General features: G+C 45.8%; 3 protein-coding genes, 2 long non-coding RNA genes and 1 pseudogene across 6 annotated transcripts in view; 2 read left to right on the forward strand and 4 right to left on the reverse strand.

The window, feature by feature from the left end:
* Positions 1-1,651, forward strand: part of LOC120668976 — a 2,258-nt gene extending 607 nt beyond the window's left edge. The window contains exons 3-5 of the long non-coding RNA XR_005672645.1: positions 651-706; positions 853-951; positions 1,055-1,651. This is a non-coding gene — a long non-coding RNA (uncharacterized LOC120668976). The remainder of the gene's footprint in view (positions 1-650; positions 707-852; positions 952-1,054) is intronic.
* A 6,760-nt stretch (positions 1,652-8,411) lies between these two features.
* Positions 8,412-10,008, reverse strand: LOC120671040. The gene is made up of 2 exons (XM_039951267.1): positions 9,501-10,008; positions 8,412-8,674 (listed from the first exon to the last, which is right to left on the reverse strand). Exons 1-2 carry the CDS (start codon positions 9,638-9,640, stop codon positions 8,452-8,454), a joined length of 363 nt encoding a protein of 120 aa, XP_039807201.1. The 5' UTR covers positions 9,641-10,008; the 3' UTR covers positions 8,412-8,451.
* Positions 10,009-10,317: 309 nt separating this feature from the next.
* LOC120669366 lies at positions 10,318-13,986 on the reverse strand (annotated as a pseudogene).
* Positions 13,987-17,958: 3,972 nt separating this feature from the next.
* LOC120671199 lies at positions 17,959-19,911 on the reverse strand. The gene is made up of 2 exons (XR_005673535.1): positions 19,449-19,911; positions 17,959-19,199 (listed from the first exon to the last, which is right to left on the reverse strand). It is a non-coding gene; the product is annotated as an uncharacterized LOC120671199 (long non-coding RNA).
* A 4,714-nt stretch (positions 19,912-24,625) lies between these two features.
* On the forward strand, positions 24,626-49,669 carry LOC120668533. 2 transcript variants are annotated; one of them, XM_039948269.1, is made up of 8 exons: positions 24,626-26,153; positions 26,233-26,520; positions 26,600-26,821; positions 26,896-27,164; positions 27,244-27,389; positions 27,471-27,606; positions 48,732-49,301; positions 49,389-49,669. In XM_039948269.1, the coding sequence occupies exons 2-6, from the start codon at positions 26,309-26,311 to the stop codon at positions 27,501-27,503; spliced, it is 882 nt and encodes a 293-aa protein (XP_039804203.1). In that variant the 5' UTR covers positions 24,626-26,153; positions 26,233-26,308; the 3' UTR covers positions 27,504-27,606; positions 48,732-49,301; positions 49,389-49,669. The 2 variants fall into 2 exon arrangements, with proteins under 2 accessions (XP_039804203.1, XP_039804204.1); XM_039948270.1 differs by lacking the exons at positions 48,732-49,301; positions 49,389-49,669 and adding an exon at positions 27,761-28,268.
* Positions 49,670-66,925: 17,256 nt separating this feature from the next.
* On the reverse strand, positions 66,926-68,763 carry LOC120668657 (UDP-glycosyltransferase 90A2-like). Its single transcript, XM_039948398.1, has one exon. It carries the CDS (start codon positions 68,730-68,732, stop codon positions 67,233-67,235), a length of 1,500 nt encoding a protein of 499 aa, XP_039804332.1. The 5' UTR covers positions 68,733-68,763; the 3' UTR covers positions 66,926-67,232.
* Positions 68,764-71,364: the final 2,601 nt, after the last annotated feature.

Here is a 71,364-nt window from a genome sequence, read left to right on the forward strand (position 1 = left end):
AAACTCATCCCAGGCTTTCTGAATCAGATGCATGATGCATTCCATCATGTTTTGTACAATTCTTAGACGTGGGAAATATTTGCAATTCTTAGACGTGCAAAGAAGATGCATGATGCCTAATTGATAGCACCCAACTATCAGTAACACAGGAAACACAGTGGTTTGGCGCTGCTGAAGCAGCCTCTACAGATTGCATTGCCTCCTTATTTGCAAATTATTTGTAGAAGTAATTACATAGCCTCAATGGCCGAAACTGCTGGCCATAGTGGCCAAAACAACCTGGACAGGTCCAGTGGAGAGAAATTGATTCTACACTAAAGATTAGGACATCAGTGAGCATCACAAAGTCCTTTGGTTATTACATAATTATTTAATATTAATGCTGCTAGGTACATTGAATATTTTCAGATGTGATTCTTCATATTATTGCTTGAGACACAAGCACCTCGAGTTGTACTATAAGTAGCAATAGCATTCTGTAAGTTAGATGTGTTAATTTCTAGGTTCATCAGGAGTATTTTTCATATTGAAGGCTTAGAGCAATTATAGATTCTTTGCTCAAACAAACACAGGGAGATGTGTTTCTATTTGTGGCATGTTACCACTGGTGAAAATCTTGGCTTCATATGACTTGTCTATGGCATTTGCAGTTCTTGGGATGGTTTCAGAAATCACATCACAAGCAAATATTGGAGGAACTACTACTGTAAGTTATTCCCTTGGACCATGCCCATCAGTCTGGATATGGATTTAAAACAAACTAATTAAATTATGCACTCATGGTTATTTGTAGCCAAATGTACGAAACAAACATGCTCAGTTTCTTTAACTGCTTTCATTTTATTCCTGCAGAAAATTTTGAAGTCAGGTTCTTACTGCAGATTGTTGGAAATCATTACAAATAAACTATCCAAGGTAGTAGGAGCTTGCACCAAACAACAATCTCAGTAGGTAAGCACAATCATATCTTGTCAGCAGATTTTGGCTATTCAAAACGCAAGATTGGTTTTCAAGTTTTAATGCGGTAGATGCATTATCTTGATTGTCGATACAGTAGGCCACTCAATGGGTATCTCCAAACCTTTGTATATACAGAAGACAGCAAAATAGAAGGACAACAGCTAGACCTCCTAGAGTTTCAGTGCTTTCTCGATGCCTCAACGCCTCCAGGTACGCCTTGTGCTCTTGGTTCAGTTTTGGTGGAATTAAATAAAACCGAACTGCCCATAATACTGTTTAAAACTGGTACAGTGCTATCTTAAAGCCACTCTACATTCTTTCTGGTGGCAGATTATAGTCTTAGATGCTCTGCAATCAAGTCTTTTAATTGCCTCCATTGGTTATTAGTGTAGTGTATCATGATGCGTATGGATGCATCCATATCTTAGGAAGTATGCATGCATCTATATCTTAGGAACCTTTCAACTGCTAATGTTGTTCGTTTGGTGCTCGGATTTTATGGGCTCATGATTGTGGTGAGTTTTTTTTTTTTTTTGATATGGGAAGGATGTTTGGCTCCCAATCGAGTTAATTTGTTGTATCTGAATAACTTGGCAATGTACTATCCCAAATCTAAACTCTGGATACAATAGGATACAGTGCATGTTCAGAGAAATAAAGATTTTAGAGTCTGTTAGCTCTGTTCTCATTTCCCTACTCTGTTGTGCGTCTTGCCATCCTATATGCAAGTTTTGCTCCACGGGAGCTTAAAGTACAGAGATTTACTATTCTATTGCCATATGATCAACTGGTTGAAAAAATGTGAAAGAATTTTCAAACTGTTACTAAAGGGATTAACAAGCAAATCCTTTTGTTTATAAAGACCATTAGCAGTGAACTTGTAGATGCTGCAATCTATCTGTTTTGGCAAAGGGTGACCTGCAAATTCTTCTCATGTTATTTTTGAAGCAATAATTTTTACTGATTTGGGTGTATGATGTTTGTTGATCTATCTTAGTTGTGAACCCGTAGCGTAATAGTTTGACCTGGTTACTTTGATAAACACATGAGATATTTAATAAAGTTATTTTATCTTGTGCTATAAATCCTTTTGTTGCCCGTAGCAACGCACGGGCACGAACCTAGTTTAGTGTTAATTTTATTTCAAATTGTAAATGCTTCTTGGATTCCGTGATTTTTTTATTTCAATTAAATCGGTGAAGTGCCAAAAAATTTATTTGTTGGAAATGATTTTTTTATTGATAACTCTAATAACATATTAAATCATTACAAACAAAGTACAAGTCCCTGGGAATTCTATCCCAAGATGAACTTGTCATTTTCTAGCTAAGAGCCTACGATGATAGAACTAACATAGTGTACTCTTGCAAAAATCCTCGTTATCATGGGTACGCAGCATTCAATAAGAAAATATAAACCGGGTCTTTAGCTGTGTTGCAACCACAGTCCACAAGTGAGAAGTTATTCCAGCATCCTTCAGTGGAATCACCACACTATTGCAGTGTAGCTTAAGGTTTATCAAACATGGACATATGTTCATATTATTCAGATTTATTTCAGAAAAAATAAACGATTCCATTCTTTCATGGCAGGTGATGATGTGTATGTCAATATTTATTAGCTTCGACACTCTGAGATGCTCGCAAGAGTATGGGTGCAGTGCGTTCAGAATAGGTGGTTGTCGATCTGTTTGTGAGAGTCATGTACTGTGTGCGTATCTATGTGCGTTGGCAACCTGCGTGATTCCAGTTGCGCAGGCTAGCATATTTGGTTCGGGGACTATGTAGGATGGGAGTGTAGGTTCACAATTTCGGTGATATTTCGGCAAGAAATCCGAAATTTCGCTCACATACTGGTTAAAATTTTTCAGCCAAATTCGGATTCTCACAGCAAACCGGACCAAAATGGCCTTTCCCACTGGCCGGCCCATCTATAGTTCGCACCAAAGTCTAAAAGTGGCCCAATTCCCATACCAAACTGGTCCAAGATTGTTCATATGTCAGATTCTAGTGTAAGATTTGTTCAGATTATGCTGTTTACTACAGGTGGAATATCTTGTGATATCTTACATTATTTCTGTATTGTTATGTGCACTTGTGATGTATGATGCCATAGATATAGTTTCAAACAAAATCTTGCCAAATTTTTTTATTTTTTTTGAATTTGATCCGAAATTTCTGATATATCGTGTTTATTGGTGAGGTCCGAAAATTGTTTACCGGAATTGTATCGGTGTGAGAGGATGTGTTGTTCTGCAAATTCACAGAAATGGTTATTTTCGGTAGATGGTTCAATTACCGTGTCCGAAATGTTTTTTAATCAGTCCTATCTCTGTGCGTTGGAAACATGCGCGATTCCAGTTGCGCAAGCTAGTACTAAGCGGAGTTTTCTAATTTACGGTCACCCATTTGTTTCCGTCCATACGATCGATTTTTGGACAGCCCCGTTTTTTCCACTTTTAGCAAATCCACACGGTTCCCATATATTCTGTTTTCAGTAACCAGCTAACAACACTATTCGATGGTCAAAATTAAGGTATTGAAAAAGTTTGTGCAGCAAAAAGATCATCAAAAGAAAATTTTCACAGAAAAAGTCTTTGATAGAAAAAATAAAGTAACTTTTTTCAATATGTGAAGAAAAAATATTTTCAAACTATTGAAAAAAGCTAAAAAATTATCCGTGAAAATTTTTGTATAGTACAAACTTTAATATGTAACAACTTTTCAGAATTATACTTGAGCTACTGAAAAAAGTTGTGCAGAAAAATATCGACATGTGAAAAAATTGATAGAAAAATTATGGCTACAAAAAAATTACAAATTTATTTGCTTGAAACAAGAAAAAAAAGGAAAAAGGAAAGAAAAAAAGAAAAAATGGAGCACCGCTCGCCATAGAGCTGATGTGGCCGGGCTCGTCGGAACCTAGAGCCGCCTAGAGCTCGCTGGACTTCCCCACGAAGGTCCACCGCTCGGAGCTCGCTGGAGTTTCTCACTGGTGCTACGTGGAGGTTAACAGCCGCTTACTCGCTGCAGCCACCTTCGTTTCCTCGTAGGAGCTAAAGCGTGCAGAGCTCCACCGCTCCCTGGCCGAAGACGACATCCCGCCCCGCTCCCCATGAGCTGCGCTACGCCGGCCTGCGACCCTCGTGCTGCAGTGGATCTACTTGAAGAAAGTAGAAGGGAGGAATGGGAAGGGGAACGGGAGGGAAAAATAGGAGGAAGGAGGTGGGTAATTGAATCTGCGTCCTTGGAGGAAAGAGGTGCCGAATAGATATTGGAGCCTGCGTGACCCACCCACATGCGGTCGACAGCGGCGAGCGCTGCTCACGGTCGACCGCAAAAGCAGCTTTGGGGTACTAAGCATGTATTTGGTTCGGGGCCTATATATATATTTAGAATGGGTTGAGTCCACCTGAGAGTTGAGCATAAATATATTTAGAATGGGACTATAAATATATTTAGAATGGGGTACGTGTATAGTTTTGACTACACAGCAGCCTAAGCTAGGGTACTATTGCCTTGTGACTTGAAACTGTGGACACACTGCACACTGGAATATAATGTATGGGTATGGCTGGCATGCATCTGTTTCTGTGTGAAAACCGTTTGAGAATTGAGATTAACAGCCCGTTTGGCGCGCGGCTTCCTCAACTGCTCCACCGCCAGCTTCAAGGGAAGCTCTACCAAACGCTCAAATACAAAACTACGCCGGCTTCATGTCAAGTTCCACTCAGAGATAGAGCCATTTCTGTACAACATCAGTGGAAGCTAATGGAGCCGCAAAATAATGTGGCTCCTCCAGCCACTACCGGAAATGCGTTGTATGCCATGTGTCAGCACGTTTGCCGTGTGCCAAACGGCGGGCACCCATTTGGCAGGAACTTTGTGATCACTGTTTCAGGTGCTCACAAACACATACCCAATGACATCCTGGGGTTGCTCTGCAAGCTGCACTACCCTGGCTGCATGGAGGCAGTTTCAGCCGGCATCGTTGTGGGACCACTACATTGCCGCCAATGATGTACCCGATCGGGAAGGCAGGCTATTTCCAAACAAGACGCAGCGGGTGCTGAACGAACTATGGGTAAGGCTTCCTGGCACTATATTTCTCAATATTTCACATTCATATAACATTTTTGAAATAATTCTTTGTTCGTGTTTATGTGCAGGACTTCTACAGATGCGAGTAGGGAACGCTGCCCATGGCGATGATGGTGGCTAACACAGCCTGTTACAAGATGGTGGCAGATATGCTTTACGAGGCGCGCGTTCAGGCCGTCGTGGACTACAAGTCTTGCATCGAAAAAGTGAAGGTCGGCAAACCGGAAGCGAGAAACATTAGGCTCACTCGGGAACAATACGTGCGGGTAAGTGTGCAACATTATTAATACTGACTTCTCCTTAGATGAAGTACACTCCATTCGATCTTTTTATTTGCCATATACTTGATGATGCGCAGGTGCCTCCGTGGTGGTTAGTCGAAAATTATCAGTGCTGGGAAATGATAGTGGACCAGTGGTGCTCGCAAGCTTGGGTGGAGGCCCACGAAGCTGCCCAGGAGCAGCGTTTGAGGATGCCAGGTGCACCACACCATCAAGGCAACCGTCACCTCGGCGAGTATTTGGCTAGATGGGTACATGAATTTATTACTTAATTGTAGCTTACAATTCTGCTAAATTTCTAATCATCCCGCTTTTTTTCGCAGTCGGCGGCACATGGTGGCCAGCCTTTATCCCAGCTCCAGGCGTACACTTTGGCCCATAAGGGGAAGGCGACGTCCGATGTCACCTACAACCCGGAGGACCCGCCCGATGCGTACAACAACCACAATGTCCACAACCGCCTCAATGACTACAGCTCGATGGCAAGGGAGGTCCATGGGCCGGATTTTGATCCGTACATGGCGCCCATTGATGCAGAAGTCGTCAGGAGGGTGGGAGGAGGCAAGAAGCATGGCCGCTACTATATAGCCGACAGCACAATCAATTCGGCCACCACTCCTAGTCTCTTGCAGATTCGAGCTAGGAGCACCAGCTCAAACCCGGCCATACGCTCACGCCTAGACAGTATAGATATCCGGATAGCGGCACTCAAGGTTATTTATGTTTCATCTTGCATTCCTTGATTTTAACATACGTGTTGTTTTGACCCTGGAATCAAATATTGCAGGCCTAGATGGAAGCAGACTTCAAAGCACGACAGGAGGCCCAGGAGACGAGGTGGCAGGCCGAGCGTGACCACTTGTGCCAGTCATTGGGTCAGGCTCTTGGCTACATGCAAACTATGGGCTCGGCGATAGGTCTTTCTCCGCCAGCAATGATTCCGACTCCAGTACCACCTCCGCCAGTTCGGCTTACTCCGGTGAGAAACTTAGCAATCTTCTATTTTTCATTTATCATACTGACTTAGCACATTGAATGACTTAGGATACAAACAACTACGACTCTGAACTTAGGATAATGCTTGTAGTTTCATTTGTCATAGAATACATGCTCGCAACTTAGGATAAACATACCAGATTAGTTCTAATGTTTCTAACTGAAATTTTGTGTAACAAATGCAATATCTTCACTTATGTGCAGAATCAATCGGCATCCAATGATGGGCCAGTCAATCCAGACATATCACCTCCCCCGCCGCATATATCGCCTCCCCCGCTGTCTCAGCCTCCGATGTGGCCACCTCCTCAATGGGTGGCTTACCTACAGCAGTACGTGCAGTAGCACCCATGGTCGCAGCCGCCGCCGCCGCCGGCCCCTTGAGTTGTTCTTACTTGTGTCTCTATGCTACCTTTATTGTATTGACATGTATGGACAATTTCATGAACTACTTGTGGTTGTGGATGAACGATACCAGACTTTATTTGCATTTGTGCAGTACTTGACTATATAAATTTCCTGTAATGCTTATTGTGCTATATGAAATGCGTGCGATGATTACTTTGGTATATATATATTGCATAATTGATTTGGGTACCATATACGTGAGAAAATAAAAATACAGGCAAAATTTTCAATCTTTGTTGTGTGCAAAGACCAAAACACACAGTAAAGTGGCCATTGGAGGCATGGCTGGACCAGCCTTTGCCGTGTGCAAAAGCCAGGGCACACGGCAAAGGTTGGGCCTTTGCCGTGTGCAAAAGCTAGGGCACACAGAAAGGTTGTGCCATTTGCCGTGTGCCAGACGTCGTGGCACAGGGCAAAGGTGTCTGGATCCGTTAGCCGCCGTTATGCTCTTTTTTTTTGGCCAAGTGCCGAGGTTTGCACACGGCAAAGTCTTTGTCGTGTGCACATGGCAAAGCGCCTCTTTACCGATGCTTGGATGCCGTGGGCTCTTTGCCGTGTGTTACACACGACAAAGACTTTGCCGTGTGCCAGAGGCAAACCCCCTGCGTCCCATAGTGAGCTCCTTCGCATCACATAGAAAACGGACTCTAAGGAACATATATCCTATGGCGCAACTATTTTTCACATATACGAAAATAAATTTCACAAAAATATATAGAATAATATAAGTATATTAGGATTTCATCGTGATCTTTGAATCACACTTTGGCTATCAATGTCTACAAAATAATATATTATCTTAAACATAAAGGGTTATATACTATGAAATACCTTTTCCATAATAAATAATCTACTAGTAACGCCAGTGTTGTGCCATCAATCTCTATAAACTTTTATGTATTCATTGTCAAATATATAAAAATTGACTTAAAACAAACTAAAATGTAAACATTTTTTTATTGGAGAAAGTACAGTTCTGTGAACAAATTCTTAATGTGTAGTTTTTTTTTGCAGAAAGATTTTGAAGCCTTCTTTTCATTGTGCACATCACTGCATTAAATTTTTTGAAGATTTGTCTCATAAAAAATCTTGAAGCTGCGATTGAGCAAAAAAGTTTCTTAGCCTAAAGCAATTGTTCCTTGAGAACACTTCGTTATATTTGAGCAACGTCCTCTCCTAGTTAGGGGGGATAATAAATTGCAGGAGAAAAATATTTGAGTTTTTTGTTGGATCCAAAAGGCAGGTGCTTCATCCCAGGAAAAAATGTTCTATTTTTGGCTTGCACCACACCTCAAAATTCTAGCCGATGACATGTCGCCATAGCTCGTCCTTCGATCCCTACACCGCAATTAACTTAACGTTCTCAATTAAATTTGCTCAGTGGGATTCCAAAGCGGCCTTCCAGAGGATTCGCGTCAGAGTTCCAATGGGCATTAACAATACGAACATTAAAAGCAGTGAGTTCTCTTGTCGAAGAGCTCTATATCGAGGCCCGCCGTGGTTGTTTATAATTTGAAAGGATTCCATGGGCGCAAGATTCCATAAGCGCATGTACAACCCATAGACGGGTTCCATCTCTAAGCGTCTCGAATCACCATACAGACAGATGATACAACCCACAGACTGGGTTTGTCTCTAAAACTATTTAATGTTTTGCAAATAGGTAGGATCAACTTGTGAATAAATTTTTGTATACCATTGCGTGGCTAGTTGATAGAAATATATGGAGCACAAATAAGAGCAACAGAATTACAATATTTTTGAGAAACATCAATAATAATTTCCACTTCATTGTCATTGTCATTGTCATTGTTGGACAATGGTCTGTTCAAAGAGCTGTTGTAAATAGGTGCACCAGCCATATGAAGGTTGTGTGGCTGATTTCTGAAGTAGCCCATGAATCCACCAGATGGACGTGGATCTTTATCCCTGCACGAAACATAGATAGTATTTCTATTTTCATATAAGAAATCATAAGCAAGCATACAACTGGCAGGCCAAGAGCATAGGACATTTCAACACCTCAATTATTTGACAAATATGCAATGAATTAGGGCCCGAGGTGCAGAGGTAAATTTGGTTCCTACGCTTGGTCCTAAAGGATAAATGCAGATGCTGCCCCAAATCAGATAAGTAATGCAGAGTTCAGCCCGTCCCATGTTGATTTTTTATTCAGTGTAAACATGACATGAATATGTTAAGTCAGAAGAAACAATGTGACAAAAATCAAAAGGTCTGATTTCTATAGCTGTAAAAAGTAGTTCAATCATTAGGTGTAAAGGTGTACACATCATTTATTTTCTAAAAGAGTACACAATGCACAATTGTACATGAAGTGCCTGATTGAACATGATTGCATAAAGTAATCAGCTACCGTGAATGCCAGAGTTTCAGAGTTCTGACCAGTCAACTCTGAACACCAAAAGTTATATAACAATGGCACTTCCAATTGCAATTTAACAAAGTTGCAACAACTACATTTGAGCTTTTTCTGCCATCCTTCATGTATCTGTTATCTGAATGCAATTATCGATTCATTTAGTTTTTGCAGCACACAAGGCTGCTAAGAAATGCTTTGTTACAAAGCTATCAGCATTCAGCAGCAGAGTAAAAGAAACCAACTGAATCGAAGTTTTAACTACGTAGCACAACACCAACATCAAACATGATCGAGCACACAATAGCAGCTTACAATATTGTGGAGTAATAATAACAAGAAAAAGTGCACCGTGATCTATGAGTTTTGAGTGATTACCATGATCCTGGAGAAGAGGGATCACTGCCGGCCACATCAAACCAAGCTGGAGAAGGTGAAGCCACCTCCGCTGGGGAAGAGCTGGGGAAGCCACCTCCGCTAGATCCATCAATGGAGGATGGTGTCGTCGCCGCGCCCATGCCGACACCACCTGTGGTTGGGCGAGTCGCTGGCGCTGCTGAGCCGCTGCCAAGTCCGAGAGAGCGGGCCGTCGGTGCCAAGCTGCGGCCAGCACCGCTACTGCCGCCGCCACTGCCACAGACGGTGGGGATCCCTTCTTCTTCCTTGTTGCAACTCGCTTGGACATCTCAGGCGCACCAAATCGGAGACGAGGAGGGTGCGAGCTGCAGATGGATGAGCGGAACGGGGGAAGTGATGACCGGATTGAGGTGCAGATGGATCTGGATTGGGGAACTCAGAGCGGGGAGATGGATTTGGGGGTTGGAGATGGATTTGGCGCGGAAAACTCCTGTGCGCCCAAAACTGCTCGAGTATGGCCATCGGCTGCTGCCCGTGCGGGATCCGAGCATGCCATCGGCTCTGGTTGACGAGGCCGTACAACGGAAGCTGCGTCGTCTCCTCCGCCTTGGAGCACGGGACAGGGGCGTCGCCTCGTGAGACGACGGGGTGAGAAAATTGGAATTCTGCCATCCTCAAAGTTGGGCTTCAGTGTTTTGCCATCCCGTAAATTGGTTTCGGCCGATTACCATTATGAAACGGTCGCCAACCGATAGAATGTCTTTTTGAGATTTTCCAATTCATCTGCTAATTTCTCCAACAGTAGACTATATGAACGGACCATTTTACCCTTGACCTCTCAGATGAGAAAACGACTCCTATTACTTGACCCCCTCGCCTCCTTGGGCACCGCCCCCGCCACACCCACGAACTTGGAGATCGCTAGCGACTCCTCCGTCGCAAGCTCCGCCACCAGCTCGTCCACCGTCCTGGCCAACTTCTCCATCGCGCACGAATCCACCTCTGCAGCTCGGCCGCCGGACAGCGACGCCCGCCGCCGGCTCCGCCCACTTTCCGTCGATGCATCCGCATACCTCTCCACGAAGGCGGCGATGACGCGCCGCACGGTGTCGGTGTTCCTGACGCGCTCTCTGGCGTCGTAGAGCGCGATGCCCAGCAGGTCCCCCGCGGTGGCCTGCTCCAGCACCGCCGCGATGTGGAGCTCCAAGTCGCGGCACGTCCTGGCGGAGCCCTCGGTGGTGACCGCGGCGTGGAGGAGGCGGCAGAGGAGCGCCGCCGGGATGGGCGCGCCGGTGGTGGAAGGGAGCACGCCCACCACGGACTCCACAAGCGCGCGCCGGTCCTCCCTATCCCGGGGGTCGACGAGGACCTCGGCCAGCGCGAACTCCACGTAGGCGCTCGCCGCGTTGCCAAGCACCTTGGGGTCCGCGCGGCGGCACCGCAGCGCCGTGACCACCTTTTCAAAAGACGCTGGCGAGAGCGCCGCGAGCTCCGTCGTCCACCACCCCGGCGGCGTCTTGGTCGGGAACAGTGCCTCGTTGCAGATCCGGAGCGCGACAGCGTCTGTGGCACGCCGCACGACGCCGAGCTCCTCGGAGGTCGGGAGGAGCTCCTCGGAGCACGCGGAGCGCGGCTTGTGCGAGGAACTCGTCGACTCGGCGCGCCAGGTCGGCCCGGTGCTGCATGTCGAGGAACGCCGCGGCGCAGCGGAGCGCGGCGGCGTTGCGCGCGGTGATCTCGAAGTTGGAGCCGTAGCAGTAGCGCGCGGCCTTCTCGAACGCGTCGGCGCCGCTGGGGAGCGCGGAGAGGTCGAGCTCGATGGCGGCAGAGGGGTCCTTTGTGACGGCCCGGCGGACGTAGCCGCACCTGGGATGTAGCCGCAAGAACTAGGAGCCAGGGACGAGTGAGGTGAATGGATGAGAGCGAGCCTGACCTGAGATTCGAACGGATGGATAAGGATAAGGTCTCTGTTTCTTGTGAGCACAAGGGTAAAATGGTCCCTTCATGTGGTCTACTGTTGGAGAAATCAGCAGATGAATTGAGAAATCTCGAAAAGGCATTCTACCGGTTGGCCGCCGTTTCATAATGGCAATCGGCTGAAACCAATTTTCGGGATGGCAAAACACCGAAGCCCACCTTTGAGCATGGCAGAATTCCAATTTTCTCCGACGGGGAGCCCGTCTCTCGACTGAGATGGGGGGTTTTCTAAAAAAAACCATCACGGAGATGGGGAAAAGTCCCCCGTTGTACGTGCCCTAATGCGTCACGAGATTGCAAGTCTTCAGGACAATATGAAAGGAATCGGGTGCTTGTAGACTAAGAGGAGGAGGGAGTGAATTAGGCAAACTAAAAATCTTAACCTAAAGCTCCAACTATTTACACATAAAATAAACTAAGTCATACTATCTAGATATGCAACTAAGGTTCATCTAGTGTGAAAACCCTCATTTCAAAAGAGTTATGCAACTTATAGCCAATCAAATCAAGATTCTACTCTATGAAAGTAAAGACACACAAGATTGCAATAAGTAAATGCGGAAGCTTAAAGTAGGGATGAGAGAAAGCAAACTCTTTGACACGAGGATTTATCCCATGGTTCGGTTAGCCACAAAGGCACATCTACATCTACGTTGTTGAAGCACTCACAAAGAGTATTACTTTTCGGCCACCAAGTCTCTTCCGTGAACAAGATCACGGTCACCTTGGCCCCGGGTTCCACTAAGGAGCTTCTCCACCAAGGATGGGGGTCTCCACGTCCCCCGCACAAAACTTGTCGTCACCTCTCCACACCAACCCGGAGGGTCGTTGACATTGCCGGCGAGCCACCAAGACTCAAAGGGGCCGGCACACCGAATACAAGTGGTGGTTCTCTTCTAGAACCAAGGCACAAGGCACACAACCTTGCTCACTCACTCACTCATGAGCTAAACTAGCACTAAACCTAAGGATGTGATCACTTTGCTCTTTGATTGGCTTGGAGATGTTCTTCAATGTGTCTAAGGTCTCTCTGAACTCCAGCAACTCCAAAATGGCCGGGGGAACCCATATATAGAGCCCTCCAACTTGGACTAGCTGTTTTGAGCTGTTACTGCTTTTTCTGCGTAGGCGTTGGATAATCCGACCCTATCTTGACCAGGGCGTCGGATCATCCGACCCCACTATCATCTCCACGGTAGTCGTTGAGTTTCAAACCAATTGCTTATTTCATTTGTCCGACACATTAGTCCGACGCTATTTGAATACCATGTCGGATCATCTGGTGCTGAAGGCTGGATTTGAATTCCAAGGCATCGTCTCTAATCATTGATCCGACCATTACTCCGACGCTCCAAAGTTACCACGTCGGATCATCCGACCCTGAAGGATATTTTCCATCCCGAGAAAACGAGCTCTCTGGAGAATGATCCGAGGAAAAGTCCGACGCTCACCTTGACCGCGTCGGATCATCCGATCCCATAGGCAATTTTCCAGAGTGTGAAACAGTCTCTCTGAAGAATGACCCGAGCCTTTGTCCGACCCTTTTTCCAGGGTGTCAGATTAACCGAGTTCTTTGGTAGGATAGTCCGACCCTAGGGTGTTCGGATTATCCGAGCCAGTTGCCATTTTCTGTTTTCTTGTTGCACTTGTCCAACTTGTCGCAGTGGTCATTTGGGTTGATATCTCTGCTTTTTCACTGCGACTTGATATCTCTACGTTGGGTTGGACACCTCGTCTCGACGGTGCATTGGACGTCTCGTCTCGACGGTGCATTAGACGTCTCGTCTCGATGGTGCATTGGACGTCTTGTCTCGACGGTGCATTGGACATCTCGGATATGATGTTGCGAGACATTGATTGTCCGTGTCTCGATTGGGATTCCGAATGATTTGTTTCTTGTTCCGATTAGGATTCAGATTATCATCATCAATAATTAAGCCATTTGCAAAAGAAATTGTTTCTGCAATTTTGCATGAATATCTAAGAGATTCCACATGAACCAACAAAACATGGAAAAAATAAAAGGTGAAATGTTAAGTATTCATAATATGACCAAAATAACAAATATAATTCATAAGGTAAAAATTTTGTGAAGTCATATGGATTTTTTTTGACTCTCTGTGTCAAAGAGAGATTCTTTTTTTTTGTTCAAATAGACATATTGCAATTTTTCACTCTAATACATACTGCCAGCAATATTCAAATTGGTAATAAAAACTGCATGTGAATTAAAATGTGGTAGGTCATATACTACAGTGCCTTCATGTAGGGGCATGAGCCACAGTCTCCATTAATGGAGCAACCTTCACCAGAACTCACACCAGGAACAACAGTAAGATTTGTCCAAACCAGCTACTGAAGAACCTACATGATGTGAACCATTGATAGATGTCTTAGAAACAGCATCTGCTGAAACTGGGAACACAATTTCTACTTCAATATTTGCGCTCTCCTAAGAAGAATTATACACATCAAGTAATTCCCGGACTGCAGCAACAATTGAAGTGATCATCGACCCCATCTCCGCCATGGCGTGCAGTAGAGCACGAGCGGAGGGACGATGTCGTCGCCTAGGTTTTCAATTGGGTTAGTGCGGCACCCGCTCCGGCCTGCAGTCCGTTCCCTTCCGTCCAGTGCTCGCCTTCGTCCCGTTGATCTTGTCACCGGTGCCCCACTACTCCATCGTCCCTCCGCTCGCGTTCTCTACTGCGCACTGCCGCCCGCACCTGCTCCCGCGCGACGGACGCCGCCTCTACCTCGCGCCTGCTCCACAACACCAAGCACTGCGCGTGTGCAGGGGCGTGATCTGCGGGTGGCTGCAGCGCCGGCGGGTATGTTTGTCCCGGTGAAAAAAGAAGGCTTCAAATGGCAGAAACAACCTTGAATCGCTGGTTTTGACGCTGGTAGGTGCTGTCGTGCTGGGGTGACGAAAGTTTTTCCTGATTCGTGGCCCCTCTGTGAGAGGTGGGTAGGAGGGTTATAGGTGAAAGTGAATTTCAATTTTTTTGGATCCTTATAGTATAGACTAATCATGTTTAGTGTAAAAAATCACATTCTGTTAACCCTTCGCAAGTGAATAAGCTCGGTCGGTGATTTATTCTTGATTTTCACCCCTTCGGTTTCAACTTTTCACCCTTCGGTGTTTATGCGTCGAGGCATCTGCACCCAAATGATTCATGTTCTTCGGCTTATAAGAATAGCTCGCGATCAACAAGCTGTATATTGTTCTGTCTCCCCTTCGATACAAGAGCTTCGGCTGTGTTGGCTTCGACAAGAGCTTCGGCTGTATTGGCCTCATCAATTTTGGTCACATATATTGTCATGCAAATCACTCCCTTTTGTGTTGGCTTCGACAAGAGCTTCGGCTGTATTGGCTTCATCAATTCTGGTCACGTATATTGTCATGCAAATCACTCCCTTTGGTCAGCTGCCCAGCTCGGCCCTCACGAAGACCTGCTTCGGCCATCGGCCTGCAACCGGCCTGTATATATTAGCTATATAGTAGGGTTTGGTTTACCGGTGGGGCTTGTGCCTGCCGGTCCTTTTGCTCCTCTGGATCGGCATTGGAAGGGGTGGATGCGGCGCCACCGTCGCTGCTCTTGGCCGCGCCCGAGCTATCGCCCTGGTGGCGGGGCGGTGGATTGCATTGGTGGAGCTGCTGTCCTTTCCTTTTGCGACGGTCCATGGAGAATAAGAGTCCTCGCCGGATCTGGTGAGTTCTTTTGTCCCTCCCTTGCCTTCTCTGGGGATGGCACTGCTGGTGGTGCCATGTCTGGCGAGGATTCAGGGAGGTTATCTTACCACTTTCTTGAGGAATCGGGGGAGTGGTTTCTTTGCAACTGCTTGGGCGGTCTTTCCCTTTCGGTTGCTCGAATGTTCGGTGTTTTGGGGTGGCCGGCGGTGCTTGTGGCGTCAGAACCCAAGTTCCTCGGTGATATGCTGGCCGGTGGTCACCTTCTTCTGCTCGGGCGTTCAACATTTCTACGGCATGTCGATGTGTTCGATGTGATACTCGGTGAGGCAATCAAAAACTTCGTTTTTTCATCGAGAAGGGCTTCGGCTTCAAGCTGCATCCTGGATGCGTTCCTCTTCCAACCTTTGGTGCGGCGGAGACTCATCGGGAGGCTGCTCTGGGCGCCGGCGACGAAGACGACCAGGAGACCCTTTCTTGAATTGCATTGTAATATTCTTATTTTCCGAGGGTGCCTTTGCAAAAGTTGCAATATAAACCTTATCTTTCATATGTGAAATGCAATCCCGGTTTCTCAAAAAAAAAATTGTGATTCTTGGAAATGGTCTTCGGCCTGCCTGGTCTACCTTCGATCGGGCCCACGAAGTGTTGCCTTGGGATGGCGCCCCCTTGTGTCTTCGTCCAGGCCCGCGAAGCCCACTTCGGTCCGGCGGCCTGTGCGCGCCTTTTTCTTTTTTATATTTAAAAAATATAAAAATTTCAAAAATATATGTCCGTTTTGAAAATTTTCGAAAAGAGGTCCCTGGCCGGGGGGAGGGGGCCTGTCGCCCCCAGGGGCGACAGGGCCCCCCACGGGCGACAGGGGGTCTCCCAACCTATATAAGCCCTGGCCTCCTTTCCTTTCTCATTTGAGCCCAAAAATTGCACAAAAAATTCAGAAAAAAGAGGGGTGAGGAGAAGGAAAGCGGCGAAGCTCTGCCGAATTTCGCGCTTGTGATCTACCGGTAACTTCCGTATGAATCCGTTGATATTGTATAACAATTTTATTTAATTAGCGGATTAGGTGAATGTAACACCCGGTTTATAAGAGGACATAAACCAAGCAATCATATACGTGCCAGGATCAAGTCACATGTATATACAACAGAATGAACAATATATCACAGCACATATCACGTAAAAAGATATAATAAAGCGAATACGAATGTTATTTATTACAATAATGACAAAATGTCTGATACAGAGTATGCGGAAGCGTAAAACATATACGAAGTCTCTCGGAAGCTGGTCACCACAGGGACGTCGACTGAGAGACGATCGCCTAGAAGTTCTCGTACTCCTGGTAGCTCCGGGTGAACTCATCCGCGTCGCCGGGAACTGAGCAGCAGTAGGTGTCCCCAAAGAGAACAAGAGGAAAAGAGTAGAGTAGGCAAGAGTGAGTACACAACTTGTACTCAACAAGTATAACACAAACTATGAGGCTCTAAGGTTGGCTGACTCAACTGCATTAGCTTTTAATCTTGGCAAAGTTTTATTAAAACTAATTACTATAAGTGGATGAATTACCATAACCCAGTTACATAGTAATTAATCAGAATTAATTATGATACTACTGAGAACCAAACCAAACCACCAAGGCAACCCCACTAATCAAAAGGAGGATCCGGGCCGCTCATGACCGTGAGCACGGCTAGTATACCAGTTTTACACTCTACAGAGGTTGCACATCTTTACCCACAAGTCGTGAGCTACGCTAGTTGTTCATCACACTTCCGTAGGTGAGATGGCTAGCAAACTCACTACGAGGTCGTTACAAAGAATCTCGTTGGTAAGGAGTAACCGCGAGGGTTGGATCGGCGACGATGGGGCCCACCTCACGGGGGTACAAGACATGGAGCACAGACCAAGCCGGAGGAGCATGGACCATTGAAGCTTACCACCCTTGCCCTGCAGGTAAGTTACTCTAAACCAAAAAAAACCTAATTAGTAAGCCAAGACCGTCCCATTCCAGTCTTGTGGTAGCGCTGTTGTCCTAAGTTGTCGCTCTATGAACCGGTCCTTAGGGAGAGTGGCCAACCCAGCACTAAGCACCGTGCTGGCCCCCTAAACCATGTTTCTAACAAAACATATTTTAACGAGACGTGAGCCACTCAAGCACAGATCACAGAGGGCCACTCTCAGAATTAAGTTGCATATACCATTAATCAATTTAATTAAAAAGGACCAAGTGTGTTATAGCACAGCACCTAGCACAACTAAAAAAAATGCAACCCAAGGTACATATATAAAGGATATAAAGTGGCTAGGAAAGTCCTTATAGGCATACAATATTAAAATGCAGTATGAAATTGTATTAAAAGTGATGGGTGTTGTTCATGTTATACTTGCCTTCCTCAAAGTTCTCCTACTGCTCAAAGTGTCCCGCAGGAGCCAATTTACTATTCATCTACAAGAATGGCATGGGCCAATTTACTAAAAAAATATGATTAATTCTGGTTATTACAAGAATACTTGACCAGGTATTTTATTGAGAAATAAACAATTCATCTACGAGAATGGCATGGGCCATTTACTAAAAACATTATGATCAATTCTGGTTATTACGAGAATACTTGACTAGGTATAGAGAAATAAACAATTCATCTGCGAGAATGGCATGGGCCAATTTACTAAGAAAATTATGATCAATTTATTAGAATCTTATACTTACCTGAGTAATGAGAATGCCTTTTGTACTATATCAAAGCTACACAACAGTTTACTATAATATAATACTACAATTGGGAAAGATAGTTTGAATATATTAGTATCTTGGCGGAGCATGTATGAATTACCACAATGGCGAACATACCGAAATACATACGGTCAATTACCATAATACATTAATCGAGAAAATGGATCACTATAATATACACATGTAAGCCATTTTAGCAGGATACGAACTGTACAACAATTTAGAAACATCGCACACTAATAGAAACATTGTTAGCTAAATACATTTACATTCAGAATTTTAGAGGATCATTTAGAGTTGCTCTCATTCAGTTGCAGCTGGTTGGCCAGATATTGCACTCAGATCAATGCACAATGCCCGTTGGCTGCTCTTAGGTGAGTTCATCTTGCGTGGAACTTGACAGAAAGAGCTCATCACCTGAAAACTTATGGTAGATATGCACTTATGGTCCGAATTACTGTAATACAAGTATACAATATTGATTGACGTAATTTTCTAGCTATGAATTCCGACAAACACAATTCAGATAAAGCATGGACTTGCTATAACATTCACTAACTTCCGACACAATTCAGATGTTAGTTCCATGATACATAAGTGCCACATCCAGATATGGTGAAAATCGGCTTACTTTAAAAGTAGTAGTAAATTATATGGTGAATTTTTGCTGCGGTGAAGGGACAATGAAGATCTAGTAAAATTATTAGACTTGTCTACAATTAAATTTATGGAAATTTAGGGAAATAAGTCACAAAATGTTAATGATATTACGAGAATTGTGTGATAATCAGCTGATAATCTTGAGGGAATCTGCTGCTAATCCAAAAGGAATCAGATCAATACTGATTTAGTATGACGGTCTAGTAAGCCTATTCCCAGCAGTGAAGGGATGGCACAAACGGCCAGCTCCGGACCATCAACGGAGGCAGAATTCAAAAGAAATTATTCAGCTGCAGAAAGGCCCACACATGTTATAAACAACTTTGGCTAAATATATGACTAATACAGATCATCAAATAGTAACCAAAGCTTAACCCAACTATGTTGGTTTCCATCCTATACTGGACTTATACATCTCAGTTACATGTGCAAATTTGTTGTGTGACAGCTAATGATTAAAGATATTTCACATGGGGATTTACAATATTTCTCGTGACTACGGTAAAAGATTATCGCTTATATAGTAGCAATATAACCAAAAGCAGAAGGAATTAGACCAATCCTTGTGACATTCCAACTGAAATATACCTCTTTGCTCTAGTTGGAGATCGCAAAGCATGATTGACCAATGAATCTGCTAAAAGAATCGAACTTCAATCTGCATTGAGGTTGAGCAAAAAGTTAAAAAGAAGGGCACGTGGTGCCAATCAAACGCACCTAGTTTGTGTTCGAGTTGCCGCAAAGAAAAGAAACACAATTAGTGATGAACTGATGATGAAATTGATCGAATCGAAGTTGCTTGTATCAGGAGAGGGGATTAACTGGCCTGATCCTTAATCTGACCCTGGCTTCAGTTCCTACTACGAAATCAAATCGAATGACATAGAGTGTGATAGATGAGGCCTACCAGAACGCCACCAGGCATGTCGCCGGGCCGTAGGCTTCCACCGATGGGGCGATGGGAGCCGCTGTCGCACACAGAGATCCATGGTTGCAGATACGCCGGGAGGATGCCAGATTTTTCGCATCGTGGGTCATGGCAGATCTGGTTGCCGACGAAGACATGCCAGAGGGTGGGCGAGCGGCAGCGTCGCAACTGAGCTCGCCGGACCAGCACGCCGTGCCGCCATCACGAGGAGTAGTGGTGCCTGCTTTACGAGACTGGAGAAAGATGAGAGAAGAAACAGGATATCTGTCGCTGTTTCCGCGAGCGCGTAGAATGGGAGAGGGAGAGATTTTGGGATGGCTCCCGTTTTTCTGCAAAATGATTAATTGCCAAATTAATTGATGTGTTGTGGGCTTGTGGCTCAGCCGAGGGAATGAAGCCGTGCAATAGTCAGAGCCGAGCGAGACGGGCTGACGGTGGGCGGCCCGGCTATAAAATTTGTTATTCTATGGCTGGCTACAGATAAAGGCATATATATATATATATATATATATATATATATATATATGTATATATATATGTATATATATGTATGTATATATGTATGTATATATATATGTATGTATGTATATATGTGTGTATATATATATATATGTGTATATATATGTCTATATATATATATGTATATATATGTATATCTATATATATGTATATATATATATGTATATATATATGTGTATATATATGTGTATATATATATGTGTATATATGTATATATGTATATATATACATAAGAGAGTCTGTGTCCGTAGAGAAGTGTTCCCTTCGGGTGAAACTGCCTGGGAAGACGGTAGAGCCTGAGTCCTGTGTACGCGTGGCCGGGGTTAGTTCGGGAGAAGACCGGGTAGGCCTGGTTCTGAAGCAAGCTAGCGATGCATGCGGTGAGTACCGTGTAGGATTTACACAAGCATAAGACACTCCACCGGTTGAAATTTTGGTTTCGCCAACCTGCCAAGATCCTGAGAAGCACGCATTACCCATACTCTGCATATTCAATAATCACGCTCAAATAATCACGCACTCACAAGAGGTCGCTATCGTCCAATAGTTGGTGCTTGAATATTAGTTGTGAAATATTACTCTGCTAATTACCCGCATAACAATCACGCACTCATATCCACCACCCACGCAAGTCGCTATCGTAGAATAGTGTAGAACTTGGGTGCCTGAGCCACTCTCTGGTGAGTGCTCGTGCACTGTTCATTTTCTTAATTAACAGTTAAGCGCATACTTATCCAATATATATTGCCAGAATACTACTGCAAATAGTAGCGTGAAAGCGACGCTCTGCTCGCTGAGTTGCTAAATACTCCCTAATTATTATTAAGAAAAGCGCATAAAGAGAAACCCCCTAAAGTGGTTCATCCACCTTGTGAGTGGGATTCTCCTATTCATATTCAGAATTTGAATAGTACCTGATATTTTGAATAGTGCCACAAATTTGAATAGTAACTACTGAATTTGAATAGTGCCGTGAATAGTAACTCGTGTTTTTGAATTTGAATTTTGAATTCCCGAGCAACAAGAGTATTAAGAATTATATATTATGAAAATTAAATATGTGTTAATATTTAAATACCTGCCAGTGTTGATAAGGAGTTATCAACAAATCCGCCATGGGATAAGCATGCCAGAGTGTTTGTGCTTGATGTCTGCGACATCAATTATTCGGGCGTGGAAGACTATACACACAGAATATATTCTTGAATATATTCCAGAGAATATCACGTGAAGGAAGTGGACAAGGCAAAAAGAATAAACAATAATTTCAACAGTGAGTTCGACTGTATCCAGGACAATTATTGAAGCCAGCGTTATCGTCCAGCTATCCAGGCAACAGTAAAGGAGGATAATTGAAGGCGCCGGGTGTCCAGCGCTTCCTTAAGCCTGAAGGTTCTTCCCGTCTATAAAAGGAGAAGCCAGACGCACGCATTCTACATGAAGGAATCAGACGAAGAAGAGGAGAGAAGACACCGAGCCTAATACTCAGAGCGCATCCACCATCACTCCACCTAATTAGTAGCCATCTCACTCTCATTGTAATATAGAAATAAGGGAGAAGCTGTAATCGCCCTTCGCCTGTAAGGTAATCCAAGGTTTTGTAGAATGCGTGCGTCTGGCTTCTTCTTTTATAGACGGGAAGAGCCTTCAGGCTTAAGGAAGCGCTGGACACCCGGCGTCTTCAATTATCCTCCTTTACTGTTGCCTGGACAGCTGGATGATATTGCTGGCTTCAATAATTGTCCTGGATACAGTAGAACTCACTGTTGAAATTACTGTTTATTCCTTTTGCCTTGTCCACTTCCTTCACGTGATATTCTCTGGAATATATTCGAGAATATATTCTGTGTGTATAGTCTTCCACGCCCGAATGATTGATGTCGCAGACATCAAGCACTACCATCACAAATAAGGACCAAGATGCTCAAATGGATGAGAATGAAGGAGAGTGCCAAGAGAAGGAGGACGACCTCCCAGAAGACATCATGCCAGTATGGAAGTCTCAATGCTTGTGGCCACCCTGAGGGGGATAGGTTGATAGCAGAAGCTAAGAAGCAGATAGAAGCTGAAGAGGCTAAAGTTGAAGAAGAGATGGAGGTTGATCTGAATCCTGAAAAGAAAAACTGAAGAGAAAGTGCAGACCTGTAGTCGCTGACAGGAGAAAGCTAAAAGACAACAGAACAACCCAGGAGAAAGGGCTAAATTGAAAAAAAAAAAGTAATGGAATCTGGAGGACAATCACCCTGCTAAGATAGGTATGACCGCAAAAACTCATGAAAAACTAAGTTTACTTGCACTGATTTTCTTATTGAATTTGTTGATATTGTTATGGTGGTACTAATTGTCCTTTTGAGGGGGGTGATAATAGCCAATCAATTTTAGGGGGAACTTGCACAACTAACCCAAAAGCCCTGCTAGGGTAGGAAGTGACACTGAACATATTAGTGATGGAAATAGACGGGGCAAGCACTGGGAAAAAGTTTTCTCATGAAAGGGATCTTTTGGAACATTAGGGAGACTGGTAAAAAAGGGAGAAGATAGTGTATCTCTGAGATTTGTTGTAGGCATGATCTTGGTTTTGTAGGGATACAGGAAACAAAGAAAAAAGATTTTCAACCTAACTACATCGCTAATCTTGTTGGCAACAATGATTTCTGTTGGAATTGGCTTCCAGCAGAGGGGGCAGCTGGAGGCATCCTGATGGGGTGTAACTAGGATACCCTTGTAATAGATAGTTGGGCTATTAAAAAAATTTCATCAGTTGCTTTGTCACTAGAAGGGAAGATAATTTTCATTGTAGAATTACCATGATATATGGGCCTGACTATGATGAGAAGGATCAATTTATGATGGATCTTCATTATTTCATCTCATCATGGGAGGGGCCAAGCATTATTGGTGGGGATTTCAACCTTGTAAGAGACCCTCAACATAAAAATCCTACTGTTTGGGGTATCCCTGAGCAGGCTTGGATGCTAAACACCGAAACCACCGAACCCAGAACATTTGGCCCACTACTCGCGGCCATGTTCAGACACCTCTAAACCATCTTGTTGCTCTCGTCCTCCACCACCTTGCTACTCCGCAACGTCACGTGCGCTACAATAGAGAAAATGGCAGGTTCCGTGGCGGCGCTGCAGGCTCCCGCTGTCGGTGTTTACCGCCAAGCCTGCTCAGGGATACCCTTAGCAGTAAGGTTTGTAGGTATGGATCGACTGCTCTGGAACTCGATGGTGCAAGGAACACAAAAATTTAGACAGGTTCGGGCTGCGAGTTGCGTAATACCCTACGTCCTGTGTGGTTGTTTGTATTACCTTAGGTGTTGATGATGTTTTGAGGGGGTCCCTGCCCGCCCATATATATCCGGGGGGACAGGGTTACATGGAAAGTCCTAGCCAAGTACAGTTGGAGTCCAACTACAATACAATTGGGTAGTTTCCTTTGTACTGCAGCTAGTTCTACGCCTATTCGGGTAGTTACAAGAGAAGTAAGGTACATCCATGAGTTATCCCTTATTCTAGAATATTCTATGCCTATAAGCAGTCCTGCTGCCTCGGGTCTGACAAGCCCCCGAGCTCTTCGTAGCTGAGTCCTGCAGGCATCGAGTACTTGGCTGGGCGTCTTCGAGTACTTCAAGTAGTCAAAACATCCTTCTGGTTGCTTCTGAGCCTTCCTTCAGATACATCGAGTAGTCCTTCAAGTACTTTCGGTTGCTTTGAGGCTGTGAGGTGCTCAAGCCCCAAAATCTTGATCATATATGGTGCGCGAAGTACTCGTGCTCCATATGGAGTAGCCCCCGAGCCTTAGGTTGAATCGTAGAATCAGGCTGAGGATCAGTTCAGTATTTTTCCTTCATTATTTTTCAAAAAAATTGAAAAATAAATATCTGATGCACTTATCTTGCAGCCCCCGAGCCTTAAATCAAAATCCCTTATTCTGCGGGTAGCTCCCGAGCAAAGATTTGGAATTAAGGATTTAAGACGTGGCATCAAATTTTATTCTTCAGAATATTTGCAGGATTCATCAGATCCAGTATCCAAAAAGACCTCTTTTTCGGGTAAAAAATCCCAGAAAAATAATTCGATTGGATATGCCACACTGATTGCACCTGAAATATCCTCAGAAATAAAACCCGGGATGTATATCTCTTTACTGTGTGCTCACATGGGACTTGTACTATATGGAGAATCTGCATTATTACGCTCGTGAATGCTGCCACTATAGCATCACGGGTTGTCCTCCAGTGCAGTCCCTTGCGGCTATAAAAGGTGGGAGAGAGGCCTTTGCTAGAAGCACCAGTATTCTGAAGCTATGGCTTGCATTTGGTGTTCTTGCTCTCGCCCTCCTGAAATTCGTGTAGTCTATTCCAGTAAAAGATGCTAGAAGAGAACTTGCGAGTGACAAGAGAAGTCCCTGCTACCTCATCCTGCAACCCCAATGCTCTCATCGGATCCATTTTGGACATCATGTCCTTGCATATTCCAATGAGGCAGGTTCTCTGTGAATGAGTTGAGTCTTGTTGTGTCACATCCTTGGGGTTGCCTGTTTTCTGGGTGCCCAAGAACTGACATCTCTGGTAAGGAGACTTAATCTTATCATAACGTATTCAAGGAGAAGGAGAAATTTCTCTGTAAGATGCTACAAGAGATCTTGCGAGGCGATTACTGTAATCTGCCTCCAAACTCTTGAAACTTTTCTCCCAAAATACGAGTATCATTATTCCCTTAATGGGAATAACAAGTTTGTACTTTGTCATGGCCTCAGGACGAATTAAACTGCAGCAAGCCTCGACTAGAAGCTCCAAGAGATCTAGGCGATGTGCACGCAGGTCCAAGTCATTGTAAAGCTGGTTAGGAAGAAATACTCGAGTTGTAATATCGAGTAGTTGTACTATGTCGAGTACTTTTCCTTTACTCTGGAATGTAATCCCAGTTAATGAAAGATAGTCGAGTAGATGTCCGGAGATGTGAGTGTTTTCTTTTTCCAGAATGTAATCTTTGAAAAAAAGAATGTCTCAAAAAATCCCGTTTTTTCCGCGATTGGCAACGGATTGTTGTCCTATTTGAGTGTTTTTACCATATTGCCACCGCCATTATAAAATGAAACGATAACTAGGTTTTACCCCACCGGCCGCCATTCTCTTCTACTGTTTAGATCTGTTCTTGCCCTTAAGCCCCCATATCTAAACTTCTTGCTCACCCATGACTCCCAAATCTCCTTTAGGGTTTTAGTCAGTGTATGCGCGTGAAGCGCTCTGTTGATTTCCGGATGGCTCCCATGAAGTCGAGCAAGGGCAAAGGCGCAGCTACAGAACCAACCCGCGAAGAAGGATGGATCCCAAGTAAGTGCCCTAAATCTGACTTAGAAACCCTAGTTTCTGCTGGTCTTTTGCCGGAGAAATCCGTCATCCAATGGCGTCCTGCCTTGGGTGAGGATCGTCCGTATGAAAATACAGGCGAAATCGTCACTTTTGTACCTTATTTGGAACGGGGATTAGGGTTTCCTCGTTCATTTTTCTTCTCTGGTCTCCTGCGCTACTATAGGATCCAGCTCCACCATTTGACCCCCAATTCCTTTGTTCATATTTCTATCTTCGTGCATTTGTGCGAAGCTTTTCTGGGCATCGAGCCCCATTTTGAACTCTTTCGATTCATTTTCCGTCTTAAACCACAGCCAGATTCCTACGTTTTAGATGTAGTAGGGGGTGTGGGTTTATAGCTTAGATAGATGAAGAATAAGGTTTATATCCCTTATAAACTTAGCAATAAGGTAATCGACTGGAAACCCAAATGGTTCTATGTAGAGAACCAGTGGGAAAGCGTACCAGCGATTAGCCCAGGCCCTCCAATTCAATGGCCAGAGTGGAATAAGAAACCAGCCGATGAGAGTCAGATCTCCGAGCTACTCGCACGGATTGCCGATCTTAGGCAAAATAATGTGACTGGAGAGGCTGTCATGTTCGATTGGATGAAAAGAAGGATCCAGCCGCTACAGGCCCGCGAAACATTTGGTTTCCAGTACCAGAGAACAACCGATTCATCAAGGTACTCAGAGGAAGAGATCCCGGATGAAGAAATATGCAGTCGAGTGGAATGACTGCTAAGGGATGTAAAGAAAATACCCATTGTTCCTGATCCTTTTTCTGCTGCGAATCCTCCGAAGCAGGTACTGATAAGAGTAGTCGATTTGTAGTAATCGAGTACTTTACCTTAGTGTGATTCTGATAGAATTTTGCTTTCTGTAGGAGGACGTGGAGCATTTTAAAAGTAGTCCTCCACTGCCAGGCACTTATCATTCTTTTTATTTCTCCATGCGCTCTTATGCTGCCAACCAAGTCCCAGCGTGTTCATATGAAATCTTATATAAACGTACTGATTCTTAACCTTGATTGTGCAGATGAGGAGGCGGCTGGAGAGAGGAGTGATAGGGAGCGCAGCCCCACTCCTAGTGTAAATACCGAGGCCGGGCATCCAAAGGGTGTGCGGTCTGTGGCGAGGAAGCATAGTAGCTCTTCTCAAGCCACTCGCGACAGGTAAGTAACTAGTCGATTTTAATCTAGTACTTTCTGTCTTCAATTTGCTAGTTTTGACTTGAATTTTTTCTTTTCTAAGTCCGGCGGCTAAAATGCCACGGACTTCAGCATCTAGGGATGATGCTGTGGTGGGACAAACCGTCCCTTCCGCCACAGCACACCCGTTAAAGGGGACTGGGACTACTCAACCGGCGAGTAGTTCCAATGTAGATAAAGCCGGAGATACGGGTAAGCAGGCCGTCATCGTGAGGCCTGCCCCGAAATTTGGCATGAAGATACTTGCTTTGAAAAGGGCTCCTACGTAAGTTCCTTGAAACTTGTAATTGTAGGATTTGTCTCTGTATTAATTATAATTCGACTGCTTTGTCCTGTCAGTGATGCACTTTTGAAGGCAAAAGGGGATACTGAGGAAGACTCAGCCCCCAAGTCGATAGTGGAGAAGCCCCCGAGTACTCCGGAGATGAGTGCTCGCGATGCAGAAGACATGGCAAATGCCATGCTTCGGGATTCTCCGCTACCTGATGCTGAGAAGAGCGATGAAGGGCTCCTAGCAGGCAGTGGAAGCGACAAGCTTCCAGGAGAAGGAGGCGAGAAGCTTCCTGAAGAGGAAGACGGCGAGAAGTTGCCCGAAGAGACCCCTACAGGTAAACTTATAAAGTCTTGTACAGAAAAAGTACTTTTTCTTTGCTCTTAATTTGATTACGTTGCGCTTTTTTCCTCTAGATTCCCAAAATCCAAGGAATACTATGGGGATGATTGAAGCTGTACAAAAAAGGGCCATCTCCGAGGTACGGGCGAGTACTTCCCAGGTCTCATCTGGAAGTGTCATGCCGCAAGAGAAACTGAAGCTTGCATTCAAGCTGCTGGGGGTAAGTAGTCGAATACGTCAAGTACTTGAGTATAAATCGAGTAGTGACTACTGATCCTTTTGTTATTTGCTTTCTTGGCAGGAGGTATTGGGGTATGAGGGTAGCCAGGCCTAGGACGATTCGGGGCTGAATGCTCTGAGAGAGCGAGTGAAGACGCTCTCATCCGAGAAGGCTGCCCTTCAGGAGAAGCTCAAGAAGTTCTCTAAGGCCAAGAAAGGTTAGTCTGTAGCATATATGATGCAATCAACTAGTTGTTCTGCCTGGTGTTTATAAGATTTCTCTTTTAATCGAGTACACAGCTTGTTCAAAATCATTAAAGATTGAGGAAAGCCTGGTACTGGATCTAAAGATTCTTATGTACCGAAACACAGATGAAATCGAGAAGCTCAAGAGGATCAAGGAGGACTCTGACCGGGAGGCCGTGACAGTTCTTCAACAGCTAAAAACCCTGTCAGAATCCCGGGATTTGATGCAGCGAGAGCTTGAAGAACTCAGAGGTGCTGCTCAAGATGTGGCAGGACTTGTGGAAATCCCGGAAGGGAATAAAGACGAACCACTCACCTTGGAGGGGAAGCTTCAAAAAGTACCCGAAAGCTTTGAGTGTTACGTCTCCACGACCACCCGACAGTACGTAGGACATGTACTCGGGTTGGTGAAGTCCTATTGGCCACAAACTCCCCTTGATCCACTTGGGAAGGGCGCAAAGGCTAACTGTACTGACGAGCAATTCGATCAGTATCTGCAAGAGACTTCCGCCACTGCTGACAAGATTGTGGAGAGTTTTTGCAAGCCTGAATCCCCTTGAACTTGTTTGTAAGGATGTTTGGCGTATGGGCCATAAGTACTTTTGTTTTGTATAAATATTGAATATTTGTGTAATGTTAAGTACTTGTTTTATGGTAGGATTTATGCTATCCTTTGATGTGTTGAGTAATTATACTTCGACAAGGATGAGTTTTGGCGGCATGGCGCTTACTCAATCTTGATAATAGACACAAAGAGTTGTATCTATAGGTGCCTTAAGAGGCAAAGTATTTTCGAGTAGTGTCGAATTGTATGGTTCTAATCAGAACTCTAGTGCTGACTGGTTAGGATTGAATCCCGCAGGATTAACCAAGTGGGAAAAGCACTTTGCGATAGGGTATTTTAAGCCGTAGCTTAATGCAGACTTTCCTTTTGAAAGGGAATGCGTCAGTTAGAGCGGTGCTCATATGGGCTTGATTGTCCATTCAAATAAGGAGAACTCTTATCGAGTACTTTAGAGGTGTAGGAGGTTAGATGTTCTTTGATAGATAGGTGGACAGGAGACTCTCGACAACTACTCAGAGTACTAAGGGAAAACAAAACTCTTTTGGTGTCACGAGCAAGCCAGTAACACCCGTCAAGTACTCCAGGCAAAAAAGTTCCGTAGTTGAAATTCCCATAGTAGTCTGAGCAAGTAGGAGACTCGTGTCGACCTATTTTAGAGTATCAAGAACTTATTTTATGCTCCTTAGGGTATTTTCAAAGTTGACCATTTAGGATACACTTTAGTTGATCACCCAAGTAGCATACAACTTTTTTATGAAAATCCCTCAAATTACTCGATCCAGCGAGTAGTACGTCCTATATCAGGACTGGATTGATTTCTAAAATAGACCTATTAAGATGAACTCCGTCGAGTTAACCAAGACGAAAATATTTTAGAAACATCCCAAACTTACTCGAGCAAGGCGAGTAAGGTGTCCTACCCAAGGACTGGAGTAGTTCGGACGACAAGTCTGTTAGAGTGAACCTCGTCAGATTACCCAAGACGAAAATGTCGAAGAAACATCCAAAACCTACTTCGAGCCAGCGAGTAGGGTGTCCTAATCTAGGACTGGAGTAACTCTTAGGACAAGCCTATTAAGATGAACCCCGTCGAGTTATCCAAGACGAAAATGTCGAAAGAATATCCACAACCTACTCGAGCCAGCGAGTAGGGTGTCCTAACCAAGGACTGGAGTAACTCTTAGGACAAGTCTGTTAGGATGAACTCCGTCGGGTTATCCAAGATGAAAATGTCAAAAGAGTATCCACAACCTACTCGAGCTAGCGAGTAGGGTGTCCTAACCAAGGACTGGAGTAATCCTTAAGGCAGGTCTGTTAGGATGAACCCCGTCGGGTTATCCAAGATGAAAATGCCGAAAGGATATCCAAAACCCTACTCGAGCCAGCGAGTAGGGTGTCCTAACCAAGGACTGGAGTAACTCTTAGGACAAGTCTGTTAGGATGAACCCCGTCGGATTACCCAAGACAAAAATGTCATAAGAGTATCCATAACCTACTCGAGCCAGCGAGTAGGGTGTCCTTAACCAAGGACTAGAGTAATTCTTAGGACAGGTCTGTTAGGATGAACCCCGTAGGTTATCCATGACGAAAATATCATAAGAGTACTCGAGGTAAGCCATAAAAACTACTCGATTGTTGCTCTGGTGTAGAGCATGGCTTTCAGAGTGGGGTTTATGATGGGGTATTTGGCCAAATGAGCGAGAGCCAAGTAGTCGATTTAGGAAGGAATCAATTTTTATTGAAAATTTGTCGAGATTACAGGAATTGTAAAATGACAGACTCTGACTCTTAAGACCTACCCCTTGCTCGTAGACGCGAGCAATGGTTTACATAACTGAATAAAATTATTTGGGGGATAAACTAGTCGATATAGCAGTCGACAAGATTATTGGTAAGGTCTCCTTTAGAAGTGGTGCCCCAAGGGCCTTGCGGAGTGAGTTACACTCGAAGATCGTATGAGCGTAGGAGCGTTTTGTTGATCCTGTCTCCGCTGAGAGATGTTTCTCCATGATGTGAGGTGCGCGGTTTACCCTGGGGATGGGTACTTCCCGGCTTGTACTTCTTGAAAGATGCGGAAGCTTTTGCTGGGATGCGGTAATTGGAAGTAGAGCTGTAAGCCTCTATTTCCTCGCGCTCCTTTTTCCTTGAGATGATGACATTGCGCGCATCGCGACCAACGTTGATCACATTGTGGAGGTCGCAGTTGGAGTGGTCGTAGTTGTCACCTTGTTGTTCCTGCTGGCGGTTGGCGAGGCGCTGGCACCTGAACGCCCTCTTCTGGTTAAGCAGGCGATGACGCTCGTAAAGATCTTTTGCTGGGTGCTGCTCCTTTAATTGCACAGTGACTGTTACTGCTGGGGGAGGTGCAGGCGGATCTTTCTTGGTAGTAGCTTGTGCTTCTGTGATCGTGGGGGGAGTAGTTTCTATGTTGTCGGAAAGATACTCATTGAAATCATCAGAATTGTAGTCGTCGAGGTTGAGACGCTCTGTGGAGTCATCCTCGGGTTCATGATCTTCGGAGATGTGAACCATGAGGATTTCACGGTGAAGGTCTGTTATCGCCATAAATTAACAGGGTTAATTTATGGGCCGAAAGCAAGATTGGCTTAAAGCAGAAGATTAAAGAAGGCTTGTAAATCGGCTCCTGCGTGAGCATATGGGGCCACATTGGCCGTGTATCTTTAGATTTAGTTCAAGATTAGAGATAGAGTCCAATCGGGACAAGATTAGTTTAGATTGTTTCCCAAGTCTCCGGACTATAAATATGTACCCTTTGTTATTCATGAAGGAGAGCGTCATCACATCTCACAACAACAACTCTCGGCGCATCGCCACCCCTAATCCTAGGGTTTCATCCAAGTAAGTGCCATGCTGCCCTGATCGCTTCCTGCGATCAGGGCAGCGTAGTTCTTGCTCTTACCTTGGTATTACTCGTACTGAAGCGTTTTTGATGGCGAGTAATACTAGTTATCCTGATGTTCGTAGCATGGCTTTTGGTAGATCTATTACGCTTCATTGCTTATCATCTACGAATATCACGTTGTTTCTGTGCTGTCACGTTTCAATCTTATGCTAGTTCTTGTTGCATAGAATTAGTCGCACAGAAGCAACACTCTGCTTCTTTTATGTTTAGTAGATCTAATCCGTTATGGTTTGCTCTTATCTTAGGAGTTGGCGTAATATCTGCTAGGTTAGGCCTTGCAACCGGATTGGACAATCCGGTGGCGTAGTAGATGCTTTATCTTGACCTTGATAGGGATTGTTCCGGGAATCGGCTCTTGCTAGTTCTTAGGCCTCTATTTTGGGTTATGGTCTAGTTGTCTGTTACGTTCATTAGGCCTAGTTACGTGTAGGATGTTCCTATCTAGCAGTGAAGCTTTTACCATCGTGGATTAGATTAGCTAGATTTAATTGAAGCAGCTTTACAATTATTCGCTTTATTCGTCGACATCTGGATGGTTACAGATCCAATCTGACACCGGGACTCGATCGGCTCTTTAAAGCCGATGCAAGAGTCGTCCCGGGGAGCCGACCACGGCTTGGACTTACGTTTACACGTGTCTTTGTATGCAGGAAACTGTTCGGAGCACGTCTACACCCTCCTGATCGGGTATAGGTCAGGTGGCACGCCCGGTTTTTTACAAAACCTCCAGGCGCGTGACGGAATTGCGGGCCGTCGACGAGGGAGCAGTGCCTGCCAGCGCCCCAGCAACCTCCCGGCTCTTTGTGTTGCCCGTCGCTGCTCGCCGGTGGGTTTCGACTGACAACACATTCTGGCACGCCCGGTGGGACCACTGTCCTCGGCGACAACGTCCATTGCGACAATGACTAGAGCTCAAGATCAAGAACCCGCTCCCAAGCCCGTCACGTATGAAGAGCTCTCTCCTGAACACAAGAAGAAGTATGATGAGATCAAAGCTCTGCTGGAAGCCGATCTCATCGGCTCTTTTGAGAGGACCCGCAACCATGGCATCAGGTGGAAGGGGTTCTCGCCTGAAGGCGCTCTCGACAACGTGGACCTGTCTGTACCATCAGAGGAGCGCACCAGGGCCCTGCTTCAGGAGATGAACTACATGGTGGCCCATGTACTTCATCGGCACTCTCAAAGCTTGATGAACGAGCTTGAGCGCATGGTGCACCGCGTCATCCAGGAGATAATCAAGAACCAGTACTCTCCATCGGGGCCAACCCTGGGGAGTCACACAGAGGAAGCTACGCTGCGTTCTAGACCGGTGCTGCCATTCTCGTTTGCGGCCCCAAAACCACAGAGCGCGCCGATCTACGTCGTCCACAAGATCGGCGGTGATCCTGGAGAAGGCCAATTCCTCACCGAGCCACCCAAGGAGATCCTGCACGGCTACACGTGCGCCTACATCCCAGACAGCGTCAGTCCAGCACGCTCGGCGCAGATGGTGAACCCGGGAGCTTCTAGAGCAGACGCGGAGAAACAAGCGTGGCTGGCAAAGTACGCTACTAGGCCGAGTGCTGAGCCATCGGCCCCAGGAGTTCTTAGTGTGGAGCAGGTCAGTGCAATACTGAGAGACCAGTTCGGCATCCTGCCCAAGAGGAAAGCGATCGGCTATTCCAAGCCGTATCCAAGTGATTATGACTTGATCCCACTGCCACCCAAGTATCGGCTTCCCGAGTTCACCAAGTTTAACGGGTCAGAGGGAGCCAGCTCCATCGAGCATGTGAGCCGATACTTAACGCAGCTTGGGATGATCTCAGTGTCGGATCCGTTAAGGGTCCGGTTCTTCGGCCAATCCCTGACAGGCTCAGCTTTTGGATGGTATGCATCACTGGCTCCGGATTCGATTCGGACTTGGAGGCAGCTTGAAGATCAATTCCACACCCAGTACCACTCGGAGGCTGCTGAAGCTGGAATTGTCGACCTCGCCCAGGTCAGGCAAAAGCGAGGAGAGACCGTGTCGGAGTACATACAGCGCTTCAGAGAAGTCAAGAACCGATGCTACTCGTCGCGCATCACAGAAAAGGAGGCAGTCGATCTGGCTGTCCTGGGACTCGCTAAGCCGATCAAGGATGCGGCTTTCCAGTTGGAGTTCACATCTCTGGCTCACCTGGTGCAGAAGCTTACATCATACGAACATTACCATCCTGAGCTGTACCAGGACAAGTTCAAGCGCCATGTAAACATGGCCCAGGCGGATGAATCTGACGACTCTGGCGAGGAGCAAGAAGTAGCCGTGGCAGAGTGGACCCGGGGGGCAAACCCTGTCCCGTGCAAGTGGGTCAAACAGCAGGGGCTTGTGAAGGGCTTCGACTTCGATGTGACCAAAGCAGAGCAGATATTCGATCTGCTCCTCAAAGAAAAACAGCTGAAGCTCCCAGAGAATCACAAGTTACCGACGGCACAAGAGCTGCAGGGAAGGCTGTACCGCAAATGGCATCACTCGTTCACTCATGCCACGGGTGAATGCGAGGAGCTGCGTCGACAGATCCAATCGGCTATCGAACAAGGCCGATTGATCCTGGCTCAACACACCATGAAGGTTGACACGAAGCCCTTCCCACCGGTTAACATTGTGGAGCTGTCAGACTTCGGATCCGAGGGCCAGGATCTAGCATTCCAGATCAACATGGTGGGACCTGTGCGCCACCGTGACAAGCAGAAGAGAGAGGCCGCTTCTGGCAAACGGCCGCAGGATGAACGCGAGTTGGAGCAGCAACATGTGACTGAAGAGCAAGTACGTCATATCCGCAACCAGCTCCTAGCTTCTAATCGGCTCCTGGAGAAATACCAGTACCAGTACAAGCTGCGCCACCGACGCGAATCGGAAGAAGACGAGTACGAGCACCACACGGGAAGGACGTTGGGAAGGCGCCAGGCTATACGCGACCATTGGCATTGCCCGTTCTTCAGGTATTGCTGGAACTCCAGCATGAGCCGATTGCCTACTATAGATGATTGCTCGGAGTGTAGGCCTCGAGGGCGCCACCAGGATGAGACATCAGTGTTCCGGCGCTTGGGGCCCAGAACACGTCAAGACAATCATGTGAGGCGACCATCCAGGGGTGATTCCGAGCCAGAAGAAGAAGACAGGTGCCATCGCCCACGGTGGTGTCCTGACGGGCAGAATCGCTCGCAGAAACGTAGAGTGCAGCGTTTGCGCAACCTGGAAGAGGCGGAAGCTAAGTACCTCGACGTGCTGAGGAAGGCGCATCCGGATCTCGCGGAGCAAATCAGGCGACCGCGAAGGGAGGAGAGGCGCTCTCCAAGGAAGGAGTGGTGCCCCAAGCAGGCAAAAGCCGATGAGAGGCCATCGGCTGACGTGAATATGGTGTTCGTGCTCCCATCGGAGTTTCGGGCACCCCAACCGGAAGAATTGGCTATTGCGCAGCTGGATCTCGGCCCGCGGCCAATCATCTTCGAGAAGCCCAAGGAGAAAAGCTACAAGCACCTGAAGGGATTGTATCTCAAGGGCCTCATCAACGGCAAGCCTGTGAATAGGATGTTGGTCGACACTAGCGCTGCAGTCAACTTGATGCCGTACTCTGTGCTGCGCCGATTGGGTCGTTCTTCTGCTGATCTGATCAAGACCAATGTGATGCTCAATGACTTCAACGGACAACCATCAGAAGCAATGGGAGTTCTTAACGTGGAGCTGACAGTTGGCCGCAAGACGATCCCGACTTCGTTCTTCAACGTCAACAGCAAGAGCACATATACGGTATTGCTTGGGAGGGATTGGATCCACGCCAACTGCTGTATCCCATCCACAATGCATCAGTATCTCGTTCAATGGGATGGCGATGAAGTGGAGGTAGTCCAGGCAGATGATTCCAGCGAAGTTTCCCTCGTAGACATGAACGCATGGGATGCAGAAGGACAAGAGCCGATCTCAGGGATCGTCCTGGAAGACTGTGATCGGATCGAGGCGACAAAAAACGGATTGAGGCTGGTCTTATCCACTGGCCTCACAGAGTAAATGCATCCTGGCATGCCACGGGATGTAATAGAAATAGAGAGGCCGGTCCCGGCGACCGGCCCCAAGAAATAGGAAAATCTTGTTTGGGTTCGGAATTGTTACATCATGTACACACGATGGCCTGCTCTGGCAGTTGGCCACTCATCGACTATTTGATTTCGAATGATAATGGAAGCATAGAAGCGGCCAGCCCACGCGATTGGGCTGATCTTGCATCTCCCTATGTTTGCCGCTGATCTTGCAGACAATGAAGACTCGCCTGCATTCGCAGCTGGTTTTTCAGACGACGGCAAACTAGGATACGGGTTCACGTCAGCTGACGATTTGGAAGAAGTTGACATTGGTCCTGGGGATAAGCCACGGCCGACATTTATCAGCAAGAAGTTGGATCCGGTCTTGCGTGAGGAGATGATTGCATTACTGAAAGAGTATCGGGATTGTTTTGCATGGGACTACACTGAAATGCCTGGTCTGGATAGAAGCATCGTCGAGCATCGGCTCCCGCTCAAGAAGGGATTTCGGCCGTTTCAGCAACCAGCACGTCAGATGAAGTCAAGAAAGAAATAGAGAAGATGTTGGATGCTGGGTTCATCAGGCCGTGCCGGTATGCAGAATGGATCTCCAGTGTGGTGCCGGAGCAAAAGAAGGATGGCCGATGGCGTGTCTGCGTCGATTTTAGAGATCTCAACAGAGCAACTCTGAAGGATGAATATATTATGCCTGTTGCAGAGACATTGATCAACGCCGCTGCTGGCCACAAAATGATGAGTTTCATGGACGGTAATGCTAGTTACAACTAGATCTTCATGGCCCCGGAAGACGTGAACAAGACCACGTTTAGAGTGCCAGGCGCAGTTGGCTTGTTCGAGTACTTGGTTATGACTTTTGGACTGAAGAATGCCAGTGCAACGTACCAACGTGCCATGAATTACATTTTTCATGATCTCATCGGCAGATTGGTAGAAATCTACATTGACGATGTTGTGGTCAAGTCCAAATTGGCTGGGGGCATCTAGAAGACCTGCGCCAAGTTTTGGAACGAACTCGAAGGTTTGGGCTCAAAATGAACCCAAAGAAGTGTGCCTTCGGTGTATCGGCCGGTCAATTTCTGGGATTCCTGGTGCATGAACGGGGAATCGAGATCGGCCTAAAGAGTCAAGAAGCTGTGAAGATGATGAAACCACCTACTACGAAGAAAGAATTGCAGAAGCTCATCGGTAAAATTAACTTTGTCAGACGGTTTATCTCCAATCTATCTGGGCGTATCGAGCCATTCATGGGTTTGGTGAAAATCAAATCCGATGATGAGTTTTGCTGGGGGGCAGAACAGCAGCAAGCTCTTGACGAAATCAAAGAGTATTTGTCAAAGCCTCCAGTGTTGGTTCCTCCTCAGAATGATAGGCCGTTTTATGTGTACCTATCTGTGGGTGACACTTCTATTGCTTTGGTGTTGGTTCAGAAGCATGACGGCCAGGAGAGGGTGGTTTTCTACCTCAGCAGACGCATGTTAGACGCCGAGACCAGGTACCCTGAAATCGAGAAGCTTTGCCTTTGCTTATACTTTACATGTACAAAGCTTCGTCATATTTTGCTCTCGGCGGAAACAATTGTTATATGCAAATCGGATGTCATAAAGCACATGCTGTCGGCTCCTATCCTGAAAGGCTGACTTGGAAAATGGATGTTTGCATTATCAGAATTCGATATCCGATACCAGCCTACAAAAGCAGTCAAGGGACAAGCACTGGCGGATCTTGTTGCGGACAGGATCAGTACTGATATTGCTGCGGTATTTATTCGTGCTTGGGCTATGTTCTTTGATTGATCGGCTTGTGATGATGGGTGCGGTGTGGGAATTCTGTTGGTCTCGCCTCGTGGGGCGACATATTCCTTTTCCATCAGAATGACTGCCCCATGCACCAATAATTTGGTGGAATATGAAGCCGTTCGCAAAGTGATGGAACTACTCCTTGAAGCTGGAGCAGAAGCGGTGGAAATTTTCGGGGATTCAAAGTTGGTGATTTCTCAGCTCACGGAGGAATATAGATGTGAGAGCGAGGCTCTTTTCCCAATATGGGTGCAATGCCGTGAGTTGATGTCACAATTTAGGTACATCAATTTCCACTGGATATGCAGGACTCTGAACAATGAAGCCAATGATTTGGCACAGATGGCTTCCGGGTACAGGGAAGTAGCCGATGGAGTTGACGTGGAGGTTCAGTTTCTTGAGCCGAGAGACTGGAGAGCCGATATCTTCAATTACTTGAAGGATTCGGCTCGGGGGGCACCCAGAAGGATGAGACTCAAGGCCATGAAGTATGTTCTGATAGGGGATGACATGTTTTACAGGACCTTGGAAGGACTACTGCTCAAATGTCTGGGGCCTTCAGAGTCAAATTGGCTCTTGCATGAGGTTCATCAGGGAGCCTGCGGTACGCACCAATCGGCTCATAAGATGAAATGGCTGATTAGGCGATCGGGTTATTACTGGCCCACTATGCTTGAAGATTGTTTCAAATATTACAAGGGATGTCAAGCATGTCAGAGGTTTGGCAAAATTCAGATAGTGCCAGCATCAGTGATGAATCCAATCATCAAACCCTGGCCATTCAGAGGTTGGGGCATGGACATGATTGGACAGATCAACCCGTCGTCTAGCAAGGGTCACCAATGGGTCTTAGCTGCCACAGATTATTTCACAAAGTGGGTAGAGGCAGTGCCCATGAGATCAGTAGCATCGAGAGATGTGATCAGCTTTGTCAAAGAACACATCATCCACAGATTTGGGATCCCTCAGACCATTATGACCGATGGAGGATCGGTCTTTATATCAGAAGAGTTCAGAAAATTTGCCGATGACATGGGGATTAAGCTGATCAGATCATCTCCGTATTATGCCCAAGCCAATGGACAGGCTGAAGCATCCAACCAGAGCCTTATTAAGCTCATAAAGAGAAAGATCGATGAATATCCTACGCGCTGGCATGAGGTGTTATCAGAAGCTTTGTGGGCATATCGTATTTCGTGTCATGGGTCCACCAAGACGTCGCCGTACCATCTAGTCTACGGCCAGAACGCTGTGCTACCATGGGAAATCACGGCTGGATCAAGGCGTGTTGAGTTTCAGAATGATCTATCTGCCGAACCGTATGCAGCCTTGATGAACGATAATGTGGAGGACCTGACAGAGTTAAGGCTTTGGTCGCTGGAAAAAATCAAAGAGAACAAAGCTAAAGTTGCCCGTGCATACAACAAGAAGGTCAAGCCTAAGGATTTCCGAGTTGGAGATTTGGTTTGGGAGGCGGTATTGCCATTGGGAACTAAAGACAAAAAGTTTGGTAAATGGTCTCCAACTTGGCATGGGCCGTACAAGGTTGATCAGGTTTTGCCTGGGAACGCATACATGCTCGAGGAATTGGATGGTGTCAAGTTTCCTGTTGCTGTCAATGGTCAGCATCTCAAGATATATTTCCCGAGCATGTGGGAAGGCGAGTAATAAAAGCCGATGACATCCATCTGGCTATATCACGACAGGCCAACACGTTGAGTTGGCCGCACAAAAAAAAACTGACAGGCCAACACTTTGAGTTGGCTAATGAAAAGCGAACAGCCGATGTGTAACCATCGACTTAAGATGTTTTTAATAGTTACAAGTCTCTAGTTAACAGGCAGTACTAATTTTCTCTTGAGCCTATCTACTGGTTCAGGAACTCTTCTATGGCATGGATGGCTTCAGTTCGGACAGTGTCTGCTCGTGCTATAATTGCTTTGTCATCCTTGTCATCGCCTGTGACTATCTGCCGGCTCAAGGTGCTGATTTCTGCAAACTCTGCTTGTATCTGCTTGGCTATTTCCTGGGTTTCTTGCTTGGAGTTTGCAATGGAGGTTTCCTCGGCCTGGATGAGTTCTTTGGTGGTGCGGACCTTTTCTTCAAGTTCCGCCAGTTCTTTCTTCAGGAGGTCGAGTCGGTTCATGTTGGCAGACACGTCGGCTTTGATATCTAGAATTGCCTTTTTCTGGTTGAGGGCCTTGCACTTTTGGGTAATGTCAGCCTTCAGAGAAGCTTGAGAGCGACGTGCTTCTATCCTTTGTTGTGCTTTACTGACTTCTATCCGAAAGAATGAGAGGTTGCTGGCTGACCAGAGCTTGATTTGCAATGGCTCCGGAAGTTGGGATTCTATTTGCTCGAAGATGTTCTTTATTTTGCTGGAATCGTCAACCAGAGCGGTGATTGGAGCAGATAGGAGATCCCTGATGAGTCGAAGTTGATGTGTCAAGTTAGCCGATTGCTGCAGAGATGATGTTTCTGCTCCAGGGACAATCAGACCCATTGATGCTGGGTCGAAGGAAAGCAAACCTGAAATGTCAAAGCTCTATGGACATCTCTGGAGTTAGAACAATATGCATTTATAAAGTTATCGGCTGGTTCAGAATTGGTTTTGTAATGTCACCTGTTCTGGAGAAGAAGTGTTGGTCGGTTCGGGAGCAATCGTCCTATCAGAGCTGGTGTGAGCGTCAAGAGCATCGACTGTATCAGCTTGTTCTTCGTTTGTATCCATCAGTGCATCAGGAGTTGCAGCCGTCTCATGTTGATTCAGGCCTTCTGCATTGGAGGTTTCTTCAGCTGCATCCTGGAAATAGAATTATAATCAACCAAGGTACATATGTATGATATAAGTTCTTGAATGATGGGTTACCTGGTTGGTGTTGGACTCTGATGGACTTGGAGGGGATGGTACTGGTTTCTTGATGACACACCTTGTGATCATCTTCCTTTTCTTGGTCAAGACTCGGGGGGCAATGCTTGCAGAAGTTTGTCTTCGCTTGGGAGCCGACTGGAGTAGGTCTGGCTGAACAGTCATTATCACTTTCTTCATTGGTGGTGATTCTTTACAGAAGAGTACATTAGGAGCAGTTGGAAGGAAGTGAAATGGCTCCCCAGTGCTGGTCATGGGTTCTGGACCATCTTGTTGCTGCTGACAAGATGAGCAGGTTCAGCCAAGAGAAAGGAATAGAGGACTTAGGAGAAATGAAGTGCATAAATTCAGTACCTCTTCCTCGAGGATTACATATTCAGGATCGATTTGCTGCAATCGAGGACTTAGAGCCTTTCTGAAGACATGAGATTTCCACATGTTCCACCAAGTATCAAAGCCGATTGATGAGGAGGTGAAAGACAAATCGGCTGGTATTGGAATGTGGAGATTGTCAAACATGCTGTAGCATCTTGAGCTGGTGAGACCATCAGGCAGATCGGCTCTGCTCTCCACCAAGTGGTGAATATCGAAGTGGGGAGGGACCTGTCCTAGGCCAAATTGCCGAGCTACTATAACTGGTTGGTAAGATTCATAACCTGGCTTGATAATTCTATTAGAGGTACTGATGCCAACAGGAAGGAAGCCAGGTCGGATCATCAAAGAAAACAGATGCCGAGTGCTGTCATCATCGGCAAAATTATCTAGTCTGAAGGCAGTTGGGTTTTCAAAGGATTCAGATTCAGTAAATGGAAAATAGAGGGGATTTTCTGAGCCTTTGTAGAAGATTCTAAACCAGTTTGCTGCATCTGTTGAATTCAGTTTACTGCTAGGGAGACTAAATAAAGCTTGGCCATAGCTTGTACATCTAATTGGTTTGCCACTCTCATCAGGGAAAGAGTTCTTGGTCAGGCCTTGGAAGTTGGGAATATGGTGCTGGAAGTACAGTTGTGCCCACAACTGAATAAACCACCAAGGGCCTCCAGTTCTCAGTTTTTTTTGTTAAGTAAATTAGATGTCATCAAATGGAGATATCTGTAGGTTTCTCCAAGGAAGAGTTTGCCTAGGCCGGTGTGATTACCATGGGCCAAGTGATAGGCCAAAGGGAGATAATTCTTAGTTGGAGCTAAAGAAGGGCCACAGAAGATGAAGTGCTCTAGCCAAAGATTTAAGAAGGTTGTGTGTTCTTTCTCAGTCACTGGACCTTTTGTTTTCATGTGCTGACTCATGTAAGTACCCCACTTTGTGCAGTTAACCTTGGAAGAAAGTTTGAAGGGGACTTCTGCCATTTTGTGAGCAGCAGGATTAGGAGAGCTAATGTCTAGTCCAGTGATCATGGTAACATCTAGCAGAGTAGGAGTCATGGGTCCATGACCAAAGAGGAAACAATTCAGAGCATCGGACCAGAAATAGCCGATGGTTTTCAGAAGATTTTCATCTTTGTCAAGAGGTGATAGTGATAAACTAAGTGTGTCGGCTATGTTCAAATCCTGCCATAAGGGCATGTGAGCTTTCGCTACTCTGCTGTACCATGTAATCCAGCTTTCAGGTGGGTTAGGCCAGGCTCTTAAGCAGTCGGCCCAGAGGTTCAAATCGATGTTTTGACTCACAAAAGGAATCCTATTTGCTTCACAAGAGATCAAATTTGTGGGGGTTTCATGGGTTTGTGGGCCAAGATAGAAAGATTTTGGATTAGAGGGATGCGGCAAAAGGATGTCTGACACCTGAAGTTCAGAAGTTCAGAAATATGCGTATGGTGTTATGTTTCAGAGTTTCAGTTTCAGAAACTTGGTGAGCTGAAGAAAACTAAAGGATTAGGCCGAATATTACCTTCAGGCCGCAGATTGCCGTATCATCAGTTGCAGAGCTTGTTGTTTGAGCTGCAGAATCCGCCATGGTTCAGATCCATTGACTTAAGGTTTGCTTGCTGTGGGCTCTGATTCGAATTCTGGCTGCTTGAAGAGTTCTTGCTCGGATTCTTAGAGCTTGGTTTTCGAATTGCACTCGAATTTGAGGGTTCATCGAGTTCGGTTCAGACTGGAAGTATTATTCTTCCGCGGATTACTTCTAGTTTGAATTTCGTCGGCTCTTGGATATTTATGGAAGCCTGATGCGTTGCCATCGGCTTTTTGGAAGGTTAACAAAGACACGAAATTGGGGAAACTCGATTTCATTAAAAGGAAAGTTCATTACAAGGAAAGCCGATTTTACAAAGGAATCAATCCTTCGGTTTTTTGATCCTACTCCTACGATACCACTACTACTATTCGTAGGTACCTAGTACCTACGACGCTTGGGGCTTCGGGCCGGTACATCTCCGCTACCGTCGTCGTCGTCATCGTCGCTGCTGAAGGTGCTGCTGCCACCTTCAGACCCGGACTCGCTCCAGCCGCCGCCATCGCCACTGTTCTCCTCTTCGCTGTCCTCCTCGGAGGACCCGAGGAACCGGAAGGGCTTTCCGCCCATCGGCTCGTCGTCATCGGAGGGGGAGTCGATCTCCTCTTCCGAGGAAGAGTCGACTCCGTCCAATGAGGGGTCTTCTTCCTCGTCCTTCTCCGACTCCTCTTGGAACAGGAGGCGGAGGTCTTCTCCTTCAGTTTTGTTGTGAAGAAGAGCCGATGCAGAGGGAGGTTAAATAGTGAAAAGGTAGAAGACGGATCGGCAGTTTCGTGTTCTACGAGGAGCCAGTTGCAGAGACGTTGCGTCTTCCTTGGTGGTTGCATAGTGTTTAATGAGCATTAACGGAAAGATGAAACGACGGATTGGTTTTGGAATTATCATTGCCAAAACCAGGGGGCATGTGTTATCGCCATAAATTAACAGGGTTAATTTATGGGCCGAAAGCAAGATGGGCTTAAAGCAGAAGATTAAAGAAGGCTTGTAAATCGGCTCCTGCGTGAGCATATGGGCCACATTGGCCGTGTATCTTTAGATTTAGTTCAAGATTAGAGATAGAGTCCAATCGGGACAAGATTAGTTTAGATTGTTTCCTAAGTCTCCGGACTATAAATATGTACCATTTGTTATTCATGAAGGAGAGCGTCATCACGTCTCACAACAACAACTCTCAGCGCATCACCACCCCTAATCCTAGGGTTTCATCCAAGTAAGTGCCATGCTGCCCTGATCGCTTCCTGCGATCAGGGCAGTGTAGTTCTTGCTCTTACCTTGGTATTACTCGTACTGAAGCGTTTTTGATGGCGAGTAATACTAGTTATCCTGATGTTCGTAGCATGGCTTTTGGTAGATCTATTACGCTTCATTGCTTATCATCTACGAATATCACGTTGTTTCTGTGCTGTCACGTTTCAATCTTATGCTAGTTCTTGTTGCATAGATTTAGTCGCACAGAAGCAACACTCTGCTTCTTTTATGTTTAGTAGATCTAATCCGTTATGGTTTGCTCTTATCTTAGGAGTTGGCGTAATATCTGCTAGGTTAGGCATTGCAAACGGATTGGATGATCCGGTGGCGTAGTAGATGCTTTATCTTGACCTTGATAGGGATTGTTCCAGGAATCGGCTCTTGCTAATTCTTAGGCCTCTGTTTTGGGTTATGGTCTAGTTGTCTGTTACGTTCATTAGGCCTAGTTACGTGTAGGATGTTCCGATCTAGCAGTGAAGCTTTTACCATCGTGTATTAGATTAGCTAGATTTAATTGAAGCAGCTTTACAATTATTCGCTTTATTCGTCGACATCTGGATGGTTACAGATCCAATCTGACACCGGGACTCGATCGGCTCTTTAAAGCCGATGCAAGAGTCGTCCCGGGGAGCCGACCACGGCTCGGACTTACGTTTACACGTGTCTTTGTATGCAGGAAATTGTTCAGAGCACGTCTACACCCTCCTGATCGGGTATAGGCCAGGTGGCACGCCCGGTTTTTTACAAAACCTCCGGGCGCGTGACGGAATTGCGGGCCGTCGACGAGGGAGCAGTGCCTGCCAGCGCCCCAGCAACCTCCCGGCTCTTCGTGTTGCTCGTCGCTGCTCGCCGGTGGGTTTCGACTGACAACAAGGTCTTGAATTTCTTGGTCTTGCTTGCTTGAGGGCGGGTCTAGTGGAGTGCTCTTCTGGAAGGGAAGATCTGTTGGCTGAGAGCCGGAGGCGTTAGGATCTTGTGTCTCCTTTAGGCGCACTGTCCGTCCTTGCGGCGTTGCATATATGACCAAGTTTGGGAGAGAGTCCTGATCGGACTTTGAATTCTTAGTCGAGTTGGATTCGACTTCTTTGCTGTACTAGATTAGGTTGTCCAGTTCGTCCTCCGAATCAGAAGAGTACTCTGAGTTGGAGTCGGTTAGTCCATCGATTTTTGAATATGTATGCTTTGGGTGAGCAAGAAGCGGGATGCCCATCTCTACACGGAGGGCGTTCTCGTTCATCCAATGTAGCCATGATTGGGCGGGAATCAGTCCTTCAGGCTCCTTAATCCAGGGTTTGTCGAAGATCGACCTGCTGGATTATTCAAGAGCTTTGGCTTTTCCCTTTTTGAGTTTGGCCAGTTCCCAAAGAGCGTCAGCATGCTGGGGTGGATTGGCCATAGCATCCATGAATAAGTCGACGTTGTCGGACCAGTCTTCGAGATCATCGAATGGTTCAAAGTTGTCGAGGCTATTCATGAATTGATCAGAATCCTGATCGAATAAGGATCCGGTTTGTTCGGGATTCCGACTGTGAGCAGGTTTCAGTGAAGGGTTCTGAGGTTTCCTGGAGAAAGACGGTCCCATCCGATCAAGCTGGGGGTTTGTCCTTCCAGATCCCCTGCAGATTCCTCCTCCCGATTTCAGCTCCTTGTTCTGCAGAATGCTTTCGGCCATCTTGATGCAGTCGATGAGCGTGGAATCTACTCGATCGATCCCTGAGAGTATATCACCCGACCATTCCTGTGGGGGGTTCGATGCTTCTGGGTTTTGCTGAGACTTAGATGAGCCAAGGGCAGATTCTGCAAGTTTGATGCATCCCTCTATTGATCGTGAAACTTGATCTACTCCATCGAGTAGTTCTAAGTTGTTGATCCTGGAGCGTTTGATTGATTTGAGATAAGTCATGTATTTTCCGAGGGTTTCGGAAAAGTGAGGTTTTTCGGAGTCAGAGCTTGTGTCGAACTCGACTGACCCGAGAATACGAGTTGGAGTTGGCACGTTTTCTGTAGCATCCGAACTGAGCTCGAGTAGAGCTCTTTTTTCGTCGAGATCCGCGGTCTTGCGGATGTCGGCGAGTTGGGAGGTGGTTTTCAGTTTAGCCGGGCTGGGCATGACAAGGTGGCTGGAGAAGCCTCCCGATCTGTCAACTGTGCATGCCCAGGAACCGAAAATGAGAGTTGTGCCCTCGGGCACGTTGTTGGCGTTGCTTGATCCGGCCATCGAATTCACCGATGAACTCGCTGAATCCCCTACCTGTCGCGCCAGCTGTCGGTGTTTACCACCAAGCCTGCTCAGGGATACCCTTAGCAGTAAGGTTTGTAGGTAGAGATCGATTGCTCTAGAACTCGATAGTGCAAGGAACACAAAGATTTAGACAAGTTCAGGCCGCGAGTTGTGTAATACCCTACGTCCTGTGTGGTTGTTTGTATTGCCTTAGGTGTTGATGATATTTTGAGGGGGTCCCTGCTCGCCCTTATATATCCGGGGGGACAGGGTTACATGGAAAATCCTAGCCGAGTGCAGTTGGAGTCCTACTACAACACAATCGGGTAGTCTCCTTTGTACTGCAGCTAGTTCTATGCCTATTCGGGTAGTTACAAGAGAAGTAAGGTACATCCATGAGTTATCCCTTATTCTAGAATATTCTATGCCTATAAGCAGTCCCGCTGCCCCGGGTCTGACACCCGCCGCCACCGCGGCTATCTCAACGGTGGTGGCGCTGCTCAACTCCAACGGCAGGAACCTCCTCCTATCCTCCGGCGAGCGGGCTATCTCCGTGCTGGCCTCGTGCATGTCCTCGGGCACCGCATGCAGCGTGCTGGTTCCTGGCAGAGGAGTTCGGTGTCACGGTGCTGGCTGGAGTCCGGCAGCGTGGGCACGGAGGACGCAAGCGTGGCGTTGCTCCCTCTGACAGTGGCCTCGTGGGAAGCCTTGGCCTTTGGGGCCGCGCGCGGTGGGGTGGTGGCACTCCTCGTGGCCATTGCGGGTAGAACGCTCGCCACCCAGGCCATGGCGGCTGGGGTGCTTCGGAACCTCGCTGCGTTCTGGGCGACTGGGCCCGGTCCTTCTTCCGTGGTTTCATGATGAGGGCGCGCTACCGCTGCTCCTACACCCAATGGTGGAGCCAGGGGTTCTGGGGGCTCCAGCCACCCCCCTACCCCATGCAGCCCACAAAGCCCCCCAAAGCCCTCCTACAATCTACAACCATGAATCAAGAGGAGGAAGAGAAAAATAAGTTAGAAGAAGAAAAGGTGAGAGGGAAGGAAGAAGAGGAGGAAAATGAGCCTCCCTAAATCAAAATTCTAGATCGGCCACTCTCTACAGCTGGTCTCCCTCGGCACCCCATGCTCACAGGAGTTGGCGCTCGGGTAACCCAAGAACCTCACCGCCAACAATGACGACGTGGGCTAGCGGCTCAAGGTCCAGGCCTTCCAAGAGGGTGCCCTTGCCTGCATCAAGGACTTCCTCAACACCAGCCGTTTCAACAAGACGGGCTTGCGCTGGCATTGGGGTTCCTCCGCAACATGGTCTCCTTCCGCAACATCGCCAAGATCGCCTTGTCTAGCAGCTTTGCCGCTCTCATCGCCGGGGCACCGAGTCGCGCTCGCCGAGCTCTACGGCACAGCGGCAATGCCACCGGGCGGGGCGCTGCAGGTTGAGGCACGAGCTAGATGGTGTCGTCCCGCGGCTAGTATGGATGCTGAACACTAGTGATGGAAATGGTAAGGAAACAGGAAAAAGGATATCCGAGATATCCGAATCCATTTTCATGCGCATCCAATCCGTTTCTATCCTAAGGGGTGGAAACTGGAAGGAAACAGATCAACGGATATCCGACATATCTGAATCCATTTCCAAGCGTATCCGATCTGTTTCCATCCATACCGGACACCAAGCCCGTGGTCGAGTGTGATACCGCGGCGCACACTCCTGGCATCGTATGGCGCGTGCCGGAAGCTGTTCCAGAGGGATGAGCACAGTGTCACGAGTGCGTGCAGCTCCTGGACCCGACAGGCGCATGTGGCTTGTATTGACAATTCCTCGAGACAGACCTGCTCACTTTGCCGTAGTCCTGGTGGTGCCGGAAGCAGATGGTGACCGCTGGCGCGTGTGGGTTCCTGCAGGGCCTGATGGCCACCGAGGTCGATGGCGCCAAGAGGCTTGCCGAGTGCCTCAGTAAGGGCAAGATGCTCGGCATGTTCCCACTTCCCGCTGATGTGACACCAGCCGAGATGGAGAAACTCGTGTCAAATCATGCTTCTTGCTCTCTTTGTATGTATCAATTCGCCTCCAACTGCTTCAGTATGCTTCTTGCTCTCTTTGTTTGTGCGTGCGTATGATGCATGTGATGATGATCTTGTAAATGTGGGCGTGCGTGCGTCGTTCTGTTGGATAACGTAGAGTTTCTAGATTGCTACGAGTGGCATACAGGCATAGCATGCTTGAAATAATAAGAACACTGAATAATCTTGTACATAATTATTGATGTCATTGGAGCTATCCCCACCGTGGAACAAGCAGATGTTTTGCTCCCCGAGCTTGCAAAAATGGCTCGTCCTATGGATGGCAAAGGGGCCCCGATCCCCTATCTCTGACGGGGATTTCGTCCACTAAGGGATCAAAATGAGCTAATTTTAGTCCCCACGGGGGCCTTAATGGCAAATTTTGGTCCCCATCGGGGGAAACAGGGGAGAGAACGTACCTTACGTCTCCGTCTCTGATCCTCGTCATGCAACTCGAGTACTGGCACAAATGTATTTTACATAGGCGAAAAGAAGCCCAACAGAGAAAATTACTCGAAGCCCAAACTCCAAAGTATAGTTATATAGATTCTAAAAACTCTAGCTCATGATCACCCTCGCCGCATCCCTCCATCCAGCCTCCACGGCTCCCCTCAGTCGAGCCATCGCCTGCCGGTAGTCACCCTGCGCCGCCCAAGCCTTAGTGTCGCCGCTGTCACCCTTTTCTATGTCCATGGAGGCTTCGGGATGCACAACTGACGACTAGTGAATCCCTTCTTCCCCCTCCCCCTCTCTCGAATCTGGACTTCTTAACCCTTGCTGGCTTGTCGTTGCCGTGTTTCCCTTCCTCTATTGGCCCCAGACGTCCCTCATCAAGGGACGACAACAACTCTGACTCGCCCGCCACCGCATCGAGGTCAAACCGAGGCAAGCTGTCGCCCCTACTGGATCAAAGGTTTCGGTGCCTCCACCTCCGCTGAGAAGAAGAAGACTCCACAATCGTCATCCACCAAGGACACGATACCTGGCGACCCTAAGAGGATTCCCCGACCACCAGCATCCAAAGATTCATCAAAGAATCGTAGCTTGAAGTTCAGCCAGAGCCTTTTTCAATATGTAGGGTTAGTACTCAGTACTTGTAGATGCTTATGTATTATCTTTTTGTTTTCTGTTTTTCTAATGCAGTACATTAGCATTAGATCTAGAGATTTTATTGATAATTAGTAATTATTTAGATCTAGATTTGTTGATGTTTATGTATTTCATTTACATTATATATTAAATGTGGTTAGGAGAATTGTGTTTCTAGTGTTCATAATATTTTTTTGTGTTATTTTAGTTTCTTTTTAATTGTGTGAACCATGACTTGTTTTTTTTTCATTATGCTTCTATTTTCATTAAATTGTGTGAACCTGGGTGTCTTGCTTTATGTTTATGATGAACTGCAGCCTGTAGAAGATGTCAACAGCTGGCAGTGCAAATAGTAGGCAAGCTCTGGTTCGAGATCAGTCGGAGACCGAGTCACGTTAGGAATCTATCAACAAAACTAAAGCAATTGAAATAGAAATGATGAAGATGAGGTTGAACTAGTGGATGAACAAGATGGTGCCGAGTTGGGCTCGTAACGGAAGCTGACATCTGTTGTTTTGAAGAAGTTTAAGAGAGTGAGATGGAATTGGGAAATTAAGGCAAAGTGCAATTACTGATTCGCCAAGCTTGGAGGAGAAACAAAGAGTGGAACTAAGCACCTTCATGATCACTTAAAGAGTTGTACACAACAGAAGATCAAATTGGCTGGAAACAGGCAATTATCACAAGCATCTTTGAGGTTCAATTGCACAGATGCAGGGAAACTTAATGTGGAGAACTACACCTTTGATCAAGATGTAGCAAGAAAGGGGCTTGGTGCTATGATGGTGCTGCATGAATACCCACTTTCCATGGTTGATCATGCGGTTTCTGAAATTTTGTACAAGCACTTCACTCGATATTCAAGATTGCAACCAGAACACACTAAGGTATGCAAGAATGTGACTTCAACTTATTTTGTTTTGTTGTGCACATCTGTTAAATGGATTTTAAAGTTCATCTACTTTTCATTTCAGGAAGCACATCATTGATCAATATGAGTTGGAGAGGAAGAAGACCATTCAGTACATGAGTGGAATCAAATCTAGGGTGGCCATCACTAGTGACATGTGGACCTCTGACAACCAAAAGAGAGGTTACATGGCAATTATAGCACAATTTATTGATGAATATTGGACTCTTAGAAACATCATCATGATGTTATCATTGTTTTAGTGCATCTACTTACATCTATGTGCCAAATACTAATATGATTGTAATATTTTCTATTTTTTACATGTTTATCTATGTTCTAAGTCCTCACACGCATGATGTCATTAGAGACAAACTATTTGAGTGCTTCGTTGATTGGAACCTTGATGAGAAGGTATCCACTATCACTCTTGACAATTGCACTACAAATGATTGTGCAATTCTTTATCTTGTTAAGAAGATTGGCAGGATTAAGCTTTTGGCTTATGGAAATTTCTTACATATGCGTTGTTGTGCTCATATCTTGAATCTGGTTGTTAAGGATGGATTAGAGATTATAAAAGGAGCCATTGAAAACTTTTGTGATAGTGTAGCTTATTGGACAGCAACACCAAGAAGGGTAGAAAAGTTTGAGGAGATAGCTAAGTATGTGTATGTTAGCATTGATAAGAAGATAGCTCTTGATTATAAGACATGGTGGAATTCAACTTATACAATGTTGAGTATTGCACTTCCATACAAGGCTGTTTTCATGAGAGCAAGTTGTGTGGATAGGCAATATACTTGCTGTCCCACTAAAGAAGAATGGGGATTTGCTACTGATGTTGTACAGAGGCTTAAAATGTTTAATGACATTTCAACACCATTTTCTGGAACTAATTATGCGATTGCAAACATGTTCTTCTATAAAATTTGTGAGATTAAAAGTGACATTATGGACTGGTCTACTTGTGGTAATTCATTGATAGAAGAAATCTAAGTTAATATGTAAGCCACATTTAAGAAATATTGGACTGATATTCAAGGTTTGATAGGCATTGCAACTATTCATGAACCTCGGTTCAAACATCACATGTTGCTTCACTGTTTTGAGGTGTTACATGGTTCAAATGGAATATGTTGTAAGAATGAGGTTGCTAAAGTGAATGGCTCATTGAGTGATTTGATGCTTGAGTATCATTTGGAAGAGGATGAAGGTCCAAGTAGTACTCAAGCAGTGACACCTTCAGTTGGGACTTCAGGGATCTTGTCAAGCTTCAGTGCACGTGTTACAAGTACAAACCCATCAGCCATGAGTTTCAGATCTGAGTTGGACCATTACTTCGAGGATGAGATGGTTGACGTACATACCAAGGGCTTTGATATTTTTGATTGGTGGAAGGTAGCTGGAACATGCTATCCTACTTTGAGAATGATAGCGAGGGATATCTTTGCAATTCCTATAACCACAGTTGCTTCAGCATTTGCGTTCAGCACCAACAGTAGAGTTCTGAGTGAGCATCGTAGCCAGCTAACTTCTCAAAAGTTGGATGCTCTAATGTGTTCACAGGATTGGATTAGAAACAAGTATAAAGGTATATTTCTCTTGCAATTCAATATTTATTTATCCTTTACACCTAGCTAAAAGTTATTCTTTCAGTTCTATGTAGAGCTGGTTACTGATGAAGGGAAACATGCCGGCCTCTGGTCTTCTTCAAGAAGTTCAAGAAGGGATGCAGGTAATTGATCAATACCACAACATTAGTTTATTTTTTGTACCCTTTTTGTTACTGAGTATTCATATGCTATATATCTCTATGCAAGAAATTTCAATTTAACTATAGGACTAGAGTTTGCTTCATAACAAGAAACTTGGATGGTTAGCCCTATTGAATCAAGATGCCTTGCCACGTGCAAGTGTAATGTGCTCACTCAGTTTCGAATGAACTATTTGTGTAACCTTGTTGTAATCGCTAATGTGTGATGACACTAATTTTGCTTTTGCTGGACTTACCGCCATGACTTGATGCCTATTTTGAATTGTTGTTGGTCAGTAGAGGAGCAGAAGTCTAGAATTTGAACTGTTGTTAATGGTTTTAGTTTATCAATGTGGACATGATGATATGAACTGATTTTAATCTCTATGCTGGTTCTCTTCTTATTTTTTAGATGTTTGACCAGTATGATGGTGACTGTTTTGGGGGGGTTATTTTAGGGTCGGGGTTTACGTCGGGTGCATGATCCCCGCTCGGGGATGGGGACGGGGAAAAAATCCTCCACCGCGAGCGGGGACAGGGAAGGGGATGGGCCTCATCAAGGGACGACGCGAGCGGTGACGGGGACGGGGATGCCGAAAAATCCTCCCCCATGAACGGGGATGGGGACAGGCCTCATCAAGGGACGACATTTAGTATAATGTAAATCATGTGTGCTCCTCCACTGATCCAGAAAAACCAAGCTTCAGAGTTTGCCAACCGGTGCGCATCTACCACTATTATATGCCACAACAATCTGTCAGGTGCTTCTCCTCTTCCTCAGAAGTTTGGGTTTCTTCAGAGGCCGCTCATGAATTCACCTCGTCGCTGTCCAGGCACTGTGGTAGCTGAAGCTGACAGCACCGGTAATCGTGGATCAGGATCAGTGGCTATCAGTGACAGTCGTGATTATAGCCTCCTCTGGTAGTGCTGGCGGTGGTCACTAGTGTAGGTAAACGGGTAGGAAAACTTGCATGTATGATTGTCTCTAGTGCAAGTGGGAGATTGTTGGTGATATGCCCAAGAGCCCATCATCACAATACGGTTTAAAGGCCCAAAAGGATATTGATCCAAGAGGGATTAGGGTTACTAATGGGCCTATGAGATAGAAGCCCATTAGTACGCCCTATATATACGAGGGAGGGGCTAGGGGCGAAACCCTGAGCTGCGCCACCTCCCTAGCCGCCGCCCCTCCCTCTCTCTCTCGGCCGCCGCCCTTGCCGTGCGTGCGGTGCTAGCACACCGACGCCCGGCATTTCATCCCCGTACGTGTGGACTCCGTGGAGGCGCTGCTGCGACTGCTGCGCTGATCGGCTGCTGGGATCAAGTACGAGGAGCTCGGTTCGTGGGACGTGATCGACTACTTCCTCTACATCGACGCGCGACTTCTTCCGCTGCGCTGCGCGTCTAGTGGTAACGATCTATGATCTTCTACTCGCAAGCGTCTTGGGTAGGCTACGCTAGCACCACTACCGCATATACCCAAGACGCTTGCGAGTAGAAGATCATAGATCGTTACCACTAGACGCGCAGCGCAGCGGAAGAAGTCGCGCGTCGATGTAGAGGAAGTAGTCGATCACGTCCCACGAACCGAGCTCCTCGTACTTGATCCCAGCAGCCGATCAGCGCAGCAGTCGCAGCAGCGCCTCCACGGAGTCCACACGTACGGGGATGAAACGCCGGGCGTCGGTGTGCTAGCACCGCACGCACGGCAAGGGCGGCGGCCGAGAGAGAGAGGGAGGGGCGGCGGCTAGGGAGGTGGCGCAGCTCAGGGTTTCGCCCCTAGCCCCTCCCTCGTATATATAGGGCGTACTAATGGGCTTCTATCTCATAGGCCCATTAGTAACCCTAATCCCTCTTGGATCAATATCCTTTTGGGCCTTTAAACCGTATTGTGATGATGGGCTCTTGGGCATATCACCAACAATCTCCCACTTGCACTAGAGACAATCATACATGCAAGTTTTCCAACATTCCAAACCCCTTAAGTGTGTGACCCGTTAGGTTCATGTGTAGGTGGTCGTGATCGGAAATCATTTCCGAATCACAAGTCAATAGCGGCACCTAGCAGGGCATAATGACTCACAAATACACATAAAGATCATATTGGCCGAACCTTAGATATACTCATACACCGATCCCTTTGCCACACGATACCAGTCAAGCTCAAAGCGAGATGCGTGCCACCTTTGTGATAGCTCGACCATTCTCTCGATCTAATAGTTGATTCTATTCATAACTAACCTTTAGTCATCATGATTAACTCTTTAATCACTTTGGCATGGCCATGCACTTTCAAATCCAACTATCTCGAGGGGCCCAGAGATATCTCTCCCGTTATCTAGGAGGGGCAAATTCCATCTTGATCCGCTCACATCCCATTCCATGTTTCATGACACACCTGTAAGCTACTTTTGTAACTACCCAGTCATGGAGTAGCGTTTAGTAGCCCCAAGATGCACCACTACATACAGTGAGAAACAATGGCGATCTCAGGTCTAAGGATCCAGTAGGTATAACACTCAAGAACAACTGATGGCACATACAAAATAACAATCCCAACATTATCTTGGAGTGGGTCAATCCAACACCATGTTCACCAACATGTGTCCACATCATTAATCCGATATCTCCATATCCATGATCCGTGAAATATGATCATCAATTAATGCATGTGCTAGTCTCAACGTCGTTGTTGTCCCACACAACGACATAAACTAGGGATAATTTAGAATCATATCATTGTCAACAAAGAGTTTCACGAACAAGTCACATACTTGATAATCAATGTAAAAATAATCATCCATGGAACAAATAACAATTATTTATCATTACATAAACATACTCATGACACAAAATCTCCCACGCACACTAGAATCACTGATGTAAGTATTTAATACCCATAGATCTCATGTGCGCCTCATGCTTTGGTTGTGGGAGAGGCTTCGTCAACGGATCAGCAACATTTGAATCCGTGTGCACCTTGCAAACCTTCACATCACCTCTCTCAACAAAGTTACGGATGAGGTGATACTTCCGCAGTATATGTCTGGACTTCTTAGTTGTTCTAGGCTCCTTTGCTAGTGCAACGGCACCACTATTATCACAATAGAGGTCCACTGGACTGGACGCACTAGGAACAACACCCAAGTCAGAAACAAACTTTCTGATCCAAATAGCTTCTTTTGCAGCTTCGGAAGCTGCAATATACTCGGCCTCTGTCGTCGAATCAGCCACCGTATCTTGCTTGGAACTTTTCCAGCTCACTGCCCCACCATTGAGGCAGAAAACAAAACCGGATTGCGATTTGGAGTCATCTTTGTCTGTTTGAAAACTAGCATCGGTGTAACCCTTTACAAGGAGCTCATCTTCGCCTCCAAATATTAGGAACATATCCTTAGTTCTTCTCAAGTACTTAAGGATGCTCTTTACAATTGTCCAGTGAGCTTCACCGAAATCTGACTGATACCTGCTCGTAACACTTAGAGCAAAGGAAACATCTGGGCGCGTGCAAAGCATAGCATACATGATCGACCCTATGACTGAAGCATAAGGAATTATACTCATCCTCTTTTGCTCATCAGGTGTCGTAGCACACTGACTCTTGCTTAGAGTAATGCCATGTGACATTGGCAAGAAACCTTTCTTGGAATCTTGCATATTGAACCAATTCAATATCTTGTCAATGTACGTGTCTTGGCTTAATCCAATTAGCCTTTTTGATCTATCTCTATAGATCCTAATACCCAGAATATAAGCCGCCTCTCCTAAATCCTTCAATGAGGTTTTAACGACTTCAAGCATTAGAATATCATTTCCGATCAGTAATATATCATCCACATATAGGACCAGAAACACAAGTGCGCTCCCACTAGCCTTTTTGTAAACACAAGGCTCATCTTCATTCTTGATGAAGCCAAACCCTTTGACTACTTCATCAAAACGAATATTCCAACTCCGAGATGCTTGCTTCAATCCATAGATGGACCTCTGAAGCTTACATATTTTCCCAGCATTTTTAGGATCGACAAAACCTTCAGGCTGTGTCATATACACATCCTCACTTAGATGTCCATTAAGGAAAGCGGTTTTGACATCCATTTGCCATATCTCATAGTCATAATATGCAGCAATTGCTAGGAGAATCCGAACAGACTTTAGCATTGCGACGGGCGAAAAGGTTTCCTCATAGTCAACACCTTGAATTTGTCGGAAACCTTTCGCCACCAATCGTGCCTTATAGATGTGAACATTTCCATCCATGTCTAATTTTTTCTTAAAAATCCACTTACAGTCGACAGGTCTCACACTGTCAATTTGATCGACCAAGTTCCAAACTTGATTATCATGCATGGATTTTAACTCTGATTCCATGGCTTCAAGCCATTTATCGGAGTCGGGTCCCATCATTGCTTCTTTGTAGGTCAAGGGCTCATCATTTTCCATCAATAATATGTGGCGCTCCTCCGTAATAAGGAGGTTGAGCTTGTCAGTAGCGCGACGTACCCTTATAGACCTTCGTGGGGTTGGTGCCTCAACTACGGGTTGTGCAACATCTTGCACATCCCGTGGATGTTCAGTGGTTGCTGAAACAGTTTCGGGTGCTTCCTGAATTTCTTCAAGTTGCACCTTGCTCCCACTAAATCCTTTTGAGAGAAACTCCTTTTTTAAGAAAACACCATTGCGAGCGACAAACACTTTGCCTTCCACCTTATTGTAAAAATAATATCATTTGGTTTCCCTAGGATACCCCACAAAAAAGCATTTGTCTGACTTTGGAGTGAGCTTATCTGACATCAAACGTTTGACATAAGCCTCACATCCCCAAACTTTGAGAAAAGATAATCCGGGACGCTTCCCAGTCCATATCTCATATGGTGTCTTCTCAACAGACTTACTTGGAACCCTATTCAGTGTGAACGCAGCAGTTTCAAGAGCATAACCCCAAAATAACAATGGAAGATCAGTTTGGCTCATCATGGACCTAACCATGTCCAACAAGGTTCGGTTCCTCCGTTCGGATACCCCATTCCATTGAGGCGTTCCGGGCGGAGTTAGCCGCGGAATAATTCCACATTGCTTCAAATGATCACCAAATTCAAGGCTCAAATATTCTCCTCCACGATCAGATCGCAGAAATTTAATTGTCTTGCCTAATTGATTTTGTACTTCATTCTGAAATTCTTTGAACTTTTCAAACGATTCAGACTTGTGCCTCATTAAGTAGATATAGCCATATCTACTAAAATCATCAGTGAAAGTAATAAAGTACTGAAAACCACCTCTGGCTATTGAGCTCATTGGTCCACATACATCGGTATGTACAAGTTCCAACAAGTCACTCGCCCTCTCACTCTGACCAGTGAAAGGCGCTTTGGTCATCTTTCCAAGCAAACAAGACTCACATGTGTCAAATGATTCAAAATCAAATGAGCTTAACAATCCATCTTTATGGAGTTGTTCAATGCGCTTCTCATTTATATGACTTAAGCGACAATGCCAAATAAAAGTGGGTTTCAAATCATTTGGTCTAAGCCTCTTAGTATTAATGTTACAGACAGATTTATCCTCAAGATCAAGAACATATAATCCATTCACCAATGGACAATGAGCATAAAAAATACCATTGCAAAAAATAGAACAACGTTTGTTCTCTATTACAATCTTAAAATCACCAACTTCTTCCAAACATGAAGAAGAAATAATGTTCTTGCTCAAAGCAGGAATGCAATAACAATTATTTAATTCCAAAACTAATCCAGAGGGTAGAGTCAAGTGGTAGGTGCCGACCGCCAACACCGCAACCTTTGCGCCATTGCCGACACGAACGTCCAACTCGCCTCTTGCAAATCTTCTAGTCTCGCTTAGACCCTGCAACGATTTGCAAGTGTGAATCATCGATCCAGTATCAAATACCCATGATTCACTAGAAGATAATGCAATATTTATTTCTATAACATTTATACCTGAAGTGGAAGTCTCACTTCCCTTCTTCTTCTTCTTTTCTTCCAAGTACTTCTTGCAGTTTCTAGACCAATGTCCCTTTTCATGACAGTGGAAGCATTCATCCTCAGAAGTAGAGCCAGATTTGGCCTTAGGTGCTGGCTTTAGCTTAGAGCCCGAGGACTCACCACCGGAACTCTTTTCCTTGCCTTTACCTTTGGGATTAGGAGGCGTCCAACGCTTCCTCTTTTTGTTCCCCTTCTGAATCATCATCAGATGATTGGGATTCTTCTTAATGCTCTCCTCTGCTGTCTTTAGCATCCCATGCAACTCACTCAATGTTTTATCCAAGCCATTCATCTGAAAGTTTATGATAAAAGGCTCATAGCTCGCCGGGAGCGACTGGAGAATAACATCAGTAGCCAAATCTTGGTGAAATTCAGAACCAAGTCTGTCCAAAGTCTCAATGTAACCAATCATTTTGATCACATGAGGACTGACCGGGCTACCTTCTGTCAGCTTGCACGCAAACAAGGACTTTGAGATATTGAACCTCTCAGTCCTGGCTTGGTTCTGAAACATCCCACGCAGCCCCTCGATCATGGTATGAGCATCCGCATGCTCATACTGCTTCTGCAGATCAGGGGACATGGTGGCGAGCATCAGACAGCTGACATCGAGTGAGTCATTGCAGTGCTTCTCATAAGCTCTGCGATCAGCAGCAGTTGCATTGTCAGGGAGATCATCAGGATATGGCTGCTCAAGAACATACTCCTTTTTCTCTTGCCTGAGAATAATTCTCTGGTTGCGGTACCAATCAATAAAGTTTGTTCCATTCAACTTTTCTTTCTCAAGAACAGAACGCAAATTAAAAGCGGAATTGTTACTGGCAGACATGATCTACAACATTAAAGTAAAGCAAGATTTCAGCACTAAGTTTATGTAAAGACTTTCATTAACTGATTTAACAAAAGACAACCTACTATATCAAAATCATCTTCCCTCTAATGACATATAGTGGTTCAAGATCCATAATCACTAAAATTCTAGTGAGCTTTAGCATCACGGCTAGAAAAAGTAGTGATACAGGTAAGTAACAAATTACTAATCACATCTCTATGCGACTCTTGTTTGTTGGGTGGCATTCAATGCCCCGGCCCCAACCCTATGCCTTAAAGCCCAAAACTGTTTTGATAGCTTTGCTGAGTAAACCAATACTATGCTTGTGAATGTCCGACATCCACCCTATACAAAAGTGATAGCTGAGGTTACTCTACTTTGGTAAACCTACCACACAACGATCAAAATTTATAGGTGCAGCTATTGGTAAAAGGCATAAAAAACTCAACCTTTTCTGAGGGAAGCTATTCTATCATGATTAAAGCATCCACCATATGTAAAAGCATGAAAGAATAGTATGACAGGAAAATAAACATCACAGGCATATAATCATATTATATTGTGAATAGTATGGCCTCTTGCATCACAATGGGCTCCATCGCCATGGCTCCAAGGTGACCTCCATTGCCATCCGTCCTGTCTTGTGGTGATCATCATCGCCATCATGATTGAAGCCTCCATGAAAAGATACTAAGCTACTACATCTAATAGCTAGTGAAATAATTACATGAGGATTCAAACATCACAAGTCAACACGCAGGTCGTTATACAATAATGGTGCAACCTCAACCCGGTTGTGTTAACTTGCGACACGCAGGCCGCACAAATCATCACATACATCATCACATGACATTGAGGCCATACTATTCACATCACACCCTGCAAAAACAAGTTAGGCGTACGACGTGTTCTACCAAAGTAGCGCTTGGGAAGCCGCTACAGCGAGAAAGCAACGGCGGTCCCGCTGACCGGTCAGCGGGCGGGGGGGTCGAGGGGGGAGCCGCCCCCCGCGGGTCTCAGGGCAGCGCCCTAAAAACCTCACGGAATTACACAGATCGCATCTATGGAATCCCTATGAAAATCTCATCAGAGTGATCGCATCACCTCAAATCCGAGCCATTCATAATGCCTCAATTTTCACTAGGCCAATCACATTGACCGTGCAAACTTTGCACTTGAGAAGACTGCATCTACATATGACCTCGATCTGTTGGTTCAATCTGCTGACTATGCACACAGTTAGTCCCGATGGTGATTCCAGCCGGTAGGGACATGTCGTATGCATAACAGAGAAAGAACACAAACTAATCTTTTGTCACATGCCGCGCAATCAACTCGCTCCAGTTTTAACCCCTTATGACCAATTGATCTAATCAAACCGTGCAAAAGTAATAGATCCAATCTACTACAACAATATATCACCTATATGCAAAAGATCCAGACCAAAAACTACGCAAGATGGCTCTGGTACCATTGTAGGTAAACGGGTAGGCTACGCTAGCACCACTACCGCATATACCCAAGACGCTTGCGAGTAGAAGATCATAGATCGTTACCACTAGACGCGCAGCGCAGCGGAAGAAGTCGCGCGTCGATGTAGAGGAAGTAGTCGATCACGTCCCACGAACCGAGCTCCTCGTACTTGATCCCAGCAGCCGATCAGCGCAGCAGTCGCAGCAGCGCCTCCACGGAGTCCACACGTACGGGGATGAAACGCCGGGCGTCGGTGTGCTAGCACCGCACGCACGGCAAGGGCGGCGGCCGAGAGAGAGAGGGAGGGGCGGCGGCTAGGGAGGTGGCGCAGCTCAGGGTTTCGCCCCTAGCCCCTCCCTCGTATATATAGGGCGTACTAATGGGCTTCTATCTCATAGGCCCATTAGTAACCTTAATCCCTCTTGGATCAATATCCTTTTGGGCCTTTAAACCGTATTGTGATGATGGGCTCTTGGGCATATCACCAACAACTAGTCAACACTGTGGTTCTTGCTTGATCATGATCCATGGATGGGGGGAAGGTACAGGACTAGAGGTGCAGATACAGGTCTGACGAGGGCCGTCAGTGGGGAATTGGAAACGCCACCGGCAGCCACCGCCACCGCTGGCACAAGCAACAACATCTTGAATAAGGTCTTGTTTAGTTTTTTTTTGGCCAAAATTTTTTAAACCGGAATCTTACTATTTCGGAGTATTAAATAAAATCTATTTATAAAACTTTTTGCAGGGATGGATTGTAAATCGCGAGACAAATCTAATGAGCCTAATTAATACATGATTAATTCATAATTAGCGAATACTTACTGTAGCATCACTGTTGCAAATCATGGGTTAAGTAGCCTCATTAGATTCGTCTCGCGATTTACAGCCCATCTGTATAAAATGTTTTGTAAATAGACTTCATGTAGTACTGTATGCATGTTTCCAAATATTCGATGTGATGTTTTTTGATGTAAAAATTTGAAATCTAAACAGGCCTAAGTTATGGGGGTCATACGGGCGTGCTGCAAGGTTGGTGGAGGCTGCAATGCAGTGATCTTTGCCAGAGGCAGGAGCAGGTGCCAAATGCAGGGGCCCGGCTCTTCAATACGCGTCCCATCATGTTCGTTTCGCACTTTCACCCCGGGTTATTGTCCCCATTCCTCGACTGTAACTAATGTTAATGCTAGCCCGTGTTCAGTTCCAAAATTCAAAATTCCAAAAAAAAAAATTCGGCACCTGCATGGAGACTTAAATCTAGACGAAATAAAAAACGCATTGCGACTGCTGTCTGTAAATGGCGAGACGAATCTAATGAACCTAATTAGACTGTAATTAGACGTTAAATTGCTACAGTAATGCTACAGTAAACAACCTCTAATGACGGATTAATTAGGCTCATTAGATTCGTCTCGCGATTTACAGATGAGTTCTGTAATTATTTTTGTGACCAGTCTATATTTAGTACTTTAAATATAGAAAAATGCATTTTCAAAATTTTTACACAGCGCAACCAAACGGGGCCCTAGACTTCTGACAGAATGATCGGAGGCAAGACCAGATACATGGCAAGAAGATGATCGATGGTTGATCTCAGCCATAGCCAGCACACAACCGTGCCATAGGACACCATAAATAACTTATTATATTTTACTTTTTTATTACTACTAACATTAATTAAGGTAATTACAACACTGTCTAAATGAACTCTGGTTACATTATGCCTCTTTAACTAGGTAATTGTTGAGATGACTCACATGTGAGCATAAGGTACAATGTGAAGGTTTGTGGTTCCTTGATGCTTACTTGAGTGGATACTGGCTAGCCTATGTGTTTACTTGTATTGTCTACTGATTTTACAAAGTGCTAGACTTCTCTTTTACTTGAATTAAGTGAGAAGTGCCTTGTGCCTCCATTATATGCAGTGGAAAGTATACCATAGTCTTATATTTGTACGCATCTCACATTATAGCGAGGCTTTAGTTTCTGCCTCAAATGAATTCAAGCCATGCTGACTGTCGTTGTTTGCTCCAAAAAGATGTTCAAATAAAAAGATTATTTTGGCTCCAAAAGATATTGAAAGAAAAGAATTAATGTGTACTAGAAAGTTTGTGCAGGGTTTTAACATAAATATCATTAGTAGTTTGGAAGAGCTGTTATCTCACGTAAATTCTATATGCATGTCGTACTGCACGGGCTATTATTACCTGGTAAAGGAATAATAAGGCGAATAATACAAAAGATTGAAATGAGCGACTGATGAAAACAAAACTGATGATTTGCACTGTCCTTGCAACTTCAAGTCTATGGAGCCACAAGTCTGATTAAGCGTTACCTTTATATGATTGATCCATAGTTTGACGTTTTCTCGGACGAATTTTCCCAAGAAAGTTTGATTGGCAAATAAAATATTTTTTTATTCTTACAACTCAATTATGTTAACTGGCGAGGCTTCACCCTACTTGTCTTCACCAAGACATTATTGGAGCGCGCCACGACAAATGTATCACCCCTCCCGACCAAAGTCGTTGTCCTTGTACAATGTACACTAGCCCAAACTGTTTAATGAGAAGGACCAGAAGCGCGCTGCTGTGACGTGGGGCTCAGCCTCCTAGTGGTGTGGGCTGAGCCCGGTTTTAGTGGGTCGGTTTTGTTATTTGGGGTCAATTGGTTTGGTGTATAGTGGATCCACATATCAAATGGGCTGGTTCGGTTCGGTTTTTCTTTTTATCAGTTCGATTCGGTGTGTTTCAGTCTGAAACCTAATCCTCGACTCCTCGTTGCCCACTTGCTCCCGTCGCTGCGGGCTGCGGCCGGAGGGCTCCTACGCCGCCGGGGCTGCCGCTTCCCGCCGTCGGGGCCGCACCTCCCGTCGCTGCACCTCCAATACCAATCTATCTCCCTCCCACCTCACGCAGCAGGATTCTGCAGCCGCGGCCACCTCCCACCCCCGCATCCTCCTCCGCACCTCACCGAGAACCCTAACGTGACGCCCCGACCAGCGCCTCGCGTGGATCTTTCCCCGTGGCTCTGTTTGCTCGAGGTGTTCGTAGGGGAGAGAATAGGTCGCTGCTTGGGGAGCTTCCAGGGTGAGGGAGGCGGCGCCCAATGCGGCTCGATCCGGATTGGTCTGCGCGGCGATTTGGCTCGGGTTGTGCGCTGCCTCGGTGAATCCCGCCTCGTTGACTCGTCCGCGGAGGCGCCGAGCTCATCGACCACCGCGGTCATCCTCGCCACCGGCAACCACAGCAACGTCCCTCAGTGGCTAAAGGTACGGCATGATTATTAGGGAGAATATGTGATGGTTTACCAGTATTCATGCTTTGTTGTCTGGTTGTACAATGTTTGGATAATAAACATAAAGCCTGGTTATCATACATTGTTTAAAAGATTTGGAGGTCACTTATCATGCATATGTTCCCTTTCCCTTTTCAAGTTGTTTTGCTGCAAGGTGAATTGCTTTTCTAGTGGTTACTTTTGGGTTTGCTTTTCTTGTGCTGGATATGCTCGTGGATCAGAAAGTTCTGTCATGTGCTAGTGCTTGATAGTTTCATCCTAGGATTACGAAGTTCTGTTATATCCATACTATTTTGTTTAGTGCCTGTCATTACTATTTATTAGGTAAACATGTCGTCCAACGCTTCTGGGAGTTCAAGTCATGATTCCATAGAGGTATTCACTAGTCAAACACAGCGTCGTACAAGGTCTAATGTTTGGGAACACTTTGAGCCAAATCTTGTGAAAGTGGATGGCGAACTAAAGGCTATTTGCAAGTATTGTGGAATACATCTAAACACAAAATCAGGCACAAGCAGTTTAAGAGGTCACATTGCAAATTCTTGCCCAGCAATCCCTAGTCCTATCAGACAGAAATATCAGGCCACCCTCAGCAAGCAACCATCATCTGAGCTTCCTTTTGTATTTGACCCACAACTTTGTCGTAAAGAGATGATTAAGTATATCATCCATGCTGAGATTCCATTCCTGAAGTTTGAAGACCCTTACCTCCAGCCATGGCTAAGGACCTTGCAACCAACTTTTAAAGTTAGGGGTCGTCAAACAATTCGTGACGACTGCTTGAAGAAGTATGTAGAGATGAAAAAGGAGCTTCAAGCTGAACTTCGGAGTTTGGATTCTCGTGTTTGCTTGACATCTGATATTTGGACATCATCACAAGACTTAGGATACATGGTAGTCAGTGCACACTACATTGATGCAGCGTTCAAGATCAAGAAAAAGATTATTTGGTTCAAACAGCTAGAGTATCCTCACTCAGGCTATGCAATTGAAGAAGAATTGCTGAGATGTCTAACTGATTGGGAAATAAGAGAGAACATCTTTACCTTGACATTAGACAATGCTAGCAACAACACGACTGCATGTGAGCTGTTAGTAACAGATTGCAAGTATGACCTAATGTTTGGCGGAGATCATCTACATGTTAGATGTTGTGCCCACATACTTAACATCTTGGTTCAAGATGGGATGAGGACAATACATTCAGCGATCAAAATGATACGTGAGCTATTAAAGCACATTGACTCATCGCCATCAAGACTCCAAGCATTCAATTCAATTGCAAATGGAAAGGGTGTAGCCTCAAAAGCTGGTGTCTATCTTGATGTTCCAACCAGATGGAACTCTACCTACAAAATGATTAGAGAAGCATCGGATTACAAGGCTGTTCTAAATGCTTATGCTTCAAAATATTTGGAAGTTTGTCCTAGTGAAGAAGAATGGATGAAAGCGGAAGCAATTTGTGAGTTTCTCAAAGCTTTTGAAGATCTCACCTTGCTGTTTCAGCCGACATGAAACCAACGGCACACATGTTTCTGCCCTTAGTCCTTTGCATCCAACATGCACTAAAGGTAGACCCAGCCTTGCAGTCAACTAACTTGCTGAAGGAGTCGGCATCATCCATGTGTTCTAAATTTGAGAAGTACTGGGAGCCAGATGAAGCTAACCCTCGAAGTAAAGATCACAACCCCCTTAGAAAGAATAAGGAAATTGCATTTAACCTTGCACTAGTCATTGCCACTTTATTAGATCCAAGAAACAAAAAACTCTATTTGGATTTCTTTTTCAAGAAGGTGTGCAAAAATGAAGATCAGATTGCTACTCGTGTGGAATTTGCCTTGGTGTGGATGAGAAAGTATTTCACATTGTATGAACAAAAGAATACAAGGACAAGCTGCACAAATACAAGTACTTCACATAGTATGAGCAGTAGCAATATCATGGGCTCACCGGCTCTAGGGAAAAGAAAAATCGATGCTGAGTTTGCTCAGTACAAGTCTGAAGTGATGCTTTCACAGTCCCAAAAATCTGAGATTGATGTCTACTTGGAAGAAGAGCCTGAAAATAACATAGAAGATTTTGATGTTCTATCTTGGTGGAGAAGCAAAGCTGCAAAGTTTCCGGTTCTTTCAGCTATGGCTCGAGACTTCCTTGCAATTCCTCTTAGCATGGTGTCATCCGAATCTGCTTTCAGTTTAGAGGGAAGGATTCTTGGAGATCATAGAAGCTCACTAACTCCGGGAATGCTTGAGGCCCTTGTCTGCGCGAAAGATTGGCTATATAAGACCAAAGATTCTAAATTCTGTTCTGATGGTGAAGGTATGGCATCGCTGCATCTGTTTTTATAACTCCCTATTGTCACTACAATTTAGAGTTGTTGGTTACCTACTTATTTTTTTTTCCTAATCAATGTTTATTGTTTTATTGTTTGCAGGTTCTGAGCAAGAGTAAAAGTATCGATTTGTGCACTAAGATGCGCTAGGTACAGCGTCCTGCTCTTCTTTTCCTATGGATCGATTTGTTCCCTTCTTCTTAAGTAGTCAGTAAAGCGGCAAAGCGCACCTTTGCCCGTTTGAGTTCTCTTTGGACTACAAATATGACAAAATCAGTACAAAAAACAAAAATTGCGACAACATATAGTCTGAACTGAAGAATTGGTAGTGTTATCCTTTTCATCATCAGATATTTATATCTACTCTATGTGAAATGTGAGGTCTCACTAGTAACTACAGATCAAGGCATGGAAATCTGATTAACCATGTACTTTAGAGAGAGGTTTCAGAGTTCAGTTCATGTGAACGGACTCTGAATGTTGTAGACCAATGGAGGTTCTAACTTCTTCCTGCTTGCACTCTGAATATCTTTGGTGTTTCAATTACTCTGAATATCCTCCTTGGATAATGACCATATCTGAACAGGCATGCATGGATCAAGGGCAGAAAGCCTAAAGATATAGATAGGATTTTGACTTGTGCAGCTTAGGTTACAATCTATTCACTATCTTGTTTCACTTGCTTGTGGAAGTACATCTCTTTTACTGTAAGCTGCATGCTGCAATTACTGTTCATACTATTTCTGTTATGAGTTATTTTATTCTTGCATATTTCTGAGTTATTTTATTCTTGCATATTTCTGAGTATTTCAGTTGATTTCACTCGAAAAAAAATAGACTCTGTTCATCCTTCTATGTCAATTTAAAACTGAACTTGTTTGCTCATTTGTCATACAGGTACCAAATGATCTGTTGGAGTAGCGCAAGGTTGCTGTCCAGGCAGCACCGGAGGAAATGGACCTACAATATGTCTTAACTTATTTCATTTGTACTGCTATTGAAATCAACTTGTCGGTTTATTTCAGTGTTATGTGAACTTCATATGTACTTAATGAAACTAGTCTTGCATTTGTCAGTTTATTTGAGTGTCGTGTGAACCCATTGCACGGCTTGAGAATTCTCTGCTGGTTGTTGCTGTACCTATGTATAAATTTATTTGAATTATGCCTGGTATAATTGATGAATTGATTATACTTCAAGTCTGGAACCATCGAACTGGGTAGCTTCTAACTTGGTTGTTGCCATAATTGTTACTGTATGGACGTACAGGGATGGAAGTTTGAAACCGTGGGTTGGAAAGGTGGGCTGGTTCAATTTGGTTGAGATGGTGCATGCAGTTTGGTTTAATATGGTTTTGGAAGATAGCAGACTGGGGTGGTCTGAAATGCTATAATATATATTATTGAAATGGTTTGGTTCGGTTTGGTTCGGTTTGCCAAACCACTAGCAGGTTGGGTCCCTTGCGACCGGTTCGCGTCTTAGACCAGACTACCAAGCGGTTCCGCCATCCGACACCTCTGCCGCTCTGCCAATGAGCTTCAATGGACGGCAGTGTGCGGGCGAGGAAAGCTCAGGTCGATGGCCGGTTTTCTCAAAGCAATACGAGCTTGAAACAAGCCTGCAAGCATCAAAACTACTACATCCGGTGACCTGGAACAAACTTAATTATCCGCACCATTCTTCTGACTTTCTATTTTAATCTGCACCAACTACCCAAATGCATGAATGAATAATCTGAAGAACAGAGGGTGAACAAGTGTCGGCGGTACATCTCTCGGCTTTTCAATCCTCTGACTTTCAAAATCTCTGCACTACCCATCAGGATATGTGCAGGATCATATTCAAGAAGAACAGAGGGTGCCAACTGCCAAGAAGAGGATTGGATTGCTAGGACACGCGCACAAAAGGAAAATAAATGCATTTTGATATGACATCCGTTACTTCAAAACAAGTATTATAACAGGCTGCAAGTAAGCTAAATGCTCAGGCGGAGAGGAGAGAAAAGAGAAGAGAAGCGGACTGCAAGCTTGCAGCCAATTTCGACATAAGAAAAAAAAACCTTATGAGAGAGACAAATGAACCTTATATTAGTAATGAAAGGATAAGTGGATAACTAATATATAAGTAAGCTGAGAGGTAGGGCTTTAAGAATCTTTACAACTAGCTGCTGCTGTATTATTAATTTTGCTCTTAAATGACCGAGCAGCTAGCTACATTTTCCCCTCACTGACGATGTCACCGTAGGTCCTCTGAAGCTCGTCGACGAGCTCCCGCAACGCGACACGCGACGCTCCTCCGTCGCTCACTGCTGACTTCGCGGCTTGCCGCGCCCACGCAGCCCTCGCCCGCATCGTCCTCGCGGCCTCGCCGTCGGCGTCCATCAGCTGCCTCACCTTCTCCTCGACCTCCGCCCTCCCGACGACGTCGGGCGCCGCCATGCAGCCGGCCTTCGTGCGGATCCTGACGCCCGCGCCGAGGACGTCCGCGACGTGCCTCGCGTTCAGGTGCTGCTCGGCGATCATCGGCCACGCCAGGATGGGCTTCCCGGCCGCGAGGCTCTCCATCACCGAGTTCCACCCGCAGTGGCTCACGAATCCACCGACTGCCTTGTGGGCCAGGACACTCCTCTGCGGGACCCACCCGCGGACGATCCGGCCGTCGGGGCCCACGTCCACCGGCGGCGACCACGTATCGGACCGGACGACCCAGAGGAAGCGGTGGCCGGACTGCGCCAGCCCGTGGGCAATCTCGTCGAGCTGCGCGTCGGTGATGTGGGCCTGCGTGCCGAACGACACGTAGGCCACGGATCCCGGCTGCGCCGCCTTCTCGTCGAGCCAGGCAAGGCAGCCGTCGGGGTCCTGCTCCTTGTCGCCCTCCGACGTGTCGCCGGCGGCGAGGAACAGCGGGCCCACGAGCCACGCGCGGGCGCCCGGCTGGTAGAATGACTCGAGCGGCGCCACGTAGTCCTCGTCCAGCGCGGCGACGCTGTTGACCAGGACGCCCCAGCTGAGCACGTCCGAAAAGCCTACGTCGTCGATGACGAATCGGGTCACGGGGTCCTCAGGGTCGGCCAACTTGACCAACGTGTCGGGGACCTCGTCCGGCGTGATCGTCACGTGTTCCGGCATGCCGGGCACGTGGAACGGAGAGCCGGCGGGTCCAACGCTGGCAGCCGCCGGGTTCACGATGAGCGCCTTGCAGGTGGCCATGGAGAAGCAGGACATGCCGTGGAACACGAGGCGGCGGACGCCGGCGTCGGCCGCGGCGCGGCGCGTGAACCCGAGGAAGAAGTCCGAGACGAGCGCGAGCGGCGGGGACGGGAGCGACGCGAGGAACCCCGCGAAGGCGTCCCGCAGGAGCGCCGTGGCGCGCAGGAACGCCGGGTACAGGGACGGGCACGGGAGCGCGTCGGTGGACTCGACCCCCGGCGGCAGCGGCGGCAGCGACGGGAACGGGAGCTCGACGAGGCGCACCGACGGGGGCAGGCGGCCGGCGGCGAACGCGCGGTTGGCCGGGGTGGTGAGCAGGGTGACGCAGAGGTCCCTGTGGTGCACCGAGAGGGCCGCGGCGAAGTGGAGCAGCGGGAGTGTGTGGCCTTTCGCCATGAAGGGGAAGATGACGACGTGGTCACGGCCGGCCACCGGCGTGCCGTTGGCAGCATGGTGGTGGTGCGTTGCGGTGGCGTCCTGGGTGGCGGTCGTCGGGGCCATGGCGAGCTAAGGCGTTGCTGCTGCTGTTGGGTGCTGCAAAGTTGAAGTATCGCTGGGGTGATTTATACTGGCGCCTGGTTTAGTTGCGCTGTGTAAAATTTTTGAAAATACATCTTCCTATATTTGAAATACTAAATATAGACTCATCACAAAATAAATTACAGAACTCGTCTGTAAATCGCGAGACGAATTTAATAAACCTAATTAATCCATCATTAGAGGTTGTTCATGTGTGCTACTCCACTGATCCAGAAACCAAGCTTCAGAGTTTGCCAACCGGTGCGCATCTACCACTATTATATGCCACAACAATCTGTCAGGTGCTTCTCCTCTTCCTCAGAAGTTTGGGTTTCTTCATAGGCCGCTCATGAATTCACCTCGTCGCTGTCCAGGCACTGTGGTAGCTGAAGCTGACAGCACCGGTAATCGTGGATCAGGATCAGTGGCTATCAGTGACAGTCGTGATTATAGCCTCCTCTGGTAGTGCTGGCGGTGGTCACTAGTCAACACTGTGGTTCTTGCTTGATCATGATCCATGGATGGGGGGAGGGTACAGGACTAGAGGTGCAGATACAGGTCAAACGAGGCCCGTCAGTGGGGAATTGGAAACGCCACCGGCAGCCACCGCCACCGCTGGCACAAGCAACATCTTGAATAAGGTCTTGTTTAGTTTTTTTGGCCAAAATTTTTTAAACCGGAATCTTACTATTTCGGAGTATTAAATAAAATATATTTATAAAAATTTTTGCAGAGATGAATTGTAAACCGCGAGACAAATCTAATGAGCCTAATTAATACATGATTAATCCATAATTAGCGAATGGTTACTGTAGAATTACTGTTGCAAATCATGAATTAAGTAGGCTCATTAGATTCGTCTCGCGATTTACAGCCCATCCGTATAAAAATTATTGTAAATAGACTTCATGTAGTACTCTATGCATGTCTCCAAATATTCGATGTGATGTTTTGGGGTGTAAAAATTTGAAATCTAAACAGGCCTAAGTTATGGGGGTTCATACGGGCCGTGCTGCTGCAAGGTTGGTGGAGGCTGCAATGCAGTGATCTTTGCCAGAGGCAGGAGCAGGTGCCAAATGCAGGGGACGCGCGGCGCCGGTGAGCCGGATATGTGTACGGACAGGATGGCGTCAAGATTCGTGGGGTGCAGGTACGGGTTGTGTATTCGAAGTGTATTTCGGAACAGTGCTGCACAGCAGGACCATTTAAAAATGAAAAGCGCATTGGAAGGAGACCGTGGAAGGAGTGTTCTAGAAAAAGAATATGTAACAGTAGATCTCCATCGGGGCGCTTCGCCTTCTTTCTGACACATGCACACTATTCATATATTTTTGTGCTTAGTTATTTTTTTTCACCAGAAATGTACAATAGTCTTGCTGATGGGCATGAAGCACTAATCTTCCTACACCACAAGATTTAAGGCAAAATGTTCATCATCACCAACTCAACATGCCACTGCATAAATTATAAAAAATATTGCCTACGAACAATTGGTTACTCACAAAATTGTGCAAATCACAAATTTCTAAACACAAATATTATAGAAAAATGTAAAAAAATAATACGAGAAAAAGGTGCAGATATCTTTTTACAACAGGTGCAACTATTTAAATGTAGGTTTGAGGGTGCAAACACTTTTGTACAAATGAAACTAAAAAAGTTCATCGAGGGACAAAAGCACATGATTCGGCCACATGCACATATTCACAAGATTAACTAAACCCATCTGGAGTTACACAACAAATTTTGGATGCACATTTCCTGACACATCTTTTGTGCACGGATAGACCGATAGAGTTTTCACTTCCATTTGCAAGGTGATGCAAATAGTTCCACAACAAAAAAAAAAAGAAAATATTAATATAAAGGTGCACATATTTTGGTGCATGAATAAAATCAGAAATGTTAAATGTAAAGATGCACATAACTTAGTGCATGAAAAAACCGAATTCAAAGTCATGCACATGATTTTTTTCCATTAGGGGGGAAATCATATCAACTAGATTTAAATTCAAAGATGTTAATTCTAGAGGTGCACGTATTTTTGTTCATCAGTAAATTTAAATTCGAAGTCATGCACTAGATTGCAGAGAGTCCAGAATGCACATATTTTATCCACAGAAAGAATCAAACTCAAATTGGTACACCCAGTTTTCAATGGAATAAAAAGTTCTTAACGTTCTTTGATTTACAAGATGAACATATTTCAATTTGAAATGTGAAATTCATGCAATACAAGCAACCGGCTCAAATGGACCAATACATATCAGAAGACACAAATGGATCACTAAACTGCAACTCTCGTATGGCAAAAGACTAGGAAAGAAATCAATCAAGAACAGAAAAAAGATACGTGGCTTGCAAGTGAGGTGGTGGTGTTTAGGCGTAGGACAGAACATGAACGAATCAGTAATTGCAAATGTGTACTAGCACCTGCGGCGGCATGCCTGCATGCCCACCACTTCTCTCCTCGCCTCCACGCCCCGCACCACGGTGACCACCATGGCCTGCACGCCTGCTGGCTGCTGCTGCTCCCGCCAAGCCTCTACCGGAGCCTGCGCTGACGCAACCTCAGCTGGGGCCTCCAGCTTGGCGTGCTCGGTGCTCCTCGCCC

This window comes from Panicum virgatum, chromosome 4N (genome assembly GCF_016808335.1).
Source record: "Panicum virgatum strain AP13 chromosome 4N, P.virgatum_v5, whole genome shotgun sequence".
NCBI classification, from domain to species: Eukaryota; Viridiplantae; Streptophyta; class Magnoliopsida; order Poales; family Poaceae; genus Panicum; species Panicum virgatum.

Coding starts and splice junctions, on each gene's coding strand:
- LOC120671040 (XM_039951267.1), bottom strand. CDS start 9,640: ATGGGCGCGGCGACGACACCATCCTCCATTGATGGATCTAGCGGAGGT. Junction 8,675..9,500: donor CCCTCTTCTCCAGGATCATG/GTAATCACTCAA, acceptor TGTTTCGTGCAG/GGATAAAGATCCACGTCCAT.
- LOC120668533 (XM_039948269.1), top strand. CDS start 26,309: ATGCTGCCAACCAAGTCCCAGCGTGTTCATATGAAATCTTATATAAAC. Junction 26,521..26,599: donor TCTCAAGCCACTCGCGACAG/GTAAGTAACTAG, acceptor TTCTTTTCTAAG/TCCGGCGGCTAAAATGCCAC. Junction 26,822..26,895: donor GCTTTGAAAAGGGCTCCTAC/GTAAGTTCCTTG, acceptor TTGTCCTGTCAG/TGATGCACTTTTGAAGGCAA.
- LOC120668657 (XM_039948398.1), bottom strand. CDS start 68,732: ATGGCCCCGACGACCGCCACCCAGGACGCCACCGCAACGCACCACCAC.